Source organism: Amborella trichopoda, chromosome 8, assembly GCF_054954075.1.
Source record: "Amborella trichopoda isolate Santa Cruz 75 chromosome 8, AtrichopodaSantaCruz75HAP2 v2.0, whole genome shotgun sequence".
Classification (NCBI taxonomy): domain Eukaryota; kingdom Viridiplantae; phylum Streptophyta; class Magnoliopsida; order Amborellales; family Amborellaceae; genus Amborella; species Amborella trichopoda.
In genome coordinates, this window is record NC_142343.1 from 9,265,471 (window position 1) to 9,332,145 (window position 66,675).

At 35.9% G+C, this 66,675-nt stretch overlaps 1 protein-coding gene across 2 annotated transcripts; it reads left to right on the plus strand.

Annotated features, from left to right (window-relative positions):
- The first annotated feature begins 31,449 nt into the window (after window positions 1–31,449).
- On the plus strand, window positions 31,450–53,930 carry ABCI15 (trigalactosyldiacylglycerol2). 2 transcript variants are annotated; one of them, XM_006846113.4, is made up of 5 exons: window positions 31,450–32,267; window positions 35,448–35,780; window positions 50,311–50,426; window positions 51,068–51,158; window positions 53,590–53,930. In XM_006846113.4, the coding sequence occupies exons 1-5, from the start codon at window positions 31,758–31,760 to the stop codon at window positions 53,680–53,682; spliced, it is 1,143 nt and encodes a 380-aa protein (XP_006846176.1). In that variant the 5' UTR covers window positions 31,450–31,757; the 3' UTR covers window positions 53,683–53,930. The 2 variants fall into 2 exon arrangements, 1 of the variants encoding a protein (XP_006846176.1); XR_016060669.1 differs by having other exon boundaries at window positions 31,453–32,267; window positions 50,300–50,426.
- The last annotated feature ends 12,745 nt before the right edge of the window (window positions 53,931–66,675 follow it).

Here is a 66,675-nt window from a genome sequence, read left to right on the forward strand (position 1 = left end):
AATGTTCTAGGACACCTCCAAACAAGCAACTTGCACTTAAAAACATGTAGAACTCTTCAATCAAACTAAAACTAGGCATCTCAGTGCTATGATCTTGACAAAATGACCTGGATTTTCAAATTATATGGCAAAAAAAATTGATACATAAAAACCCAGGCTTAACTCTGTGTGCTTTACTACTAAGCAAGACCAAATTGAGAAGGAAAATTGTTTCATGTGGGGCTGAACTGTATTTCTACAATATGCGGTCTCAAGGTATAAAGCATCCATCTTAAAAATGGATGCAAATAGGTGGTCCATCTAAAAACAATTGAAATTAGTGGTCCAAATATTTTCTGAATAAAATTATTATTTTTAATTTTAAAAATTTATTTATTTTCTTGTATTCATGATCTCCATGTTAGAGATTACATTTCCTTAAAAATTAAGTCCAAAAATCCATTTCAAGAATAGATTTTTAAGAGGTGACTGATTTCTACACGGACTCACAGTAACCGTGTGCAATTGAGAGAGAAAAAGAGAGAGAGAGAGCGAGCATGGGTACATAGTTCAAATGTCAATATCAAAAGAACAATGAAGTCCATAATAGTAGGATCTTCCTTAACAAAAGTCTTGTTGATCTAGAGAGCCTTTTGCTCCTCATTCATTGTCAAGAGTAGCTCACTAGCATTGGTGCCAGCATTTATTTCCTTCAACTCCTGTGTAGCAACAATTGGATTGGGGCAAGCTTTCTATGCTTCTCCTATAGCATAAAAGTTCTATCCTCCCCCTTATCCAACCGTCTTTTATGAATGGAGGGCTAATATTGCCCCAATAACAATGTCATGTCTCTACACTATTTTATTTTTCATTTTTTTTATATAAACTATTTTGACACCAAATTTTGGACGTCCATTTTTCTATTAAACTCGTACTAGTGAAAAATATAAAAAAATTATTTTCAATAAAATGAAATGATCAAAATACCCCTAAAATTTTTAAGGGATATTTTGGTCATTATATTTTATCGAAAAATTATTTTTAATTTTTTTTATAGGTACGCCCCAATGAGAAGATCACACATACAAAATTTCAGATTTATGCAATTTGTATAAAAAACCTAAAATAAAATACTTTGAGACGTCGGATCTAAGATCAAACGATGAGTGACTCTCTCGATCAAAATTAGACGGCTGGATGATAGGAGGAGGATATAACTTCTACGTTGTAGGGGAACCATAAAAACCTTTCCCATTTGATTGATGCCTTCAATCTTCAAAATGATGTCATGGACTTCCTTAATATGTGGATTTTTAGCTTGATTTATTTACCAATTTTAACCCTAATTGTTTAATGATTTTGGCCTTCCTTAATTGTGTTGGTTATGGATTGCTTTTCCTTCTTTGAGCTTGACAGCAAAGGTTTGTATGGTCCTTCCTCATGGTTACCTACCCCGTAGACCATTGTTGTATCACCATGTTCAACAAGAGGTGCATTTGAGGAATGGTCTTTTTTGACATCAAATATAATAAACGTAGATATATCTACTTTGAATGGCTTAGCTTCGTTTGGGAAGCCAAGAGATATTGTTGATAAATGCTACATTAAAGAAATCAGGTGCAAATTATGGTACTTGACATGAAAACTCGACAATCATCATAAAAAAAGTCATAAAACCTTACCAAGAGGAGTGTTGGTTTCATCGTTAGAAAGTAGCCCATACCATTTAGATCACCAAATAATAAAATAAAATAAAATAAAGAAAAAGAAAAAAGAGTAAGTGAACAAAGACCAGCATTGTTAAAAACATAATTATCTTGAACATAATTGACAGAACATGATTCATGTAGTTGATCTCAAATAGTTCTCGCACTTTCTCTAGCTCAAAACCTAGCATCAAACTTTTTCCGATTTTCTTTTTTCAAAACTGGAATCAAATGAGAGAGAAATAAAAAAGAAAACATATGAGATAAGATTTTGAATTTCAAGGTATTGGGTTTCCAAGTGAAAAGAAATCCCCCACCGTATGCATCTATGGGTTTTTGGGGAAGAGGGAGAAAGGAATTCCCAAGAATCAAACACACACTCTTTCTTGAGTTCTTCTGTTCTCTCTCTCTTTTCCCAATTAATTTCTTGCGATGGTACCTTTTGTTATTGCTTCATCTTTTGAGTTTTTGTCCTACATAATTAATTTCTTACGATGGTACCTTTTGTTATTGCTTCATCTTTTGAGTTTTTGTCCTACATTTTTGCTTCTCTTTGAGGCAAGATTTACAGTTTAAATAGTACATATCGAGTAAATCTATAAACACTTGATAATCTTGACATCCATATAATGTGTCACAATATATAATATTTTTAAGACTTGAAATCATTTTCCTCATCCAACATCTCAGGGTCGATAAGATTAATTGGAGAGTTTTCCAGAGGCGTGCCTTGTACCTATAGTATAAAGTTGACGCCTTACATAAATCTTTTCCTATTCCATAGTCTTGGAACGCATCCCACCCACAAACAAAATTAATGGAAACATCAAAAGGGAAAAAGAAAGGTCGGTAGTCTTAAGTTCGTAAGTGCAATTGAAAAGGGTATGGATGAAGCAAAAGCATAAACACCATAACATCTTCTTAATAAATAAGATCAAATGCACGCATAGGTAAGAGTGCCACATATTTGTAGACACAAATACATACACAATCGACATCCGAAAAATAGTGGTGAATGGTAAGTCCACTCTATTTTGGTTTGACAAATGGATTGGAGATGAACCGTTGAGTAACCTTTTCTCCGAGGTTTTCTCAAAAACTTTAAACGCGCTAGCATCTGTCAAGGAGGCTAGTGGGGGTGTTTATACTAATATTGTTTGATTAAATTCCTTGCAGGTACAGAAGAGGTACAGACAGATTCATTGAGGAGTATCAAACATTGTTGGAATTATTGAATGACACATATTTGACTCCAACTATGGATGATAGCTTTATTTGGGATTTTACCCCTTCAAGAGACTTTTCGGTTAAGTCAACCTACAACCTATTATTTTCTGATCGTTGGAGAGAATTAGATGCTGGTTTATTCAAGATTACAGAATTGCATGTGCCTTTTAAAGTGTAGTTATTCTTATGGATTATGTGTAAAGATAAATTAGCAACTGTTGACAATTTGAGAAAGATGAGGTTTATTATCAAGAGGGGGTTTATTATCACTAATGTATGTATCTTGTGCAAATTCAGTGATGAAACTTCGCAACACTTTTGCTCTTATGCCCTTTTGTTACTTATCTTTGAGATTGAGCTCGCCAGTGCTTCAATCTGTCATTAACTTTGTCCCAAAATATCATAGCTCTTCTTGACCAATGGATCACACCCGATATTTCAAAGATAGAAACTATCATTTGGAGATCTGCTTGGGTTAGCCTTCTTTGGAGTGTGTGGAAGAAAAGAAATAGAAGAGTTTTTGATAGTATAAGTGCTGATCTGTCTACATTAAAATCGAATATTTTTACAATTGTAGCTAATTGGTTCCTTGCACATAAGGATAGTGGCTTTATTCCTAAAACTCTTATCATTAGCAATCCTTCGACAGTGGCGACTATGGGTGTTACCATCAACACTCGTAGTGAGGTTGTTTGGAAACCACCACCAGTGAATTCCTTCAAACTTAATTTTGAATCCAGGGTCAGCTGGCTACGATGGACTCATCATAAATAATTTGGGTCACATTGTTTTTGTTTACTCGGGTCCTTGTGGTATCACAACAGTAAATGAGGCCAAAGCACGAGATTTGTTGGAAGGTTTGAAATTACTATGCACTTTAGAAGGGGACAAAATTATTGAAAGAGACTCGACAAATGTTATTGCTTGGAGTAAGAGAAAGGTCAAAATCCTTTGGAGATTAAGGACTATTTTTCATTAAATTTGAGATATTTGTCAACTTCTATGGCAACGGTCCAACATTGTTATGGAGAGACGAATAAATATGCCAATATTCTTGTTAAAGGAGGAGTCCATATTCACTCTCTGTTGGTTACTTCTTTTATGTAATATTGTGTCATTGCTTGAACATCTTGTATTTTACATATGAATTAATAATAAGTCGTACGTTACTGTTCAAAAGAAAAAAAAAAAAAAAAAACATACACAATCGACACAAGAACAAACTCGGCCGGTCCAACTCGGCATCGACCGGTCAAACCAGAATTGGGCACTGGCCGGTCTGAATTTAGTGGTCCGGCCGGGTATATATATATATATATATATATATATATATATGTGTGTGTGTGTGTGTGTGTGTGTGTGATCCCAAAAATTAAGGGATTTGTTTATAATGTGTTTTCTAATGCTTCTTGTCATTTTGGCAATGATTGGAAAGTGTTTTGGCTGTATATACTTATTGTTACATTTTTCTATCATTTCTTAAAAAATTTAAAAAAACCCTAAGATTTTTTTTATAATTTTTTTCTTTTCACTATTTTCAAATTTCATTTGGATGTGCTTTGTTTAATCATGCTTTAAATATATTTTTCATATTTTTTGAGATTCTTTTTGTATTTTTTTAATACTTTTGTACCAATCGGGACCCGTTAGGCCTGTTGAACCGGTTGGTTTATCAATTACTCGGACCTGACCTTTGGTTGGTTTTCGAGGCCGATTCGATTTTTCAAACACTGAATCAATCCATGGAAACCATAGTTACTTCTAACTAGAGAGACACATAAAGTTGAACCAGTGCGTAGACATCCCTACGAAACAATGCCTTCAACTACTTGGACTGCTAATTAAGGTAAAACGCATTCTTTATTCGAGGACTCACAAATTGCGCATGAACTTCTAAAAGAAATGAAGAAAACTATACAACACAGAATCAAATATTGGAAAAGGACCGATTCAATTTTTTGATAATGGTTGCTTTCTAAGATGTTTATAGTTTAAACTTTAAACATATACCGGCTCTCTAAGTTTGGATGTAAACAACTTTTTTTTTTTGGGTGCAAAAAAAAAAAAATAGAGACACAAATATAACAAGAAGGTACTTCTTGCACCCTAAGTTTAATAATAAGAAGGAAAGTAAACTAATCAAGGACCCATTTTCTGATAAATTTGGACACCCCATTAATTTTTGAAGGAAGATCAAAAGATTACCCGATATGGTTATGGAAGCTGATCACTCTATTGTGGAGGAACTGGTTGAAATTTTACTTCTTGGATTACAAGTGTCCTGAATACGAAGAATGTCCTAAAGGTTATTGAAGCAATGTTGAACTTTAAAGGAGAGTAGAGGAAATCATGAAACCCGTCAAAAATCATAGGTATTGAAAAATGAGCATTGTGGGACTGTAAATCGTATTGATCGAGGACTTTTCTAGAATGATTGAGAATAATTTTTTGTTTCTATGTTTCTCTCCATGATTATGAAACCTTAACTTATAGAGAGATGACAGAAAGTGAAAGAAAGACTAATGCGATCTTGTTGAAGAATTTTATTTTATTTTTTCTTTTCACCCCTTTTCTTTTTCTTTTCTTTTGGCATATATTACTTACAAGTAGTCTTATTACAATTACTCTTGCTTAAAGAAAATAAAACCAAAAAATTCAATATCTTAAAACCTTGATATCATTAAACCAATTTTCTTTAGACAAAGAAAATATCCACAATTCTTATGCTTGGGAATATAAAGCAATATAATTAAATATAGCAATAAACAGAAAGAGAGTGCTGGAGATTACCTCAACCGAGCTTATTATACCCCACACCGAGTCACCACTATCCGATGACGTGGGATCAATGATTAACCTTCAATCTCAATCGGGAAAGTAAGTTTACGACAAATTACACTAATAGAATATGAACCCTTTTGATCACAAACTCAAACCCTAGGTGAATTCTCTTAGCAACTTTGTTTGAGAGATATAGATTCTCTTTTTGCTATACCCTAAAACCTTTAGTCATAAATCCATAGTTGAGAGATGGGAAATAAAAGAACCCTAAAACCAAAACCCTTAGGTTCTTTCACAATGTGTGAGAGAGAGATCTCAAAGATGGGAGAGTGAGACGTGCCCCCCTTTGGGCTTTCATGAGGGAGAAAAACTTTTCTTAAGAGAGAGAGAGAGAGAGAGAGAGAGAGAGAGAGAGAGAGAAATTTTAAGTGGGGGCATGCCCCTTTGTAGGATATGAGAGAAAAATATGAGAATTAGGCATAAGAGATGAGGTGTAGAGAAAATCATTTTTTATAGGTTTTCAACAAGATTAGGGTTCTTAGGGTTTTCCTTGGCTTAGCCCTTCTTGTGAGATTGAATATGAACCATTAATCTTGGGTGACTTGTGGGGTGAGATATTTGATCCATCCATTCCATAAATGAGCCATCAACATTATGGAAAGTACTAAAACTTTTATCTCCCTTTCCTAAACTATTTTCCCATCAATAGAAATTAAATAAAATAATTTCAAATATAATATTGTGCATATTAAAATAATGCACAAGCCTTCTCATGCTTTCCAAAAAATCATTCAAGGCTTCCTCAAGCCCATACCTTTTCAAAACATATAGCAACTTGGACTACAAGCCAAAGTTACTTATCACAAAAATAGAGAGTTTCTAAATGGGTGGCGTGTGCCACCCATGAGAGGATATCATGGGCCCCACCATGTAGGCTATGATGGGCCCATGTGCATAATGGGCCCCCATACAATTTTAAATATTTTTAAAACTCAATAAAATAATTTTAGAATTTATTTGAATATTTATTTATGATGAAAATCTGACAGATTTTTCGATGAAGATCTCTTGAATTTTAACACCTTAAACTAATTAAAAAGATGTAAATAAAGTGGTAGAGAAAGTGGGACATATCAAATTCAAATCTGAGGCCAGATTTGCCCGAAAACGAGTAGATCTACTCTCAGATATGTGGCAATGCCAGCATGATCCAGAGCATTAAAATACGATTTTCAAGACAAGTTAACAGATAAAAAATAAATAAAAGAAGCAAAACAGTTAAAAGAAAAAGAAAGAAAGATGAAGAAATAATATCAAACTGAGCCGGATGGCCCGAAATTCCCGAGCCTTCAAGGGCTCGCTAGTATTAGAACTGGTCATTTTGCCTCTCTGATTCGGATATTGATCAACAGATCCCTGGTGTAAAGGGTTAGATATAGGGTTGTTGTACCCTAATTCTAGTTTTGATCTAGGGTTCTTGTGCCCTAGGTCTAGGTTTTCTCAATCTTGCGGGTTAGGACTTCAGGAGGCTAGGGTTTTTATCTTCTCTATGGTTTTCAATCAAGAGATTTTTCTAAAGTTGTCGGTCGTTCTTTAGGTCTAGAGGAGAGTCTCCTTAGTTTTCCAAGTGTTTGTGATCTCCAGACGTTGAATATGAATTATGAGACTTTCTCTAATTTTTTGGGATTTTTTTACATTTTTAGGAATTTTCTAAGGGTTTTTACTATTTTTGATATTTTTAAGTAATTTTCCTAATTTCGAGAATTTCTTTTTTTTTTTTGGTCTCTTTTCTTCTCTCTTTTTGGGTTAGGGAGATGAGGTATTTATAAGATTAAATTGGTGATTTTTTTCTAAATTTTTTGGAGTTTTTTTAGAATTTGTTGGATTTATCTTGAACTTTTAGCCTTATCTATTAAAGAAAACGTATTTACTGCATCATTAGATGCGTTGATTGCATCATCAGCCCGCGTCTGGGCTTGTCGGGCTCGTTACAACCCGCCCCACGGCCCTACAATTGGGTCTCATAGGGACTAAATTATCATTTATTATATCATTTTATCCGTAGGTCCGATTCAGGCGATTCTTGGATCGTAGGAAAGCTCTTGAGCTCTACTTCAAATTGGGATAAGACTTGGGTAGTTTTGGGGTAACTCAATTGGGTCTACTAGGATAATGTGGTCGTAAGGGTTCAAAAAACCATAGAATTTTCCATATTTAAAATAGGGTATCCCCTTTTTGACACTCCATGTCCTTCGAGGGACAGGTGAGTGACAAAGAAGTAGACACCTTGAAGTTCCCTGTCCTTCGAGGGGCAGATGAACGTCAAAGATAAAATAGACATTTTAAATTTCTTTCTAAGGTCACGTGGTCAAGGGGCACACCAACTATCCCTCCAAGTCATTGCGATCACCGAGCTCACCCATCTAGGGCATTTTTCCTCCTAGGGTTTTCGGTGTGAGATGTTTGTGAGTTATACAAGCTTGAAACTCGAGTTGGATTTTCTAGCCATGCTACTTAACTTCAGGGGTTTTGCAGTTTGAAAATTTTAACCCTAACATCTTCTTTGATCTCCTTAAGGTTTCCTAAGGCTGTCTATAAGAAAAGGCTTTCTATAGAAAGAGACTTGTCTGGCCGAATCCGAAGTAAGAGATGAGGCAGCAACGTGGCAAACGCAGCAACGTGGTAATCATCATATACGGGTGTCCAAGCTCCTTCGTTTTTTTTAAGACTTTTTTAGAATTTTTGAAAGTAGGGGGAGATTTGAAATAGAACCCGGAGTAAGACCATGTTACAATTTTAATAAAGAAATTAAAGTTTTTGAAAAACACAAGACATATAGTGAAAATTTTAAAAAGAGAAAGATATTTTGAAAAACAATATCGGTTAGCAGTTTTAACTCCTGCAACCATAGAGCCCTCTAAGAAGTTTAGTGTCATGCAACGATAGATCATACACCCGACCCTTTTACATCAATACAAGGATAGACAGAATCCATCGAACAGGGTGGTTGTGCCCTGGATGTACCCGACCTTTTTGCATCATACGGGGCTAGACGGTACCTGCCTCGACTCTTTTACGTCGTATGAGTTTGACGTTTTTCCATCGAACAAGGTGGTTATGCCTTGGATACACCCGACCTTTCACATCATACAGGGACAGACGGTACCTGCTTCGGCTCTTTTACGTCGCACGAGTTTAACGTTTTTTTATTGAAGCAGGGTGGTTGTGCCCTGGATACACCTAACTTTTCACATCATACAAGGCTAGACGATACCTGTCTCGGCTCTTTTACATCGCACGAGTTTGACTTTTTTCCATTGAACATGGTGGTTGTGCCCTGGATACACCTGACCTTTCACGTCATATGGGAATGGACGGTCCCTATCTCGGCTCTTTTACGTCGCACGAGTTTGATGTTTTTCTATTGAATAGGGTGGTTGTGCCTTGGATACACTTGACCTTTCACGTCATACGAGGCTAGACGGTTCCTGTCTCAGCTCCTTTACATCGCACGAGTTTGATGATTTTCCATTGAACGGGGTGGTTGTGCCCTAGATAAACCCGACTTTCATGTCATACGGGGCTGGACGTTCCATGTCTAGGCTCTTTTACATCGCACAAGTTTGACATTTTTTCATTGAATAGGGTGGTTGTGCCCTGGATACACCTAATCTTTCACGTCATATGGCGCTGGATGGTCCCTGTCTCGACTTTTTTACATCTCACGAGTTTGACGGAATTTTTTTTTTTTCTATCTCGGCTCTTTTATGTCACACATGTTTGACGTTTATCCTGTCTCGACTCTTTAACGTCGCATGAGTTTGATGTTTATCCTGTCTCGACTCTTTTACGTCGCACGAGTTTGACATTTATCCTGTCTCGGCTCTTTAACGTTGCACGAGTTTGATGCTTATTCTGTCTCGGCTCTTTTAAGTTGCACGAGTTTAACGTTTATCCTATCTCGGCTCTTTAATGTAGCACGAGTTTAATGCTTATCATGTCTTTGTTCTTTTATGTCGCACGAGTTTGACGTTTATCCTGTCTCAGCTCTTTTACGTCATACGAGTTTGACGTTTTTCAAATTGGACTTGGACATCGTACACTCACAAGCGGATGAGCTTGCCTCATTCCGCCTCAGGGGATCCAATCGGGAGAAAAACTCTCCCAGACTAGCTAATATCATCATTAGCGAGGTTCACCCATCTTCGATATGTGGTAGTTGGCAGTTATACTCATACAACCATGGAGTGACTGACTAGTTTTAAGCCTTCATAACAGGCGTAGGAAGTTGGCTTCGAGAACGAGGCTAGATCGACTAACAATTTAATCTCTTGTTGTGATGGAGGAAGTCATTTCTAAAAGGGTTTTGGAAATGGAGGGTTTCAACAATCAGATTGAAAAAGCGCTTTTAAAAGGGGCGATCCTTACAGTTTTGCCACCTGTGACCCATTTGGTGGTCATTTTTTTTATTATATTTTACTTAAAGATGATGAAAGGATTTCCTTGTAGGATCGTGAGAACTTAAAAGTCTCGAAGTTGTCTTTTTACCTTTGGACCTTTCATCCTGTGCGTCGCAGGTCCATGAAAAGTTCTCTAGATTCTTGCTGAGCTTTCATCTTAGAGAGGTTTCACTATTCTTCCAGGATTCGTCGAAGTCACTTCGGCTTTCCATTCATATCACGCTCCCGCATCTTTATGAGTTGGTTTGTTAGGAACCTGTAGGGTTTAGGAGGAGTCTTCGCCCTCAGGTTCTGCTTGTGCCTTATTGTTGGAATTTGCAAGTCCATGTTTGTACTTGAGTATTTTTTAATCAAAAGCTCATTTTTGGAGTTTTTATTTTTATTTTTTACCTATGATGCCCTTTCAGGTTTTCACCACGTCCTTTTTTTTTTTTTTTTTTTTTGATGCCTTTTCAGGTTTTCACCACTCTTTTGGACCCGTTATGGGTAGTATTTTTTGAGATACATCGCATTGGTGGGGCCGTTGAGCTTGCACCCCTCTTGATTCTTGAAGTTGTAAGAATTGCCTACGTTCACTCGGGTGACCACGAATGACCCCTCCGAATTGGGTTTGAACTTGCCTAAAGGGTGTGGGTTTGCAGGAGTGTGGAAGATTTTCTTGAGTACCATGTCCCCTTCCTTGAACTGTCGAGGAACAACTTTACTTTGGTTTGCCCTCTCTATTATATGCTGGTAAGCAACAATATTTTGTGTTGCTCGTAGTAGTCTGTCATCCAAATTAACGAGCGCAGCAATTCGTGCTTCGATCTTTTGTTCCTCATCTGAATCTTTATGAATAAGCACTCGGAGAGACGTTGTCTCAACTTCAATGGGTAACACTGTTTCCATACTATACACCAATGAGTATGGGGTTATGCTATAGCGCGTCATTTAACTTTTCGTGCCAATCTTTGCCACCTTCTATTATTCTGTCTATAATTATGAGAAGTCCTTTGTTTGTAGCCTCTGCTTGTCCATTTCCTTGAGGGTAGTAAGGTGTGGAGAATTTATGCGTTATCCCAAACTTTTACATACCTTAGAGATCCTTTCATTTTTTAGATTGGATCCATTATCATTACTCAGGAACACACCGAATCTGAATACAATACTGTTCTTTATGAAATGGGCAACATGTTGTCCCTCAATTTTGATAAATGATGCGGCTTCTACCTATTTGGTGAAGTACTATGTACCCGTTAATATAAAACAGTGTCCGTTTGAGGCCTTCAGTGAGATCATTTTGATGATATCAAGACCCCACATGGCAAAGGGTCATATAGGCGGTGTTGAGTTGAGTGGTACGGACGGTGCATGGATGAGGTCTTCATAAAGCTAACATTTGGGATACCTTTTTACAAACTTCCAACAGTCTTCAGCCATGGTGGTCCAGTAATAGCCTTAGCGACTGAATTTCAGAGCTAAGGCGGCTGCGCCAGAATGACTTCCTTCATTGTGTAACTCTGTCAGTACTTGGTCGATTTCTAGCTGATCAAGACACCGTAGAATGATGCCATCAAAGGACTTTTTGAACAATAGATCATCTCTTACTAAGAATCCCATAGAAAAACTTCGAAGGGCTTCTTTATCTTTTTTGGTGACTCCTTCAGGGTATAACCCATCTTTCAGCAAGGACAGAATATCATGGAACCATGGTTTTACCTTAATTAGTGCATCTAAAGCCACGAGAGACAGTTCCCCATTGTTCTCATTCTCTTGCTCTATTTCTTCTTCGATCCTTGGTGGCGAAGGATTATGTTTGTTCCTAATATAGAATGGCAGCGTGGTGATTTCTGGAGAAATATCAATCATTGAAGCAAGGGTCGCAAGGGACTTGGCGAACCGATTATTTTCCCTAGTTACATGCTGAAATTTCTTGAAATATGGTATCATCTTTTCCACCTTTTCTTGATAGGGCTTGAGCTATTCTTCTTTCACCTTCCAAATCCCTTGAACTTCGTATATGACGAGTAATGAGTCACCAATCACTCGTATTTGTTGGATTTTCATTCCCATAGCGTTCTCAAGCTCGGCTATCAAGGCTTCATATTCAGCAATATTATTGGTACATGGGAAATTTAATATGATGCCTGTTGACATTAAAATCTTCTCGGGTGAGCATAATATGACTCCTATACGTAACCCGTATTCATTCCTTGCACCATCGAAGTATAGCTCCCAAATTGATTCCTCAATCGTGAAGGGGTCTCATCAAGGAGATCCGTGTTGATGAGAGTGTTATCTGGCAATGCGTGTCCAGCTAAGTGGTCAGCAATGGCTTGTCTGTTGATCGATTTTTGAGTAACATATTAGATCTCGAACTTGCTCAATAACATTCTCCACTTCGCCAAACGTTCGTTCAGGACCGGTCTCTCCAATAGGTACTTGAGTGTGTCTATTTTTGAGATGAGCTTGATTGAATGAGATAAGACATAGTGTATTAACTTTTGCATGGCCCACACAAGCATCAAGCAATACTTCTCCACATCCGTGTATCGTATCTCATAGTCCACCAAGTCTTGCTGATGTAGTATATTATTTGTTCATTTTCATGATCATCGTATTGTCCTAACATTGCCCCTGTGGTCTTGTCTCTCACTGTCATGTATAGGAACATGGGTTTGTCTAGACTAGGAGGACTAAGGATGGGAGGTTTGGTGAGGTACTACTTGATTTGATCAAACGCTTTTTGACACTCATTATCCCATATGAATGGGATATCTTTCTTGAGTAGTCTATTAAACGGTGTGTACATGTCTGCTAGTTGTAAGATGAAATGCCTTATGACTTGTATGCGACTTTGCCGCCCACGAATTTCTTTGATGTTCCGGGGAGAGGGCATTTCATTGATGGCTCGTATTTTGGGCGGGTCAACCTCAATACCTCTTTGGCTTACTATAAAGCCTAGTAATTTGCCGGATTCAACCCCAAAGGCACATTTTTGGGCTTGAGTTTGAGTTGATGTTTTTAGAGCCTTTTGAAAATGGTTCTCAGGTTGGTGAAATGATCAGGCCTAGTCTTCGACTTGATCGAAATATCGTTGACATAATCTTCCATGATGGTGTGCATTAAGTCATGGAAGATGCTAGCCATTGCCCACTGATAAGTTTCCCGTAAAGTTTTTAGGTCGAAGGGCATGTCTTTATAGTAGTAAGTTCCCCAATACGTTATGAACGAAGTCTTGGTCTGGTCTTCTTCTACCATGAATTTCTGGTTGTATTCTGAGAAGCCGTCCATAAATGATAACATCTCGTACCCCGCAGTGTTGTCGACCAAGGCATCTATGTTTGGTAATGAAAAATTGTCCTTTGGGCATGCCTTGTTGAGGTTTCTATAGTCAATACACACTTGGATCCTCCCCGTCTTTCTTGGGTACGACCACTATGTTGGCTAACCATTCTGAGTAATCGACGAGGATAATGAACTTCGCTTTGAGTAGCTTGTCGATTTATTCTTTAATTTTGAACTCAAGATGGGTCTTATGACGTTGAAGTTTCTGCCTTACAGGCTTGGCTCCTTCATTGAATATTAGGTGATGTTGTACCAATGTGGGATCTAGCCCTGACATATCATCGTATGACTAGACGAAGACATCGCGATATTCCTTGATAAAGGAAATCATTTTTTCCTGCTCCTCAATAGATAGGGAGGTTCCAATCTTGGTTAACCTTGGATCCTTCTCAGTTCCTAGGTTTATTTCGATCGTCTCTTCGACGATATCCATTGGGTCACCATCGAATCTCTTCTTGAATTGCTCAACATGGGAAGTGAGTTCCTCAGGTTGAGGGATTTTTTCAGACTCTTGGCTCTCTTGATCTTCGTCTTGGTTATCCAATTCATCATCTTGGGTATTGTGCACCATTATCGGGCTATCTTGAGTGTTCACCGTTTTTGAAAATTCTTTTTCATTATTATCAGTTTTATTATGTTTTGACTTTTCAACGGTTTTTGAAATAACACAAGAGTTGTCCCTTATGGGACTCACGAGAGAAATGTTAGGGATTGGATACGTAGGGTGGTTAGTTGGCCACCCTGCGCCTATCCGTTTTTTGGCACCGAGACTTGAAGGTGTCGTTGGTATTCTTCCAGCGATTCTCAAGATAGGGGAGTGATCGACCAATTCCGTTCCTGGGTTTAAATCGGTGGATGAGCACACTTGGCTGTGTCAAAGCCGATTGTGCATACCTTCAAATCAAAGTCAGCAAAAAGGTCTTCAATTCGCAGTTCTTGTGTGTGCAGAGATGTGGAAAAAGAGTTATTCCTCTTTGGGGATTCAAGGATCACCTTAGGCCGTTTTGAAGGATGGACATCAAGAGGATCAAGGCTTTGAATGCCGCCAAATACAAAGCCCAGATAGCTTGAATGCTTCATTCGGCTTTGCAATAAGGTGAGAGAACACTCGGGACCTCTTCGATGTCCGTTTTCAATTTTGACTTCGAATGATTCAGAAATTGTTTCCATTACGCCTTGCCCTTGACTACCCAAGCCTTGGCCTAGTTAGAAGCCTTGGGAGAAGAGCATGTACCAAGCTTCGAGGGACCCGAAACAGTATCGATGTTGACATTGGATAATGTCATCCATCGATGCAGAAGTTTGTAAAATTTGAGGAACAGGGTCACCGGCCTCTAGGTGTAAGGTGGCACAATCGGCTTGCTCGAAGGAAGCGAGCGGGATTTCTCCGAGCTCGACTCCTACAACTAGCTTCCCGTTATGTATACTAGGATTGAGAAAAGCAAGGGTTTAGCACATACCTTTGCGACGCCTTTTTTAGTTGAAAATTTGAGGCATTGATGGAGTGTAGAGGTGACCACGAGGTTTTCATGCAGCCATGGTCTTTCTAACAGCATGTTGAAAAAAGGTTTTATGTCCAAGACATAAAATTTTATCATTTGGATGTAGGGCCTATCTTGAGTGTGAGAGGCAGTATGCCTATAACTTGTCTTTTGGTTTCGTCATATCCCGCGATAGTTAGTTGACATGGCTTGAAGTCATCCAGGCTTTTGCCTATCTCCCTCATTGTTTTCATAGGGCATATGTTTAAGTATGCCCCATTATGAACAAGCACTCTTTGTATCTCATATCCTTGCATAAAGACGATGATGTGCAGAGGTTGGACGTGAAATCGGTTGAAGCTGACTGGGATGTCATCATCTGTGAACACGATTGGTATTGGTGCCATCAGCTGGTTGATCATTCCGCACAACTCATCCGGCTGTGTGTTGCTCGGCATGTGCGTCTTTGCAAGGACCTTCTCGATTTGGGCTCTATGTGTGGTGAATTGGCAAGTAGCTCCAAGATGGAGATTTGAGCCTGGATCTTCCCAAGATGAGCTGGTAGATCATAGGTGGTTGCAGATCCTTGAATTTCCTTGTTCAGTTCGTGATCTACGACCCCAGCTGGTTGTTTGGTTTTTTGAGGTATTTCTCATTCTTTTATCGAGAGTATCGGCCATCAATTAAATGAGTTTGAACACTTAGCCTCTTCGGGTTAAGGAGTCGACCTCGCCAACCTGAAGCTCAATAGGGTCAGCTCTAGCAAGAGTAATGGGAGACTTTGGGGTGTTGGCTCCATGTTTGGAAGATGATGCATTTTCATTGGTCCAGACCATATCAATCTCTAGTGTGTCATCTTCGTCATATTGGTCCCATTTGGAAAGGTTATCGAGGTTTGGAGATGAAGGGCTTCCTGTTAGAAGGTTCAAAAGATCTTCTTCAGGTTCTTGAAAGTGATGATCACAAGCCAATATGAACTGACTGGGTTCCTCTTCTCTGCCTCCACACTCAATCTTGTGAATGACAAGGTTCTCTTTCGAGTTCTCTTGAGCTCCTGGCTTTTTGGTTGTTATGACCATTTTTTAGGTAGAGGATTTGTGAAGGTACCCATCTTTTGATTAGGCTCTTCAACATGTTGATTTCTAGATGCGACAGTGATGTCCGCCCTATTGATTAACCATTGAATCACTTATTTCAAATATATGCAGTTTTGAGTATCATGAGCATAGTTTTGATCCCATTTGCACCACCTGCTCTTATCTGTGACTTGAAATGGTGGTTCAGATGGTGGTGGGATATAAACCATATTCTTAGGTAAGAGTAATTCCAACACTTTTTTTAATGAGTCTTTAATAGGGGTGAAATTATCCTCTCGCATTTGGCTATTATTTTGAGTGTTGGCTGTAGGCTGACCCCTTCAGTTTTGATTCTGATTGTTGCGCTGAGTAGTTGAACTGTGGGCTGATCCGTTAACGATGATCTCATTAACCTTACTAGAAGCATTCCCGTTGTTTTTGTTCTTATTTTGGGGAGTTGTTATCGGCTTGTTGTCGAGCTTGGTGCTGAGGGGTGTACCTCTGGCCCTTTCATGTCTCACCACTCGCTCGATCTTGGAGTTGAAAGAGTGGGGCATAAGACCTTGGATGAAGAAGGTCCTGTACTTGGAAGCAGCATTTTCTAAGACTATGGAAATCTTGGCCGGGTCTGTAAGTAGACATTTTATGACCCGCATTACCACCTCACGAAATCGACCGATGATATCCTCGAAGATTCTCTTGGGTTTTGTTTTGTTGCACTGAGTTTGCCTAGGGAGAGAGGTCTTGGTGTCGACCCGTGGTAGTAAGAGACTAATAGGTTGAACATTTCGTCTGGAGTGATGTGTGGTCGAGCAGACATTGTTCTCTGATGTCAGTTCAAGGCCTCACCGGTCAATATTTGTGAAAAGATGGCCTTCAATTGGTTAGGCGTGTCTCGCAAAGCTCGAATGGAGAGAAGGTACGCGTTGACATGAGTATCTGGATCGCTCGTCCCATTTCTAAATTCTGAGATGACAAATCCCAGGAGAAGGTCTTCCTTGTCTCAAAGGGTCTCATGAACATAGGCCTTTGGGGGTAGAATTTCATGCATGCCCATTCTTTCAAGCATATCCTGCATTGCTTTTAAGGTGTCTTCATGTTGAGTATTTGGCATGAGAATAGGCCTACTAGTTATTGGTTCCCAAGCGTAGACTGATAAGTTGAAACTTGGGGTCTATGGTGTCCTGCATGGGTTTGATTTTGATAAGCCACAGTCACCGGGGCGGTTTGATACATTGGTGTCTGAGGGGCGTACTGACCCATAGGTGTTGCCACCGGTTGCAGAAATTGCACGGTCTGTTGGACCAGATGAACCAGAGGGATTGATTGAAGAATCGGCAGACTCGGTTGTGCTAAGGGTCGACCTATACCACTAACTTGGTTTGGGATGGACCCGTAAGCTGGGGCATGAATAGTGTAACCTAGGTCAACTAGACTTTTGAGGGTAGCTTGGACGCCTATCTTGCCTAAGGGTTAGTTTGAGTTGGCTCCTCTGCTTCGTACAGTGTTCAAGACATCATGAGCTGTACTATGGTGGCTCGAGGTTGGGTTAGATCCCCTAGACCTATGTGGGTCTTGGTTTTGAGATCGTTGCACCTCAAAGTTATCTTCGTTCGAGTTACGGGAATTGGCTTTAGATGTTGCATGAATTTCTTCCGTCACTCGATTTCTACTTTGGTTGCCTAAAATCCCCTGTAGGACAACGCCTGGTCGGACTCCCTGACTATTCAAGGTTTTTCAGGTGGAGCCGGCTTTTCGGGCCACACAGATCTCAGGATTAGGAGTGGATGCTTGGGACTCTTCCTCTAATTGAAGACTTGGGCGTTGGATAATGGATTGTCCTGAGGTCTGTCGATAACTCCAAGAGATTGCAGCATACTGGTCCCTAGGTTTGGGCAGGTTAGGCTTATAGTCGGTTGTGGAGCAGTCATCATAGTAACCTTGAGTGACTGACATGGTGATTGCTTTTGGCTGGGTTCTAAAATCTAAACTTAGGTAAGATCTAAACTCGACGACTTAGAGCAAACCTAACCTGACACTAGGGGAAAAAACCTTAGCTAAGACCTAGGCTAAGACTAGACTCAATGGATTTTGGTTAATACCCTGAACTAGGGTAAGCCTAGTTTAGCTCTAGAGGCAACTCTTAAGCGTAGACCTATGCTAGAACCTAGACTAAGATCTAGACTAGATGGTGCACGAGCCTCGGCTCGGACTAAGAGTGGGTCTAGGTTTTGAGGGGTAAGCAACTTATTTTAATTTTATTTTTTTACTTTTTTTTATCTTTTTAATTTTGATGAAACACAATTAAACTAAGCATGGTGAAAGCAGGGAAAATCTGATTTCAGTCAAAATTAACAAACTAAAATAAAATCAAAAGGGCAGAAACAGAACAGATCTATCTAAAACAAAAAATATATTTTTTTATATTTTTAAAAAAATTATTTTAGGTAAAAAATTGGTCAACAAGGAGCCAAAAGTCCCTGGAATGGTCTTGTGGGGTCCCAAAATTTTTCTGGGATACTTGCAGTTGGGAGAATGGGTGGTGTCGCCCTTGCAGGGTGGGCAACACAGCTAGTGTCGCCCAAAAAATTATTATTTTTTATTTTTTATAATTTTTGTCTTGTTAATCTTGATGAAATAAGACATCTTTAAACTTGGAAGAAGTAGGAAATAAAACTATTTATGATGAAATAAATTAAAATAAAGTAAAATTGAAAGGCCCATATTGAACTAAAAAATATTTGTTTTGTATATTTAAAAATTTTATTTTGATCTGAAAGTTTTTTCATAGTTACAAAAGAGTCCCTAGAACAGATCCACAAATTTCCAGAGGTTTCTGAGACCTTTGAATTTGGGCGACCGACACAGGGAGTGTCGCCCAAAAAAACAGAGTTTCGGAGCACCAAAACCTTGAATTCTGGTCACAACTGACTTTTGGGACTGAAAACAGTGAAAATAGTTAATAAAAATCGTATTTTGAAGCTTGGATGAAGCTCGAAATCGCCCTACGGTGGGCACAAAACTGTTTACGATGAATATCGGATAGATCTTCCGATGAAGATCTCTCGAATTTTAACACCTTAAACTAATTAAAAAGATGTAAATAAAGTGGTAGAGAAAGTGGGACAGATCAAATTCAGATCTGAGGTCAGATTTGCCCGAAAGCGAGGAGATCTACTCTTAGATATGTGGCAGAGCCAACATTGTCCAAAGCATTAAAATATGATTTTTAAGACAAGTTAATAGATAAAAAATAAATAAAAGAAGCAAAACAGTAAAAGGAAGAAGAAAGAGAGAGGAAGAAATAATACCATACCGGGTCGGATGGCTCGGGATTCTCGAGCCTTCGAGGGCTCGCCCGTATCAAAACTGTTCCTCTTTGCCTCTTTGATTCGGATGTTGATCAACAGATCTCTAGTGTAAATGGTTATATCTAGGGTTGTTGTGCCCTAATTCTAGTTTTGATCTAGGATTTTTGTGCCATAGGTCTAGGTTTTCTCAGTTTTGGGGGTTAGGATTTCAGGAGGCTAAGGTTTCTATCTTCTCTAAGGTTTTCAATCTAGATATTTTTTTAAAGCTGTCGGTCTTTCTTCGGGTCTGGAGGAGAATTTCCTTAATTTTCTAAGAGTTTTGTGATATCCAGAAGTTGAATATGAATTATGGGACTTTCTCTAATTTTTTGGATTTTTCGTAAATTTTTAAGAATTTTATAAAGGTTTTTCCTATTTTTGGTATTTTTGGATAATTTTTCTAATTTTGAGAATTTCTAAGGTTTTTTTGGTCTCTTTTCCTATCGCCTTTTGGCTTAGGGAGAGGGGGTATTTATAAGATTAAATCGGTGATTTTTCCTAAATTTTTTGGAGTTTTTTCAAAAAAATTTGGATTTATCTTGAAGTTTTAGCCTTATCTAATTAAAAAAAACATGTTTATTGCATCATCAAATGCGTTGACTGCATCATCAGTCTGTGTCTGAGCCTGTCGGGCCTGTTACATCCCGACCGGCGGCCCGACAGTTGGGTCTCACAGAGACTAAATTATCATTTATTATATATTTTTATCCGTAGGTCCGATTCAGACGATTCTTAGACCGTTGAAAAGCTTTTGGGCTCTAATTCAAATTTGGATAAATTTGGGTAGTTTTGAGGTAATTAAATTAGGTCTACTATGATAATATGGTCATAAAGGTTCACAAAACCATAGAATTTGCCAGATTTAAAATGAGGTATCTACAATAATTAAATCAATATAAAATCAATATCTCTGATTTTATAAATCCAAATTTGATAAATAAAATATTCAAAAATCTAAAAAAATTTAAATAATAATTCTATAACCATATATATCATAAAAAAAACATAATTAAATTTATTAGATGAAAAAATGATCCATATGGTCTAGGAATTAAATAAATCAAACACTAGGGCACTCCACCATCAACTATGGATTATATACCACACTTGCTTTATCAAACCGACCCAGTACTTTTCATGATTCACAATCCATGTAGGGACTCATTAGTATGTCACCAAAGTCTGGCTGATGAGCCAACGGGTCGCGAATCCAGTATGTAGATTTCAGGCTCTCCCTTAGAAACAGACTAAAGATCACCTCGACCTGATGCGACTACAACTTCTATGGCGCATAGGGGTATCTCTGGCACATGCATACGGTTCACCCTGAAAGGTAGTTTGCTTTTTCGAAACAGTCTATCGATATGCATGTCGTGTGATGGTATATAAATGAGGCTTTCACCCTCTTCTCTGAAGGCCACTATCACATACAAGGGTCACACAGTCCCTTTGCTCACTCATCCGGACGTACTCCGACTTCATCAAGGGATGACCCATTAGAACCCTTATCGGTTTGTACTCTATGCCTAGGTAACATGGGTTTTTCTCAACCGACTGGCCTAGACCGTCAAGCACAGTCCAGTATTAGCAAACATCGTTTGCTTAGTATGGCCCATGAGGGATTACACTTCCACTCAGTTCATGTTTCACTATATCATTTCATTTTACAAACACTCATAAGGCTTTTAATGGCCCACCCAACATCTCCCACTTGGCTTTTAAAGGCCTTACATTCTCTCTTCCTCACTTTCTCTCATCCCCATATCTCTCTCCTAATTACAATCTCTCTCTCAAGTATTTTCACTTATTATCTCTTAATACATTAATCATGACTTTCGTCATTAATCATTTCTCAAAAGGATTTATGCAGGCAACGTTTTTTTTTTTGGTTGCTCGGATCTCATCCCAAAAGTAGTCGTAGTCTATCTTTCATATCACATCACGAATCATAGACCTGTTGTCGCAGAAGATCATTATGTATCCTCATCGCATGGGGTCGTATGTTCATGAGCTCAAAAGAGTTTTTCAAATAAGCAGCTCCCATCTATAGCCTTAGAACCAGCGCCATACATTCAGGTTCCATGGGTGAACAACATTATAGTCTGTTGTTCCAGCTGGCCTGACAAATATTAGCAGGTGCTCCCACTGAAATTATTTAGTTTGTATGGACCTTTATCAATCTCACCTCATTTGTCAGATGATAAAAATATAGTTTTATATACTTGGAGTTCTTATGGAATCGTGACTCCTTTGACATGCATATCGCCGCTGTGTTGTTACAGAAATCCTTACTGCCTCACAACACACTGGGTGAAAATCAAGTCGATAAAAAAATTTATTAATCCATACGGCCTCCTTAGCAGCCAAACAACACTTCACGTACTCTATGTCATTGGTAGATAATGCCACCACATCCTGTTTCTTTGATTTTCAAGAAATTGTACCCCCTTCAAGCATGAACACGAATCCAGATGTTGACTTTGCATCATCTGGATCTGTGAGATAGCTTATACCTGTATATATGAATATCCAAGCAGCTAAAAACAATGTGGGACTGTAGCAGCTCCCATTCAATTATTCCACATATAACATATACATTCTTATGCAATAAGTAATTTAATATCCATTGGTTTCACAATATGCAAAACCTTCATAAACCATAAAGGTTCAACCACACTAGTCATCTTGGTAGTAAATTTATACAAATCAAGTTATCTAATCAACACAACATATGTCAAGGAAGCCTAACAAGATGGTATTCCTACAATATTCCCTATGGTTCAAGGTCTTAGGTAATCGAGGATTCTAAATAATTAGAAACATGGGTCAAGGCATATTGGTATTTAAAAACCAGTACATGACAATTTTTCTTCCATTTTTATAAATACCTTCAAGACACAATGCTTTTATCTTTAATAATAATAATAATAAATTATTGACTTGGTATATATATATATGTATTCATAAGCAATAATTAGATAATACTATGACAGTTTAAAATGATTTTCATAAAGACTTAGTGGACCTTGCAAGACTATGTGGTTTTTTCAAAACCATATTTATAGACTTAGGTTTTTCTCAAATCATCCAATTTAATTTTAAAATACATGCTTAGCCTTCATAAATCATTTTATTGCATTTACCTTTAATTTCCTACCAAGTCAAGCTCATGGCCACAAAAACAAATCATTCATATCATCTTATAATTTTATTCAAAATAAAACATTACTAAAGAATGGTTATTACAGCCTTGACAAAATACTTCTTTTTTGACACGTATGGAGAATTTATCAAGTGATCATCATCACATACAATACATCATATTATAGACATTATTGGGAGGATGGTCACTACGATCGAATTCCATCAGAACATTCCCTTTATGCTTTACATATTTGAATGAGCCACACTCATCTCTCGTGTTTCATCCTTAGGGCTCAAAGCCCTCGATCAAATCACATCTCCATGTGTATTACTACCTTAAGTAGTTCATACTATAGCATACGGAGATACTAAAACACAGGGTATTCATAAATCGGCTCTTTCAAATTTCATCATTTAATGTCCATACATTCTATACATATTCATAAAACAATTAGCCAGAATATAACCAAAGCATAAAATAAAAAGTTATTGAATTATCATTCCCCATATGACGTTACCATATAATGTGGGATATATTTCATACCTCAAAACCATGTAGTATGGTACTTGGGCTTTCTTGATTCATTATGGTTACTTATTTGACAAGTTTTTGTGATCTTGGAAGAGCATGTAACTGATTGAGAATATATTGGTCATCGGTTTCACATGTCACGAGGTGCGCATCTCTTTGACACTTGGATTCTCCCTTTCTTACACCGTGAAGAAATAATCTTTTTCATCACATCGTTTCAAATATCATAAATTTGATTTTTCTACTGATCTTTAGCGTTTTTTTGCTACCACCAAGTCTCTCTATGTATCATTTCATCTCAAAGAAACCAAGATGCTTTTGTAGTATTGTGTTTCTTTTTCTTTTTATATTCCCAGATCGAACATTCTTCGCATAGAGTCATATCACGGCAACTATATATTACCTCTCTCTGAAATTTTACTATAGTAAACCATACTCATGACATACTATAAAATCTTTTTAAATAAGCCTTTAAAAAGGTCTCGATAATTAGAAATCCAAAGATGTGTCTTAACATGCGACATTTTTTACTTTACATTTAGTGAGTCTTCATTTTAGTGACTTTTACATCACAATGCAATTTTCTCAGCAGAAAATCAGGTTGAGTACCTCTCAATAATAAAATTGTTTCTCTCAATCCTTAAAGAATTTATTCTTGAAATATTTTGTGTTGAAAACTAAACTCAAAACCAAATCATAACATCATGGTATGAATCCAAATAATACTTTTATTCAGAGAAATAAATAAGTGACATTCACGTCACAAAATAAATCATACTACAACATTCCATAATGAACACTATCTAGTAAAATTGTCTTTTTTCTCTACTTTCATGGAGTTTCCTTTTAAAACTATTTTTTTTTTAAAGTAGATGCATAATAGTAACGCATATGTTTCCACAAGCCTCATATCACTTTGTTAAGTAGGATTGATAAATATAGTTATTCATGTCTTAATGAAAAACATACCAAATTGCAGAAAATTCTAGATGATCTCTCTTCAATCCAAAATTTTTATTCCTCTATTCCCATAGATATTTGTCTCTCAAATAAATTTTATTAGAAACTAGACTCAGATTGGAAGTTAAAAACTGAATGTTAGCCATAAAAAATTCCGTTAAGAATAGAAATAAAATCATAACTTCTAAGTAATGGAAATAGTTTTTGTTAAAGAAAACACATTTGCACACCCTTCAATAAATTGATCATATCTTTCAAACCACAAGGACTTTCTTGATGAAATTTTTTTTTTTTAAAATTAGACTCAATTTTGTGAATTATAGTAAAATTTAAGTAAGAAATAAAATCATATGATTGGTGGGAAAAATCACAAAACTCAATGGACAGTTCTTGGATTTTGCAGGGTCAGAACTGACACCCTTCATTGATGATGCCATAACTCTCAATTCCCTTAAAATCTTCCACTAAAATTTTGCAAGTAGATCCTAATCTCAAATGCACACAATATCACTGAAGTATGCAATAGAAAAATACATCATTATCTTTTTCATATTATTGATCTAAAAAAGCTCAGAATACCCATTTTGCAGAGTGCCTTTATCGATATTTGAATATTCCAATAATTCTTAATCGTGTGTGTATTACTTGACCACAAAAGTCATTAGATTTCTTATATCTCATTCACAAGCTTGATCTAGATACAGTAATGAGAAAAAATAATTAATGACATCAAGTATCAATAACTTTGATACCAATGAAAGAAAGATTAATACGATCTTGTTGAGGAATATATTTTCTTTTATTTTTCTTCTTTTCATCCTTTTTTTTTTCTTTTTCTTTTGGCAAAGACCACTTACAAGTAGTCTTGTTACAATAACTCTTGCTTTAAAAAAAATAAAACCAACAAATCCAAGATCTTAAAAACCTTGATATCATTAAACCAATTTTATTTAAACAAAGAAAATATCCACAATTATTATGCTTGAGAATATAAAACTAATATAATTAAATATAGCAAGAAACAAAAAGAGAATACTAGGGATTACCTCAACTGGGCATATTACACCCCACACTGAGTCCCCATCATCCGATGATGCGAAATCAATAATTAACCTTCAATCTCAACCAGGAAAACAAGTTTAGGATAAGCCACACCAATGGAATATCAATCCGTTTGATCACAAACTCAAACACTAGGTGAATTCTCTTAGCAACCTAGTTTGAGAGAGATGGATTCTCTTTTTGTTACATCTTAAAACCTTTTTCCAAAAATCAATAGTTGAGAGATGGGAGAGATAATAAGCCCCCTTTAAGTTGTTTCACAACGTGGGAGAGAGACACCTCAAAGATGGGAGAGTGGGACATGCCCCCTTTTGGGCTTTCATGAGAGAGAGAGATTTTTCTTAAGAGAGAGAGAAAAAAATTCTAACTGGGGCGTGCCTCTTTGTGGGATATGAGAGATAAATGTGAGAATTATGTATAAGAGATAAGGTGTAGAGATTTTGAGTAGAGACAATATTTTTTTATAGGCTTTTAACAAGATTAGGGTTTTCTTGGCTTGCCTCTTTTTGTGAGATTGAATTTGAACCCTTGATCTTGGGTGACTTGTTGGGGTGAGAGATTTGAGTCATCAATTTCATAAATAAGCCATCAACATTATAGAAGGTGCTAGGACCTTTATCTCCCATTCATAAACTATTTTCCCATCAATAAAAATTAAATAAAATAATTCCAAATATAATATTGTGCATACCAAAATAATGCACAAACGTTTTCATACTTTCCAAAAAATCATTTAAAGGTTCTTCAAGCCAATACCTTTCTAAAACACATAGCAACTTGGCCTATAAGCCAAAGTAACTTATCACAAAAATAAAAAGTTTCTAAATGGGTAAGGCGTGCCACCCATGAGAGGATCTCATAGGCCCCACCATCTAGACCATGATGGGCCCATGTGCACAATAGGCCCCCATGCAATTTTAAATATTTTTAAAACTCAATAAAATAATTTTAGAATTTATTTGAAAATTTAAATCAATGTAAAATCAATATCTTTGATTTTATAAATCCAAATTTGATAAATAAAATATTCAGAGATAAAAAAAATTCAAATAATAATTCTAAAATCATATATATCATAAAACAAACATAATTAAATTTATTAGATGGGAAAATGATCCATATGGTCTAGGAATTAAATCAATCAGACATTGGGGCACTCCACCTTCAATTGTGAACTACGGACCACACTTGCTTTCTCAAACCGACCCAATGTTTCCCATGACTCACAGTCCATGCAGGGGCTCATTAGTAGGTCAATAAAGTCTGGCTGATGAGCCAAGGAGTCGCAATCCCTATCTATAGATTTTAGGTTCTCCTCTAGAGACGGGTCAAGATCACCTAGACTTTATGCAGCTACAACTCCTATAACGCATAAGGGCATCTCTCGCACAAGCATACGCTTCACCTTAAAAGCTAGTTTGCTTTCTCGAAACAATATATCAATATGCATACCGTGTGATGCTACATGTATAACGCTTTGACCCCTGTCTCTGAAGGTCATTATCACACAGAACGGTCACACTGTCCCTCGGCTCACTCATTCGGGTATATCCGACCTCTCAAATGGATGACCTATTAGAGCCTTTATCGGTTTATACTTTATGCCTAAGTAACATGGAATATCCTACCCAACTGGCCTAGACCGTCAAGCACAGTCCAGTATGAGTAAACGTCGTTTGCTTAGTATGGTCCACGAGGGACCACACTCCCACTGAGTTTGTGTTCCATTATATCATTTTATTTTACAAACTCTCATAAGGCCTTTAATGACCACATTCACCCAACAGGAAGCCGTTATCCAACGTTAGGCTTTCTTTCTTAGAATGTTTGAAAAGTGACCCTCAATACCTGAGACTTATAGAGGGATAACAGGAAGCCGTTCTCCAACACTAGGCTTTCTTTCTTAAAATGCTTGAGAAGTGACCTTCAATACCTGAGAGATAAGGAGTTATAAAAATTATTTTCTCTCTCTAAAAAAAGTTTTAAAGATAAATACTAATTAATACATAGTATTTTTTTAAAAAATGTTAATTAGATTGGAAAAATAAGTATGTGAAATATGTGAGGCTCCATGATCACACACATGTACTAATAAGCATGACAGAGATAATAGGATTATCTATAGAGACCTATCAACAACCCACAAAACCTAAGCCCCATTAATTCCCACAAAATGATTTTGAAGTATGAAAATAATTTCGGCAGAAACTATCCATGCTAGCTAAACGCACCAATAACATATAAGTGCACAAACACAAGTAATTAACTTTAAACAATACATGAGCACTATGCCTGTATACGCATTCCCCAACATCCTTTCTACTTTGAATACAAGCTTTTGGATAAAATATCATGCCATTGACTGATGCAAACAAGGAGTACAACACACCTATGAATATCGTCAATGAAAAAATAGGTAAGGTATGGTATGTCAGTGGAGTTTTACGTGGAATGGCAGCCCACTCTCTTACGGTGGAGTGCCATGAGGGCTGGCAATGGGTTCGGGAGGCCGGGCTGCCGGCCTGGCTCTAAAAAAAGTAGGGCTTGAGCTACAAACTGTGGTATGAAGGCTGGGCTGGGCTAGGCTCAGGCCCAAAGCCCGGCCTGGCCTGCTCCAATCAAGGCCTAAGGTGGGCTTGAGATGACCTTATAGGGACAAGGCTAATCCAAGGCCAAATGGTCTAAGGACCCGACCAGGGTTTGGGTAAAAGCTAATCAGATCGAGGCAGACCCATGCCCGACCTGATCTGTTGCCATCCCACTTGTCAAAATAATTTCAAACCAAAACCAAGAAAACCTATATAAACACCCTCTCCTTGAGTCTTCAAACCAAAGCCAAGAAAACCGATATAAACACCCTCTCCTTGAGTCACGAACAGTGGAAGAAAATATAACTAGAATCATGGTAAATTACACTCTTTCCATCACTATCCTTTAAATTGATTGAATGGAGATAATATTTGTGAACGCAGCTTTTCCATGGCAGTATAGGAAAAATCGGACGGTTCAAATTCTAACCCTGCGGTTAGATAGGAACCAGTCACATGCCAGTTATTTGTAATGCATTTTTTAATGTTATTCATTATTTTGGCAAATATTGGAAATTGTTTTCGCCATTAATACTTATTTTTATTTTTTTTCATATTTTTTTGGAAAGATTCAAAAATACCCCTTGGGTACATATCTTTTTTTTAAAATTAATTTTAAACTTTATTTGGATTGCTTTGTTTAATCACGCTTTAAATATACTTCTTATATTTATTTTTATTTTTTTTGTATTTTTATCTTCTTAACGTATTTTTGACCGCTTGAGACTTCACCGATTTGACCAGTTAAACCGACTAATTTCCCAGTTAGTACCGAATATGGTTTCCGGCCATGTCTTATGTCTTGTTAACTGTTTCGGTTCGATTTTTCCTCTTCATGGTTCCAAAGGTGAGAGTCTAGTTTCCCAACAGCATTGTCTATGTGGTTTCGTTTTCGAAAAAGACAGTAAAGGAGAGAGCACGTTTCTCTCGAGGAGCCAATGCAGTACCTTTACTTTTTGAGCTACCCCTTTGTTGAATTTTCCAAGATTTGATGCCCTCAAATCCAAAGGCATTTCTTATGGCCCCGTTTGAATGTTTCTGTGTTATGCCCTATGTATAAAACTCGTGTAGTTGCCCCTAAATAAGTGCTATATTGGCGGAGTATTATTGACGAGTGTCATTCCAATCAATTGGGGTTCAGGATCCTTGGTTTAAGTAACAAGTGCCACTTAAAAATAAAACTATGCTTATCAGTAAAATGTTGTTAATGGCGAGGTTTTGTTGAATGTTTAGAAATAAAGATAAGGGATTGATTATTCATGAAGAGACCATTAATCTTTATCGCAAAGAGGTCACAACTATTTCTATTCATTAAAAGCTAATTGGGTGGCTTGGAGCACGAAGTCTAATGATTTTTATTTTGAGCTTTGTGTCTATTCAATAGCACCATCTTTACTGCAACATTGTGGATATCATCTATGTCTAATAAGTAAATATTTTCATGCGTGTTAATAAAATGGTAAAAGTAAGAGAAGCATACAATAAGACTATTTTCTTTAGTACAAGAACCTCATACTTACTCTCTACTGTGAGTTACGAAATCAAGCGGATGAACGTGTTTTGTTAACTGTGTGCATAAAATTTAAGATCTTTTTCAAAATTTCAAACTAAATAGTCTAATTTCACATTGGACAATAGTAATTGTAACAAGACATTTTAAGACCGAAAACTAAAAAAAGAAGGTAATAACAAATAAAAAAATATAAGGCATAAAGAATTTATATATGCCACCCCTCCTTCAGCCGTCCTATCTAAATGGATGACTGAGATGATCTCAATCATAATCTCATATCTAAGCACTACTTTACTTTTAATTTTGTTTACAAATCATATTGAATTCTCTCGTAGGGTCGTGCCTACGAAAAATATTCCTAGTAAAATAACATGACTAAATGAGTAGTGTGGTTATTTTATTTTTTTAAAATACTTATTTTATTTGTATCCCATTAGAATGACATTCACCAAACGTGTACAATATATTATGCCAAATCAACACACCCTTAGATACCTTGACTCATCATCATCATAGCTATTTCCCAGTTATTTGGGATCACCTATACGAATCTCGATCTATCATTCTTCTTTATGAAAGTAGGAGCCACCTTGACTCTTGATGGAAAATTTGCCCACTCCCACCTCCTAGATCCCCCGCATTTTGAGAGAGTTGCTTTCTAACCAAACATTCATGAGATAGCAATTGCTTATCTTGGGAAATTATCCCACAAGAGAGAGGACTTTCTTCAAACAAAAATTCCTCCGAAAAATAAAATTGCATATCTATTTTGAAGGTTGGTCGATTTAATGAAAAATAGATACAATAAAATCATTTACTTTTGGTACAAACCAGTGATTCAAAAGTCGGCGAGTCGAACCGGACTGATTCGATTCGGGAACCGGCAAACCCGATCCGGTTCCAGTGAAATATCAAAAATCACCCGGTTCTATTCCATACCGTAAATCGCCATGTGACGTCATGATTCTCCCAATTTTTCGATTCATGACGTCATGGCCCGCTGATTCCTTAATAGGCATTTTTGTAAATACCGATTCTTCAATAGGCATTTTTGTAAATTTTAAAAAGTACATGTACTTTAAGATCCCTTTAATTCTTCAATGGGTATTTTTGTAAAAAAATTTCCCACTCACTCTTCAATGGGTATTTTTATAAATTTTCTTCAATGGGTATTTTTGTAAAGTTTCTTCAATGGGCATTTTAGCATTTTTGTAAATTGTTTTTGTAAATTTTCTTCAATGGGCATTTTTATAAATACCGATTCTTCATTGGGCATTTTTGTAAAAATTATTTTTATAAATTATTTGCAATAGGCATTTTTATAAATATAGATTTTTCAATGGGCATGGGTATTTTTGTAAATTTTAAAAAGTACATGTATCTTAAGGTTCGCACACCTTGTCACGTGACTCTCTTCACTTTGCACGCATTCTCCTCATTAACTATAAATAAGTATTTATTCACTACAACTTCCTTCTACCTCTGCGATGTGGGATAACGTGAAAGTATTAACTTGAAACATTAATATATTATATATTTCGTTTGTGTTTTTAATACTACTAAGTAGCATGTGGTTTATTGGTTATAACTTTTTCTTGTCAATTTTATTTTTTTGAGGTCAAATTTTTTTCTTATAAATATTTTTCTTGTCAATTTTATTTTTTTGTAGTCAAATTTTTTCATGTCAATTTTAATTTTTTGAGGTCAAATTTTTTTCTTATAAAAAAAATAAAAGGTTTTTTTTATCAATTTCGCTTTTTGTCAAATTTTTTTATTATAAAAAAAATGAAAGGTTTTTTTTATCAATTTCGCATTTTGTCAATTTTTTTTATCAATAAAATAAAAAAAATTTTATAAAAAAAATGAAAGGTTCTTATCAATTATTTTTCTTGTCAAATTTTTTTTTTGTCAAAAATATAAAAAAATTTTGTTAAAAAAAAAAAGTAATAAAAAGTTATTGTCAAAAAAAAAGTTCTTATAAAAAAATAATAATACAACAAGTATTTTCGTCATAAGAAAAAAATAAAAGGTTTTTTTATCAATTTCATTTTTTATCAAATTTTTTTCTTATCAAAAAATGAAAGGTTTTTTTATCAATTTTATTTTTGTCAAATTTTTTTCTTATCAATAAAATAAAATTTTTTTTATAAAAATAAATGAAAGTTCTTATCAATTATTTTTCTTGTAAAAATTTTGTCAAAAAAAAATAAAAATTTTGTCAAAAAAAAATAAAAATTTATTGTCAAAAAAAATAAAAATTTATTGTCAAAAAAAAAAATTTCTTGTACGAAGACGGTCGACGACTCACACTGAGAGTAACATCGCTTTGCTCCATGCACCTCTTTCTCTCGCTAAAATTTCTTTCTCTCCTCTAATGCTTCAATGGTGAAAATGCACACAGACAGTCCCTTCAACTGGGAGCTTCGTCTTCTCCCTTGCTTGAAACCCATATTCCTCTTTAGAGACAGTCTTCTTCTTCATATACAAATCCCCAGAAACACCATTGATAAGCCCAATTCTAGGGTTTGAGAGAGATTTTACTGAGCTACCAGACTTTGAAACCTCATAAAAATGGCTGGACCCTCTCATTCACTCATATCTACGAGCACTGCTCTTTTTCCTCCATCACTCCCCGTTCAAAGGTCCACTTATTTATCTAATCCCCTCTTCCTCAAGCCTCTTCCCAAAAAATTTAGGGTTTATGCATGTTCTTCCAGCACTGAACCGAGCAATTCCCTCCCCACAAAAGGGAAAAACCCTTTGATGGCTGTTCTGGAAATTCCAGTAACCATTTGGAGACAAACTATGAAGCCATTAAGTGATTTTGGGTTTGGAAGACGCAGTGTATGGGAAGGGGGAGTGGGTCTATTTGTTGTTTCAGGCGCAGTTCTTCTTGCTCTTTCGCTTGCATGGTTGAAGGCATTCCATATAAGGTCTAAGTTTAGGAAATACCAGACCATTTTCGAGTTTTCAAACGCATGTGGAATTTGTATGGGGACTCCTGTTAGAATAAGGGGAGTTACTGTTGGGACCGTGGTGGGTGTGAATCCTTCGCTAAAAAGCATAGATGCAGTAGTTGAGGTTCGTGGTATTCATGGATTATTTCCCTCTTAATTCTATATTTCGTTTAGTTTTGTTTGATTGAATTGAGATCATTTTTGTGATTTGATAATTGTTTTATCTGGAAAAGAAGAAAAGTTGTTTTATGATTGTCATCTTGGTTAGTAACTGCACTATATTTATTTTATTTTAGTGTGTTCATCTCTTTGTTTAGTCTAGTTAGTTACGAGTTAAGTCTACCTTTGCCTGTTAGCATATAATGGTGTATGTGAAATGCTGCATTCAAAGATTATCATTTTCATGATTGATGGCACGATTCAACATCAAGTTTTCATTCTATGAAGAAAGTGTTTCTATAGAAAAACTCGAGTAAGCTAGGCTCATGATTCGTGAAATAGAAGAATAGGAGTAAAATGTACCTATACTAGGTTAAGCTATCACCCAATTCATCTGTAAATTCGTTCTAGGATGCATGACACACATGGAAGTTAAATACAAACTAACAAAAGATAGAACAACGGAAAAAGTAACAAACTCTTTATCTAATAGTTTATACCCAGTTTCTCTACAAGATTGCAAGTGACATTTTGATAATTTAAACTTTTTTTTTTCCTTTCTTTTTTTCTTTCTTGTAGCTAACAAGATTCACAGAGAAAGGATATAAATCAATTTGCATCAGAAGCTGTAGTCAAATTGAGACATATACCAATACAATGCAGCCATGAAATTCAGATAAACCGAGATGCCTCACCTCCCTTCTTGTAAAGTAAAGGAACATCCATTCTAAGTTTTAGTTTTATCTCCTCTACAGTTATGCTGAAAGGAGCTAGGCCATAGTTGTTCTGATCTCCCAACCTTGGTGGTGATCGTGTTCTGGACTCTCGCTCCCACGCTCAGGGAAGGGATCTTTAAGGGATCTCAATTTTCAAATTTTGGGACCTTTAACCCCACTGTTAGGGATCTAACCCCCCAGTATAAAGACCAAGATAACCACCAAATTTATAGTTTTTGTTATTTATAGCCAGCTTGCAATGCAATGACACTTTTAATGATAAGCATTGCTAGCTGACTATGAATAAAGAAATCCCTACTTTAAAGACTATATATAGACATATAGTTTAGACTATATAAACTATTTAAGGTTGACAACAAGATTCTCAAAAGCTTGGGACGGAGATCCCAAAGGTCGGGATTGAGATTAGGAGTCTTGTAGAAATTCACTGTTCCCCCACTCTCGATCCCGATTCCAAATCTCCCTGCCCATCCCTCTACTGATTCCAACAACTATGCTCGGACCATACAACTGATGTGGAAATTTCCTCGATCATATCTTTGAGCCTCCACAATTGTGGTAATTTTCTTTAGGCCGACCTGTCCGTACAAAGAGAACTTACTTTTTTTTTTTTTGGGATAAGGTCACTAAGAGAACCGCCATTAATGATTGAGGTTCAACATACATGTCATATCTTTTTTTTTTCTTTTTTTTTGTGAAGAATGTTCATTACATATCATATCTTCTTTCTAAGAGAGACAATGGTAACCATGCTATCCGAGATGAGTCATTGAGAAGACCTCCCATGCTTGGATGTCCAATGAATGAACTTCCATCGAAGTTGTGCTGCAATAACCATCAATGAAATGATTTCTGATTTCATGTTCTGGGATTGTTTTCAATGGTTGTCTTTCATACATGGATTAGATCAAATGAAAATGTTTATAAAACTCTCCACAAACAAAAACACATGCAGTCACAAAGCTTGTAATCTCTTCTTTGACTTCAAAACATAATCACTACCATCATAATTTCTTTATTTCTTCTCTTACAAGATAACCTAAAGGATGGTTGTTGACACAAAGATTCCATAAGGAGAGAGATCCGCATGAGAAACATATGCAACATCCAAAGCTCAACCAGACCGTCACTGAAGCACGCATCACCCTCACACACCAAATTTGAAGTCAACAAACACTAGTACTAAAATTAACTATGAATATATAAACTCTTATATTACAAGCAACTGTGTCTAAAAGTTGTATGTAATGTCTTGTGAGCAATGATCAAAATGTCAGACACCTGGCCGCCTAGGCTGATTTTGGAGAAAAACTCCTAGGGCATTCTTAAGGTGGACACTATTAGGCAGCCAGAACTAGGAGCCCGCCTAGGTAGTCGAAAAGGCGGGAAAAGGCAGCTGCCTAGGCGGCCTGCACGAGTTTGGTGGAAAAAAATTTCGGGAGGGGGCAAAAAATGTTATTTTACCCCCTTAAAAGGGGGAATAAGGGCTTGGGGGGCCATTCTTGCTCCTAAAAACAATTTTAGTGAACTTTAGAGTGGGAGACAACTTGAAAAAATCTAGATTTGAAGATTTTTTGAGAGATCGATTTTTTTTTCGAAATCCTCGAATGGTCACGATATTAAAGGATATTCATTCTCAATATTTTTTAGGCTTATAGGGGTTGTAAAAGAGGAGATTTGGGATCCCAAAAATTTCGGTTTGGCGCGAAATTGAGTGCATTTATCTTTTAATGTTGATTTTGAGCTATAATTATTTCATTTACAGTCTAAAGATGTAACTGTTTAGATTTGATATGTGCTTCCGGCATATTAACAATATATTATATACAAAACTTACTTATTAAATAATAAAACCGACAATTTTACATATAATAAAATGGAGGGAGGTGCGGGGGATCCAAATTAAAAAAAAAATCGTTGGCCGCCTTTGGGTCTGGGTGGCTGCCTTAGTGCCTAGGTGCCCCCCCCCCCCCACTGCCTAGGCAGCCGCCTCTGACTTATTAAACATTGCTTGTGAGCAAGCACACCCTATTATGGTTTTAGTTTAACTTTAAAGTTTGAAAGAGAAATTTTAGAATTTCAAAGCTCAACTCTTGTAGTCTTCTTAGATCTCACATGGTGAGTTGAAGATGTCTTTGGGAGTATATAAACCCTCCCCTAAAGGCTTTTGTCTTCTTGTTCACCCAAAAGAAAAAGCTTTTGTCTTCTCAGATAGAAAATGGTGGTTCTAAGAGGTCCTTGGGGCTATATTTGTCCTTCCTTACTATAAGCTCTTCACCATATGCATATGACTCTTTGCACTTTATCTTGCTACTTTTCTTTATTTGTTGCTTTCTGGGTAGTGTGTATAAAAAATAGCTTGTTTATGAAGCTATTTGTGATGTACCTATTCTATCCTTTGTTTGCAGGTTGAAGACGATAAAATAATCATACCTCGGAATTCCTTGGTTGAAGTGAATCAGTCTGGTCTTCTTATGGAGACCATGATTGACATTACACCTCAAGAACCGCTTCCATCACCATCATCAGTTGGACCTCTTGATCCAGATTGCTTGAAGGAAGGCCTTATTATATGTGACAGACAGAGGATTGTGGGACAACAGGGTGTTAGCTTAGATGAATTGGTTGGAATTTTCACTCGTCTTGGACGGGAAATGGACCGGATTGGTGTGGCCAATACCTATCATTTGGCAGAAAAAGTAGCATTTGCAGTAGAAGAAGCGATGCCCTTGCTTGCAAAGGTGTGTATGATCGTTTACTGAGTTGCATTTTTTGTCTTTAATTTCCTGTAATTTCATTGTATGTTCTTGATATGTTCTGGATAAAGATTGTTAGTGCTAATAAAGCATTCTTTTATTAGGAGAGAATAACGAAAGAAGAAATAAAAAACACTTTATCGGCAGTAATGGAATTATTGATAACTTATCAAGACGAAGGATTGGTGATGCGGGTGAAATATATGCACAAATTTTTTTTATTATTCTTTTTACTCCTGATTGGAAATCACAAGTACTCTGAAATAGTCTCATGTGACGTTCTCATGAATTGACAATCAATGGGAATGTAAATAGGAAGCAACATCAGGAGATCAGAATTCTCCCCAATAGAAAGGAGTCTCTTGATAGCACTTGTGGGAGGGGGTCAATGTCCTTATTAGCTTCTCTATTTTAATTGGAAAAGGAAATAGATGCCTCATATTTATTACTACATGAAATCATTGATTGTTGGGCTTTGCACAGCTCGCCTTGGACTAGTGTTCCTTAGGCATTAATGTCATGGTAGTGAATCTTGGCTTCCCATGGGCATAGGGCATCCCCACGATAAATGAAACCCCATTGTAATGAGTGAGCCTTGAAACTTATGATGTTTCATTTCTCATTATAAACTGGAATACCCTCAGCTTTGGGATATTTCAATCATTTTCTTCCTGGACAATGTTGGGAACTTTCAGTATGGGGTAAAGATATATATTTTTTGTATGCATGCATGCATACTTGCTTTTTCGGATGCATGTATATTAGATGTCCATCATAGAGCAATTTTGATAGGCATTCAAATGTATCAATGTTATAAAGACTGGACTGAATCTAGTAGGATCACTTTGTGGCCCTGGAACCTGTTCATTCCAATCACCGAATTGGAAACCTGGTCAGACTGCTTGGATAGGTTGATCCAGCTGGCCAGTCCAACTCTTAGGTTTTTTATATTTTTTTTATTGTTTAAAGTTTTCCTTAGACTGGTGAACTATCCAATCTGACCAGTTTGGACCATACCGATGTCCTCACAAGTTCAATGACAAATCTGGTCGTTATAGCTTTGATGTGTATGCATGTTTTTATGTGTATAAACTACACACCCACAAACGCACACCATTATTGTTGTTGTTATTATTATTATTATTATTATTATTATTATTTATTATCATCATCTTCATTTGAGCCTTTTCCCAACTATTTGGGGTCGGCCATATGAATCGTCGTCCGCCATCTTGCTCTATCAAGGACCATACCATCAGTGAGGCCATAAGTCCCCATATATTTTCTCACTACTTCTAAACCATGTCCTTTTGGGCCTACCCATTGCCCTTGCCCTTTTTAAGCCTTCCACTTGAACGAACTCGTACGTCCTAATAGGTGTTGTATTGGATCTACGCTGCACATGGCTAGCCCACCTAAGTCTACTTTCTTTCATCTTATCACCTATTGGAGCCACACCGAAGTTCCCTAATGTATTTATTATTATTATTATTATTCATTTTTGGTATATACCATAGTATTCAAATCCTAAGTATGCATACTTGTGTATTTGTTGATTGTTTACGTATAGTAGGTTTGCTTTTCGAGAATGAAATTATTACGCATGAAAAGGAGAACTGCTTGAAACAGAAAATGTGAGTAGAACTAAGGGTCCTCTACTACAAAAAGACTCAGTGTTTTGTGTGTCGTCAAATTTTAGTTGTACTTTACTAATTTTGCTTGCAAAGAATTTGATCTCATAAATAGCCAGATTCGCCTGTACCATATGGGGAATTGACTGAGGTATCACCATTGTTAGTTTAGAAATATTATTAGTTTTTGCGTGATTCGTTCCAAAAGCAATGTAGCTCATTTAACCAAATTGGGAAGTGGTAGCCATTCTAGTCCATGCTTTGCTCACTTAAATGCAAGGCCACTCAAGCCCATGATGTCGAAAGCCGGTTGCGTACATTAGCTTGTCTTGTGACATGTGCAAGCTCACTGCTAGCTTGCATGGATGCTCCTTGGTTCATTTTCAATCCTTCTATTTTATTTATCACTCCATCTTTGCATGAGTGTATCTCTTGATTATCTGTATTTTCTGTACAGTGATTTCTGATAATGCATTCAATGATTACCTTTTAACTAGTCACATTGTGATACTAATAAAGAATCTTCCTAATTTCTCTTCCATATTTTCATTAAAATGGAAGGAAGGTAGGCATGCGGGTAGCTTGATTGGATATTTTGTTGGGAGCTAGGGTTATTCAGCTCAACCACGGTGGTGATGTGGCTACTTGAAAAGGTTCAAAGATTTTTAAGCCGTGTTTCATGTATCACCTAATGTTTGTTGATGCTCATAATGTCATTGGATGACATGAGGTGTTATTTTCCGTTGCTTGTAGCTGACCTCTTTGAGTTGAATTCGTAGACTTTAGTGTTCTTGGATTTGTGAGTGAGCCACTTCACTGTCACGGCATTCATGTTGTGCGAATTTGGTTTTCAGATTTTATTGCATTTTTTTTCTTTTTGAGAGGACTGTTAACTGTGTTACTAACTATCATAATGTAGTTTAGATTGTATTGCACTCAATAGTAATAGTAGTAAGTTAGTAATATCTTGTAAATAGTGTGAATTTGAGTATTCGACAAACATATTTGTCATCCAGTTCTTTTCCATCCAAAAGAAAGTGTAAGGTGCCAAGTCAAACCCCAAAAATTCTGGCCTGTAAGGTGCCAACCTTTCTCAGTAGGCTGTTTCTTAGTCTCACTTGTTCTAGGAATCATGAGAAAGGTTGCGTGCAATCCTTGGCCATTCTGTCCTCAAAGCGCCAATAATCTAATCTCTAGGTGCAGCATTGCTCTCCGAATCTTGGTCTGACCTTTTTTGTGCTCTCCAAGGAACATATAACCACATGAGTTTCGAGTACTCTGCTTGACTTCCAAGGAAGTGATCTAAACCTCATAAGCATCAGTATAAATCGATGGGATAATGACCAGAGTGCTCCTAGGACTTGGCAAATGTTTTCGTGGAACCTAACTCAAGGTTACAAATTTTTTTTTTTTGGGAACAGGTTAACGCAAGGTAATAATTTAATTTTAAAAATCCTAACTCTGAACTTTCAGAATGAACTTCAAAATATTTGTGCAGTCTTAAATGCTAAAATAATTTTATATGGTGTTTTTTGAATATCAAAGTATCCAATTTATATTGGAAATTTTGGGTTCTTAATATCTATGAGTCCCATTCTTAATGTCAACTTTGTAGAGCAATTAAAAAAAAACATTCTATCTAGCCAGATACTGATGCTCTTGTCATGTTCATGCAACTGTCCAACACTGCAGCAACATTTCTGACATCATCTCTTTGCTCAATAGTTGGGGCATTGGGGTTCATGAGACAATTTTTTAATGTTTTGATACCGCTGCTGGACTACCCAAAGAAAGATAGTAGTAGTGCCCTTGTTTTTAGGCCACCTTATGAATATTTAAGTAGTTGTTGCCTTCATATTTATCTCCAACAACAGCCTATATACATTGTCATTTCTTTATTAGCCATCCTATAATGCTTTTAAAAGGGTCGAGTCATTTAGTAGGATTACCCTGTTCATACCAAATTGATGAGCGAATTTTTGGAATAATAATACTTGTATGATTAGTTCCCCCTATGTGAAAAGAACGACTGACGCATGGATCGAGGGAAGACAATCCAGCTCATCCTCTAGATGGCTTTTTTTCCTAGGACATTCTCACTAAATACTGGCTTTGGAATATCATAGAATAGATGTCACCTTATATAACTTTACAGCTGAGAAATGATGCTGTCAAGTATCCTGAAAGTAAATCCTGTATTGATCTGAAATTTGGATTATTTGAGAGTAATTGGGATGAGGCAACTCTTATTTATTGATATTCCCTCTTATTTATGTGGCTAATTAGTAATTCCACACCAGCAATGAGTGAAAATTGAGCGATTGCTTGAGCTAGGACTTTCAATTGCACACCACAACTCATCAATTTGCTGAATTTCTATGCGATATCACATTGCCCTTTTGAGAAGGAAAGTCAAACCAGAAGAACCAAAATGCCAGTTTGTAGAATGTTAAATCATAGTCATTGGCATCGAGAGCAAGGTTGGGATCAACCGATCAAGAATGAGGGATTGTGAAATACTAGAAGATCTCCATTGTTGGGAGCGTCATCCGTACAATGCATATGTTAAGGGTCTAGATCTCCAAATGTTACGAATCAAGATCCTGACCTTTGGGGATTGCCATCGTCCGAGCCTTATCTCCACTATTTGAGGTCGGCTACACGAATCATCGCCATTATGTTCTATCAAGGGTCATACCCTCGGTCAGACCATAAACCACCATATGTCTTCTCACTACTTCCATCTATGTCCTTTTGGGCCTTCCCAATGCCCTTTTAGAGCATTCCCTTGAACCAAATTTCTCCTTATGACCAATGTTGTATTAGGTCTACGCTTCATATGGCCAGCCCATCCAAGTCTACTTTCCCTCATCTTATCGCCTATTGGAACCACTCCTTAGTTCCCTCATATGTATCCATTCCGAGTTCTATTCTTTCTTGTCTTGCCACTTGTCCATCTCAACATCCTCTGTCTTGTCTTGTAACTCCCTCTGTCTTGTCTTGTAACTTTTCAATATAAACTAAATATCACGATGCCATTTCATTCTCTGTCTTGTCTTGTAACTGTCTCTCTTTTGAGACACATTGTTAAAATGATGACTTCTTCAGAACATGTATCCATTCCTTGTATATCCTTTCCTTACAAAAGCTAAATATGGAACCGTTGACTGTTCTACTAAATGCAATTTTGAAAGCATTAGATATAAGCCTTTTTAGCTCCATAAAAAACTATTTATTACTGTATACTATATATGAGTTTGGTTAGGTGGTCATGTCTCAGATTTTTTAGCTATTCATAATTTCGATAATAACCCTTTCAATTGAAGACACTCCTATTTTGTTTCCAGGCTACATGTGTCAGCTTTTTGAATGAAAAACACCTTAGGCTTTGAGATATCATGGAATAATGTATAGAGAGTTGTCAAGGGATTTTTAGATAGGATGCATACAATTTCAAGAGAACTAGTTTAATTAATCTACTAATAACATGTCTATTAAAAGGACATTAACTTTGAATTATTATTTTTTAGAGGAATAATAAATAAGGTGGTGTTGATATTTAATATGTAATTCATCATCATCATCATCATCATCATCATCATCATCATCCAAGCCTTATACAATTATTTGGGGTCGGCTACATGAATTCTATTCCTCCATTCTTCTCTATCAAGGGTCATACCCTCAATAAGACCAAAAGTCATCATATTTTTTCTCACTATTTTTATCCATGTTCTTTTGGGCCTTCCTCTTGCCCTTTTAGAGCCTTCCACTTGAACCAAATCACACCTCCTAATTGGTACTGTATTAGGTCTACAGTGCACATGGTCAGCCCACCTAAGCCCACTTTTCCTCATCATATTGCCTATTGAAGCTACACCTTAGTTCCCTTTGTATGTATTCATTCAAATTCTATCATTTCTTGTCTTGTCACTCATCCATCTCAACAACCTCATCTCAGCTATGCTCTTCCTATCGATATGTTGTTTCTTAACTGCTCAACATTCTGTCATATAAAGCATGGCTAGTCTTACAACCATTCTATAGAAGTTCCCCTTCAGTCTCAATGATATGCGGCGATCACATAAAAAGCTGGATGCACATCTCTACTTCGTCCATCCTGCTTTAATTCTATTTGTGACATCTTCCTCAATCTCTCTATTCTTCTGGATTATCAACCCTCGATATAGGAAATAATCCCTTTTAGGTATTTTTTGACTATCAATCTTAACTACTTCCTCGTTTCTACTCCTATTATTACTAAACTTCTATTCCATATATTATGTCTTAGTTTTACTAATTTTAGAATATTTCGATTCTAGAGCATCCCTCCAATGTTCTAACTTTGTATTTGTGCTGCCTTTAGTCTCGTCGAACAAAGCTATGTTATTTGCGAAGAACAAACACCACCGTGCCTCATCTTGTAGGTCCATGGTTAATTCATCCATAACCAAAACAAAGAGATATGAGCTCAATGCTGACCTTTGATGTAGACCCATTGTTACTAAGAACTCACTTGTCTCTCCACTAGTTGTCCACACACTAGTTAGTGCTCTCTTGTACATATCTCTCATTATTTCAATGTACCCTTTGGTGATTTTTTCTTTTCCAATACTCACCAAATTAAATCTCCAAGTATCCTATCATATGTGTTCTCTAAATTAATAAAGATCATGCTGAGGTCTTTTCCCTTCACCCTAAACTTCTCAATCAGTTGCCTAAGTAGAATAATGGTTTCGATAGTTAACTTCCCTGGCACAAACCAAAATGGTTTTCTGATATACTCGTTTCACGCCTTAGTCATTGCTCAACCACTTTTTTCGATAGCTTCATAATGTGGGTCATAAGTTTAATTCCTCGAAAGTTCGTACAATTTTATGTCTTCTTTGTTCATGTAAATAAGTACCACAATATTTTATTTATTTGTCTGGCATTTTTTGGTTCGCAATACCTTGTTGAACAACTTGTTAAGCTAGCATATGGTAACCTCCCTTATGCCGTTCCAAACCTCTACTAGGATACAATCTGGTCTTAAATCCTTTACTATCTTCATTTCCCAAAGCTTCTTTCACTTTAGATGCCCTAATCCTGCGAATGTAGCTATGACCTCCACCCTCATTTATGCCAAAGGTTTCTTCTAACATTGTGTTCTCGTAGTGTTCGTTATTTACCAATTTTTGAAAGTACATTCTCTACCTTTTGTTGACCTTATCATCTTTTACCAAAATCCTTGATCCTCACACTTAATGCATCTAATATGATCTAGATCCCTACAATTCCTCTCTCATTATTTCTAATTAGAAAACATTTTTTTTACTTTCTCTTAGAAAACAATTTATTGTATAGATTTTCATATGCTTTAAGTTTAGCCTTTCTATTTTCTTAACGTTTTTCTTAACATTTTTATATTCTTATAAGTTTTAATCATTTTTATTACATTGCCAAGCTTTGTAACATAATCATTTTTTGCTAATGGCCTTCTATACCTCCTCACTCCATCAGGTGTCTTTATCGAAATTTCTTTTCCCTTTAGTTTCTCCTAAAACTTCTATTGTCACTTTCTTAGTACAGTCAACCATCTCATTCTACATGACATTAACTTCATGCTCAGAGTTCTATTTTCCTTCTTTTACCAATTTATCCCTAAATAAGTGTATGTTCTCCTTATTCAATTTCACCTCATAGTTCTTGGACACTTATGGGTTTCACTCTCTCTTTCATCTCTTCAGGCGGACCGCCATAATTATGAGCCAGTGTTGCGTAGTCAAACTCTGTCCTAGGATAACCTTGCAGTCTTTGCACAATGGTCGATCTACCTTCTTGACTAGAAAGAAGTCTATCTAGCTTTTATATGATCCACCTATATGACCACTTCTATATTTAATACGTAGTTAATATCGTTTTATCTTCCCATAGACCCTTGCACTGTTTCAAAAAGCGGACCTCCCAGCGCCTTGGCGGCCGCCTCTGCGATTATCCTGGGGCGCCCGTCTGAACCTGCCTAGGCCGCCACCCAGGGCCTGCACCCCAGTCAGGGGCAGAAATGTGGCTCCTTGAGGGTATTTTTGGGTATTTTTTAAAGACTAGATGGGCAAAATTGTCGGTTTTAAGTTCATTTGAAACGTAAAACCCATAAGAGGCTATTTTAGAGAGAGAAAACCCAAAAAAAAAAAAATTTCTACTGGGCTGCCCAGGTTCTAGGCGTCCGCCTAGGTGCTGGGCGGCTTGGACCCCCCCCCGACCACCTAGGTGCCGCCTAGTTTTTGAAACACTGGACCCTTGACTTCCTTAAATCTCATAATTAACGCGACAATAATTTTGAGAACCACATCTACCTAATTATAGGAATATGGTAACCAGTTTCAACTACAATCTCTAACTTTTGTATATCAACTTAAATCAAACTAATAGTGGAAAATTTTGTTTCAGTTTTTGGTTTCTAAACATCGTAAAACTTTTTCTTCACATTTTTCGTGCGGGAAACGATTGTCCTTAGGCACGTATTTCTATATGTTTCTAGAGGCACTAGTGATTTTGATATGAAGGCTGGGAGTAGTCAACAAAAATGCCGCGGGCCATAATAGATTTGGTGCTTGCTCTTTTATTGGGCCATAATTTTTTCCGACATTATTGTCAACCAACATGTGGACTGTCCAATCAAAATTGAATAGTTGCGTGTGTCTAAGAACGTATAAACAATATATGACTAGAGAAACAAAGAAAGTTCACCTTTTTCTAAAATAAAAGGGCTGCTAAAATACATTAAAAGCTTTCTAACTCTTTGCGTATTGAACAAGGCTGCATGCTAATGGGTTTGGACGTTTGGTTGTCAGATTTTGTTAAAAAAAATGTCTTGGATTAAGTAGGTTAATTTTGTTTGGTGTTTTAAAAATCTGGCTATACACTTGTCAAAAAATAAAAGATTTTTTTAAAAAATGCTTCCTCCTGATGATCACAATGATTACAAGTTAATTATGCTTAGTAGTTCAAAAAATATACTGAGTATTTAGATAACTTAATTATCAAAAATTATTACCATAAAACTCTTTTCTTGTATCAAAGTTTTTTCATATGTAATTTCCAATTAGTTGTCTCTCTCATCGATGTGCCCATGCGTTGAACGAGATTAAATGCCTTTACCATATATTAAATAGAAGTTTGGAGGAGTGGTCATCTGTCAACTTTTATTCCTAAATTCCCTACTTAAATGCCTTCATTTAATTAGGAAAAGATCTCTTTTGTATCATATTTTAAATTTATCCATACCTTGATCTAAATGTAAGGGGTTCTTTTAGGAAACATGCTCCTCTTAATAACCACGTTAGTTTACAAGTTAGACACAGTGATTTTAAGGCCGGACAGGACTGGCTGATCTGAACTAGACACCAGTGCACCGGTGGTGGTTTGAATCCCATAAAACTGGAATTTCTTCTAAACTGGCGCTGAACTATTGGACCAACTGGTTCACTAGTTCAGAGCCAAACTGGACGGTCTCGAAAATGAACACCAAACTGCAAACGTGCCCTTTTATTTCAGCTTTTCGGGATTTTAACTATTTCTAATGGGGTTTCTTCATCCTTTTAATTTGATAAGGGACCTTTTGGTAAAGAGCGTTTAGGTGGATTTTTAGGTTTAAAAACAACTTTCTTAGAGATAGAAACTTTGACAATTTCTCTTCCATACTTTATTTAACCCGAAAACCCAACTTTTGGTCAAGAGTTATCTGTTTTGTGGGTTGTTTAATTACTGAATGCCTCTATAGACAATACTGAACCATGTAAATGTGTCCATTTTATATTTTCAATTTTCTTTATTATATTGATATTGATTTGAATAATTAAATGATAATCAATTTTTTTGGTTCATTAGTCAAAATTTCAAATCCTTCATACATATTTGGTATTCATTAAATATATTTCAAGAAAAGGGGATTTTTAATGTTTGGTTCTTATTTTTTACTTGTGTAGTGTTTTATTACATATTTAAAGTTTGCATTTTGCAATTGCCATTTTGTGTGTTTTTTATTTCTTTTGATGTATTATTGTTAACTTGTAATTCTTGTGAAGGTGCTTCGTTGTTTTGGTCTTCGGAATTATGTTTGGTTTAGGAGATGTTTCTGGTTTTTTCCAAAATTTTCTCTATTTTCAATTATCCTATATTTTCCTGTTCGTTCTTATGTTTTTATTCATTTGACCAGTCTTACTAGTGACTCGGTCTGGTCAAACCTAATCGATGCTCTCACCGATTTGGCCTCTAGTCCAGTCAAACCTAATTGGTGCCCTCTAGTCCAGTCTTAACAACATTGGTTGGATATGAGTAATATCTTAATTAATATTTTTGAAGTTTAAATATTTATCTTTTTAAAAATAAATCTGTAGTCAAATTAATTTTGCAATAAATATATTGAAGCTTAAGTATTTATTTTTTCGTAAATTGACAATTTCCTCCTAAAACTTTTTTTTTTTTCCTAGGTATTTTCCTTTCATATAAGTTAAACCATATTTCTTTCTCATTTGTGTGCTCGTGCATCACACGGGGTTGAATGCTAGTAATGTACTAAAGATGGGTGTGCCGATCCAAAAGATTTGGGAGCTAGTTTCTCCGCACATGAGATCGTGATCCAGCTATGCCTCATACGAATTGCAGGATCATGATTCCGAAGCGGGATCTCCTCCATGTTGGATGCTTGCAATAACTATGGTGGAAAAGCAGTTGCTCTCCAGATGTGTAGCAAAGCCAAGCATTGGACTTGCCCAGTAAGAGGTGGTACCCTCTGCTAGTGTGTACCACCAAAATTAATGACCCTGCTTTGACACTTGCTGTTGTATATCAATTCATATTACCTTCATATTTGCATGCAATCTACCTGGCATTATGTCTATATCAATTCATATTACCTTCATAGAAGCATGATGTGATACCCACTGATTTCTTTTCAATGGTCGGGAAACTTTTGATTGGATTGAATCTCTGTGTAGCTCCCCTTGTACTGGGAGGCACTTGTAATAGATTGTGACTGCTTTAGCAGCATAAGAAAGGTCCAGATTTTCAAAAGTGAAAAGGCATGAGAAAGTCCCAGTTCAGGCCAATGCGAAGTTCCTTGTGTGGCTAATTCAGTGAGTATTTCTTTACTACCGATAATTAGGATTTGCCTAATCTGGATTACCCTCACTTGATCCAATTTTTTAGCACGTATCAAGAATTACTTTGCTACTTTAGTACGTCAGTTTTTTTTTTGTTTTCGTGTTACACAAAGGCGGCATTGTATTTTTTGTTAGGGAGCCCAGGGGAAATAAGCCTATCCATTGAGCGAGCTGGAATTTTTCTTCACCATTCATGCCTTCTGCCCTTCCTCTTTACATAGAGGCAACAAATTATGTTCAATCTTAGTATCCCAGGCAGTTTGCTCAACAAGCTGGGTATGACCAGGGCACCTCCTACTAAATGTCCTCAGCCATCGAGGATGTGATCCAAATGGCTTATAAGGATATGACGGCCTTTTGGAAGGTCTTCTTGGAGTTTCACATGCAGTCAACTTTTATCATCCCAAAGGAGATTACAGGCTTCTTCTACACCATTTTGGGTGATTTTACCTCCCTCACGGCTGTTCATTGATTTGGATGGGCCTGCACTACGATCCATTTCAAAGGGCTTGAAGTGACCAATCTACATTAAACTCTGAAGAGGCTATGGAAGTGAGCTGTCACCAGGGGAGGAAGGCCGTTATTTGGAAGGAAGAAGAGAGTGAAGTAAATAAATTCTTGATCTGAGGTTGACTATGATTATGATCTTGGAGACTATGCCACTTTAAGGTGGCTGTGGTGATTGTCTATTGTATGATGATGATAATGGTGGTGGTGGTGGTGGTGGTGGTGGTGGTGGTGGTGGTGACATGACATCAGATGGGTTACAATTGGTAACTTGTCCTTCCGGTGGGTGCCCAGTATGGATAACGTTTGACACTGCAAGCTAAATTGTTTTTTTGCATCTCAATCTCTTGGTCCTTGGTGATCAAAAGAAAATTGTGATTGTTTTATGGTATCAGTCTTCAAGTGGGAGCATCCTTGCACCCAAGGTGCCCAGCACATGCATTATGGAACAATGGCAGAGGTTCATGATGATGATGTTTATTGGCCTAGTTCAGCATGTGACCATTGAGAATAGTTTTTGAAATTTTGCTTCTCATCAGCTAAATAGGCCAAAAGCATACGGCTTTAGCTCTTGACTGAGGCGACCCAAAGCCCTTTCATATTTGGTCAGTTATTCAGTATGTTTTGGCCAAAGAGAGCATGCTTGGGCTAATTTACTGGAAAGAATCTCTTTAGCTGAGTCTGTTCAGTGAGGTGGTTGAGCTGTATCCCTAAATCTTTGGTAGTAACTACATGCCTTTTTCTTTGGGTTCTTTTGGCGGAGAGAGTTTTGATTTTTTTTGGGTGGGGGTAAAGTCTTGGGGGGGTGGTGGAAGGGGGTCACATGTGGTTAAGAGACTTTAGAGAGAGAGAGAGAGAGAGAGAGAGAGAGAGAGAGGGGCAATAAAACATGAAAGCACATTTGAAATGTCTTTATCCAATAAAGACTTGTTAAGAAGAAATAGCTGTTAGTAATTAACAGTGCAGAACAACAGTTTTCACTTTTATTTTGTAAACTACCATAGTTTACTGGAGGAGTCAAATATGTGTAAGGCTTCTTCCTTTTTTCTTTTCTTTTTTTCCTATGAAAATTATTTGGTCTTTTAGGGGGATGAGAAATTAATCAACAACTTACAGGTATTCTGGCAGAAAAATATAATAATTTGCTTGTAATATTCTTTTTTGCCATTGTAATTAATATTAAAATGTTGCTAACATTTTGACTATAATAACTTGGGCCAATCTTACTCTTGAAGCATGCAAAAAAAAAAAAAAGTTCCTATAACTCCAAAAAAATATATTGATATGTTCCTATTTTTTCTTTTTCTTTCTTTTTTTGACAGAAGTTCCTTTTTTTACTTATTTTCCTTTTCCTTTGCCATGATTTATATTTTGCATTGAAACCAAAAAATTCCTCCAAAATCGCCAAAATTTTAAGTGCTTCACATCCTCAACCAAACAGAAGCAAATCCCAATATTAAACCTGAGAACTTCCCAGAAGCCGAAAATAAAAAGTTTAAAACAGTGATGTTGAGAATATACCAGGAAATGATGTTTATCACCTTGTACACACTTAGACTGAGTAATATTTCTGATGGTCATTTGTCGGACTGTTGGACCAGGCCCTTGTTGTCTGTGCCTGACTGGTCACAAAGAAGCCTCATAAAGTTGTTACCAGGGTTGGGAGTTTGTCACACCGTGCTTCTGTCATGTTATTCTGGTATAAGCCTGCCCTTTATTGAGGTACTTGTGCAGGGGCCTCCAATTTCACTTGGACCCCAGCCGGGGTTGAGTCACCTATACATCTGAGTTTGGCCCTAGCGTTTCTGCGATTGGTGTGCACATTCAATGGATGATCCTACTTATGTGGACCAGGCCCTTGTTGTCTGTGCCTGACTGGTCACAAAGAAGCCTCATGAAGTTGTTACCAGGGTTGGGAGTTTGTCACACCCTGCTTCTGTCATGTTATTCTGGTATAAGCCTGCCCTTTATTGAGGTGCTTGTGCTGGGGCCCCCAATTCCACTTGGACCCCAACTGGAGTTGTCACCTATACATCTGAGTTTGGCCCTAGCGTTTCTGCGATCGGTGCGCACATACAATGGATGATCCTACTTATGAAATTTCCTGATCATACCGAAGTGATTTGTAGATGCTCTCCTGCCTAGATTATAAGCATGTTCTTTTAATAATCACCATGTATTTTTTCTGTTCAAGTGATTTGTAGATGCTCTCCTGCCTATCTTTTAATTTCATGGTCCTCAGAACCCAACTCTAGATGTCTGGGACCAACTAGGATCTTTGCTATCCTTAAAGTCTTTTGTTGTTTCACTTAGATCTATGAGATCGGGAGTTAATGATCATTAGTTCAGTTCAAGTATTGCTGGAACCTTTGATACCTTTTGAAAATCAGACACCTAATATAATATTTTTCGGTTATAATGTTCAATGTGTGAGCTTTTGAACGTGTGAAAAGAATAAGGCCCAGTTTGGATGCACAATTTATTTGTCATAGCAAGAAAAATCCCACACATTTGTGCCTGACTAGGTGGCATCCCCGCTGTGCATGCCACGATTTACAGACTCCAAATGTTTGGAACCTGCTTATTGGCAGAGTGCTGCAGATAAGTGGCATTTTCCCCTAATGTATTGTGGGATACAATACAAGGGAAGATATCTTTTTCCTCTATCCCCGTAAAATTAGATATTTTTCCACTTGATTGTAACAATTGAATACTAACTATTTTCATGGTTTCGCACAAGGCAGCTAAAGATATTCCTTGGATATGACTACCTAGATGTCCAAACAGGGCCTAAAATGGTCCTTGACAAAAGAAAAATAAAACCATGGATTAATGACTTAACGTTTCTTTGATACTCTGGCATATTGCCATAAGAATGGCCTGATACACCAGCAAGGCAATTAAGTACTTGATGGTTGAGCTACTGCTCCTCTGAAAGTTGACTTTCAAGTTTGCCACTGTGAACAGTAAAAGAATGTTTTACACACAAGAAAGGTTACATGAAGTTTACAAATCATAGGTAAAAAAAATTGTTAGACGATGGAATAACTTGAGATGGTCCACAATTTGATGCTTGTGGGAGCAATTTGTTACTATCCCAGAATTCTTGTTTTTTTTTTCAACTTCCTAATGTGTGTTGGTTCTAAATTTCCTAATTTTTGTCTTAATAAATTCCTGAAAATACCTTATAAATGGTCATAACAAGATGTTCTATTGGATTTAGTGATGTCACAGATTGAAGCTTTAACTGACGATATTCAACCTTTGCTATCTGAGGTTCGTGATAGCGGCCTGCTAAGGGATGTAGAGAATTTGACCAAGCGTCTGACAGATGCAAGTGAAGATTTGAGGTAGAATAACTAACCATGGTGACCAAAACTAAGATGGATTTTACATGTAGAATAAGAGGTAGAATTGAATTTGGTGTTTATCGCCTCCTAGAACTGGAGCAAAATTAAGGTCTGATTTATGCATTGACCGTCGTAGCCTGAGGTTCATCCCAAATCAGTATTGGTCCCTTTTAGTAATGAAATTTGATTTCAAAATTGTCTAAAGTTCTGTCAAACTTCAGCAAGGAAATACAATGTTCACTGTTTATGGCTTATTTCACTGAAAAAATTTTATGCAAAAAAATAATTCAGTGCTTTCAAAGAATCAACTTTGGTGGAAACCCGTCAGAAATTAGAAGATAATAGAGGGGAGGGAGATGGTTTTGGCCTTTACGCAAAGTTATCCCAAATCCAAAACTTTGAAATTGCTTGCTAGCATCATTATGGTGCCAGTCTGCCTCCACCAGGTAACATGATAATGAAGAAAGCTTTCGGTATTTCTTGCCTGAATTTCTTAGCCATAGCCAAACTAATTTTAAGCACCTTCCTGAAAGAGAAACAACGTGGCATTTTACAATGGAACCTCATATTTATCATGTACAATGCTAGCCCGCTATCTTTAATCCATTGCAGTCCATGTGGTCTTACTCTTCTTCTTGCAGGAGGGTACATTCTTCCATGTTGACCACTGAGAACACTGAACTAATCCGGCAGTCGCTGTCCGCCCTCATACGTACCCTGAAAAACATTGAGGTAATCTAATCCTTTCCTTCTTATTTTGTTTTCTTTAGCTTGCTAAAAGACCTAATATTTTAGTTTTTATCTTCACCACAAAGGACAACCCCAACCAACACACCCCCCTCCCCCTCCCCCTTCCCCCCTCGCCTTTTTCTTTTTTCTCTTTCTTATGGAGATCAAGAATAGGTGATTCAATAATTTTATTTTATTTTGAATTTAATGGATGTGGGTGCATGTTTTATTTTTTTAGTAGGGTTAATTTTTAGTAATTATAATGCATGGTTAATCTTCAATACTTAGTTTCAATTTTTTTATCTTCTTTTTTTTACTATTCACGCGTATTGTTTATGGGTTACTATTCATGGGTTAATGTTTACAGCGGGATTTCTAGAATTTTAGTATTGTTTAGGGATACTTTAAGAGTCTTACTTGGATTTCGAGTTAATTTTAGGGTTTCATAGGCTTATAAAAGGTGGGCATCACATTATAGGAGGCTGATTGAATTTTATTTTGTAAAAGAAGAAAGTTCTTTTCTCTTGGCTTGATTTACAACCGTGTTTTTTCTCCATTATTGCTGATTTGTACTTGTTTAAGATTTGGAAAAAAGGTTAATTTAATTTCCTACCTTTTCTTCCTGCATCAAGTCAATTTCCCTCTCCTTCCTGCATCAAGTCAATTTCCCGCCTTTCCTTCCTACATCAAGTGGTATCAGAGCTCGGTTTGAAAACAGCTAGAGATTGCGATGACTGGTCTTGGAGCTCTTAGCTGTGGACATGCCAATTTGGTCCAATTGTGCAAGGAAATCAACAACTTGACAAAGGGGGTTCCACAATTATTGCGCAAGAGAGACCAACAACAATGCCCTCAACACTAAAGGAATCTACATGGATAGATCGAAATCGTGAAGGTCTATGGAGATTGGCGCGAATCTAAGTGTTGAGTCTGAGTGGGAACAAACTGATGAGGTGTCAAGTTACGTAGATGAGTTTGATGCATGATGGCATCGGCTGGAAGATAATTTTGAAGGAACATAATTTTGAAGGAGAAAAATAGGGATCCAATGATCAATTGGATTCAATATTCTTTGAGTCAGTGGATGGTTTTATCTTGATAGTGCTACTATCTTTGATAGTCATCCTATTTTTGATAAAGAACTAAATGAACCCATCTTTGATGGTAATCCTCTTTTTAATGAACTATTGGATGAAAACGAAGAACTTGGAGGTCCAATTTATGAAGAAGAATAAGTTGCAGGTGATGGCAATGGTTGTTGCAATGATGGTAATGATTGCGATAGTGGTGGTTGTGAAGAGCTCATAGTGGAGGTAACTAGACGCAGCGATCATAAAAAGCTCTTTTCTCTCACCAATGATGGGGCTGACCTTTTCGGTTTTCAGTTAGCGGATTCTATCTCACAAAGGTAGGCTACTATAGCTGGATGCTCCAAAATATTCAGCGACTTGTTTGAGAATATGTCGGGGATATTTTGATTAGGCCTGATAACCCATAGGTCCTAGGATCATGCCCTAATATCAATTCGTAATACTGGCGTTGAAAGAAACCTTGTGTTTAGAGGAGGATCTGTAGTAACCCATTTCAAAACTTGAGGGCAAGTTTTCCTTAACCAAGGGAGAATGATAGAGATCAAGAGATGGGTGATTCAAAATTTTAATTTTATTTTTTGTTTTTTAATTTCATGAATGTAGATGTTTCTTTTTTTTTTTTTTTTTTTTTTTAGGAATTATAATGTAGGATTAATCTCCAATACTTAGTTTCTATTTTATTTTATTTTTACTATTCATGAGGACTGTTTATGGGTTACTATTTACAGATATTGTTCGCATGGGTATTTCTAGAATAGGGGTACTTTAGAGTCTTAAATTGTTTACTTAGCTCCCAAGTTTATTTTAGTGTTTCATAGGCTTATAAATGGTGGGATATCTCATTATGGGAGATGGTGCTATTGGAATGAATTTTATTTTATGAAAGAAAAATATCTTCTCTTGACTAGATTTATAGCCATTATTTTTCTCCACTATTTCTAATTTTTACTTGTTCAGAGGTTTGGGGAAAAAGTGAGTTTAATTTTCCATATTTCCTTCCTAGATCAAACATTCCCCCCATCCTTCAAAAAAACAAACAGGATATAAAAAAAAATCTTTGTTTTTCATGTGTTCCAGAATATAAGCTATGATATCTTGGATTTCACTGGCATTGAGCTTCCCAATCTCTTTTCCTACTTTATCAATAAAACACACATTTACTCTCACTGTTTTTGGGATGATCACCCAATTTTCTTCATGCATTTGCTAAGACAAAAAAAAAAAGGGAAAAAAATCCCATCTTTCTTTCTCCTTTTCTTATTTTTATGGGACCAGGCCTTGGAGCAAATACAAAACACAAGGCTTTCTCTCCCATGATGCTTAATCTATCTTGATTCATGCAGGGTATAAGCTCTGATATCTCAGGTTTCACTGGTGATGAAGTCACGAGGCACAATCTAAAATTGCTCATCAGGTCCTTAAGCAGGTTGATATAGAAAAATAAAACTGAAGGCAGAGCTGTTTTTGAGTTGGACTACAGGTATTCATTCACTTCACTCACTTTCTCAGGCCTTAGTGCAATTCAATATGTAGCTATTGTTATGTTCGTGTATTTTTAGGGGTTGATAGGCTTTGGTTGGAGGTTTCTTTGTCTTATCTCCCAAACAATGCATATTGGACCGAATGATCGAACAATTGAAAGAAAATAGCTGAGTGGGTATGAGGCCTAGGCATTGTCTATGCATTTCTTATCTAATGTTCTATAGCATTTATTGTTTTCTCTTTTTTTGTTTTTAGCACGTGATTTTGATTGCGTTGTTTATAAGACATTTCCCAATTCTTCCTTTTTCTTTCCAAATTAGTCGCAAATTGGACATTCTATCACATGTTATAAAGAAGGTATTAAAATAAGGAAAATTATTGAGTCATGTGTGGTGACGACGACGGCGATGATGATATGAGAGTGTGTTTTTGAAAGGTTCAGTTGTTTCAATTTTGCTTTTATCAAAGTTGTATAAGAGAGATGAAATGTGTTTCCTTATGAAGTTTTAAAAATTTTAAGGAGAGTTTTAACCAAGGTTAATGTCCAAATGATCTCATTTATATAGAAGTTTGAAGGTTTAATTTTTAGAACCTTAGGTTAAAGCATCGCTAGTGGATGAGAGTTTCAAGGATTTAAATGAAATGCTCGGTCCTGTATTGTAGAAATTTATGGAAAATTAGTTATTTTCAAGGTGTGGCAGTCCTAATAATGGATAAGCAAATGTATATATCAGTGTTCATAAAATACGAATAGGTTTCTCTTCTGGAAAATCCACCCGAATGGGAGATTTTTGAGTCAGATTATCTGATTCCGGGTGATCAAGTCCATGCGAAGAAATGTGGCATTTTCCAGAGTAGGTTCATTTAGGCATGTTTGACGCCGGCAAAATATGGGAGAGGAAGTCTAAGTCTCTCATTTTTAATGCCTGCGAAAAAGGCTCCCAAAAGGCTGAGGAATTCTGCCCTTCCAAAATGTTTTTTTTTTTTGTTAAATAAAAAATAAGGGTGTATTTGGGCTCCTACCATTTGGTGAGAATGGAGTTCAAGACTTGATCATAGGACTTGATGGGGAATTCTGCCCTTCTGAAATGTTTTTTTTGGTTAAATAAAAAAGTTAAGGGATTTGGGCTCCCATTATTAAGTGAGAATGGAGTTCAAGACTTGATAATAGGGCTTGGCAGTAAACTTACTCATATAGATGTTTTCAAAAAAAAAAAAGGTTTTTATACTTTCCTTGCACCATAGAAGATTTAGGTTTTCCCTACCATCTAACCATTCAATCTTATCAAGTAAGCTACTCACCGTTTGATCCTAGGTTTCTGGCCAAGTTGACTATCGGAATTTACCACCTAGGGAAGGTGGGGCATCAATCACTAGTCCTCTTCTTCGGGAAAGACTTGTACCGGTCTTGAACAGTGGATAACAATATTTGTCATAAGAATCTTTTCTAAGTTAAGAGATTGAACCGGACGGAAGAAGCCTTCCTCCTCCTCGTTTCACCGTCCGGTCTGTCCCTGTCCATTTGCATTTCCGTATCCGGGTGGGTCTTAATCTATCCGTTCCTAGCCATCTGCTGCCGACCTATGATTAATAAAGATTATCTCAAAGTATTTTATTTAAAATTTTTTGAATAAAATTTGTATGAATATGAAATTTGGTACATGTCATCTTCTCATTAGGTGCACCTATAAAAATTAGTAAAAATAATTTTTTGATAAAATATAATGACCAAAATATCTTTTGAAAGAATTAAATTGCCCAAATAGTTTGGGGGAAACCAATATATTGAGAAAAGTTGTTTCAACATGACTTGAAAACCACAAAGAAAAAAATAAATTAAAAAAATATTGAATTATAGAGGAAATAAATTCAAATAATAGCCAAATAGTTCTTGAAATGTCACGAAACTTGAGGGATGACAAGAAAAGAACTACAGAGAACAAAGATTTGCATTTAGGGCATATTAAACCTGACAGCATAACAAATAATTAATGGAAAATAGTAAAAACTCCATAGAACATCAGGATTAAACAAGGGAATATAACAAGAACACAAATAAAATATCACAGAAAAAATTAGAAAATGCTGTCAAAAATAAATAAATGAAACCTAAATATAATAAATAAGAATTCTCAAAAAATAAGAATAAACAGGGCAAAGCTTCTATGGGATCCCAATGACACATAAATTATCTCTCTCCCCTACATGCAACTAAATCGGGCGTCTAGAAAGTCAAAGTGCAAATGTCAGAATCTTTTACCTTAGGTATTGCTGGTAGTCTAAGGCAGTTGCCCAGTTCTAAACAGATAACCAAAACCCAGCAAAGCTCACGGATATTCTCACCCGGGATTAGGGCCTATGCCATAAAAATGTGGCCCGAGGGTTAGGCAACCATAACCCTAGCATCGGGCTGGGCTGAGCTAGGCTTGGGCCACAAAATGTATCTTGAGGGTAGGGTTGGGCATGGGGCATGCCTGGCTGAATTCGGCTCAATCGGGCCCGCTTTTTCTCACTCTTCTGTTTTTTTTTTTTTTTTTTCTGTGAATTTTAATTAGTTTGGCTTAGCCCGGTCCTAATAAGCCTAGGGCTGAGCCAGCCCTGGCCGGGCTATAGCCAGGGTTGGGCCGGGCTACAGCCAGCACTGTCCTGGCCAAAACCTGGCCCATTGCTGGCCCTATTCTCACCTCTCATGTGTGAAGTAGGGCCGGGCTATAGCCAGGGCCGTTCCGACCGAAACCTGGGCCATTGCTGGCCCTATTCTCACCTCTCATGAGGAATTGCAAAACCCATGTCGTCAATGCCATGATTTGTGAGAGAGGTTGTCTAGGGATTTCTATGGCTTCCAATTGCCACTGAAAACTCCCACTTCGAAACATGGGTCTCTTTCTTGAATCTTACGTCAATGATTTGAATGGAAAAGGTCCATAGAAGTTTATATAGAGGCTCTAAATAATCAAATTAGAGTTTACTTCAAAAATTTCACTAGAAGATGTTGTTTGACGTCCAAATATCCTCAAATTGAGCATCTCGACATCAAGATGCATAGACATGAGAAACAAAGTAGATTTCAAGTTTTGGAAATAGTGTATTTTGTAATACACTTTTGGACCGTCAATTTTCAAGATTTTTAAGTTTTTATAGATCTGTTGATCTATACTATTTTTGAAACTTTGAACTTTATAAATAAAGATGAAAATATATTTTAAGGCTATTACAAAGATTTCCAGAATTGAAACCATGAAGGTAGGCTCTTATTTGTTTATTTAGAGCCTAGGCTCTATATAAACCGCACCTAGGGAAAAGTTTATATAAAGCATAGGCTCTAAACAATCAAATTAAAGCCTACCTCAAAACTTTCATTAGAATAGGTTGCTTTGAAGTCCAAATATCATCAAATTGATCATCTCGACATCAAGATGTAAGGACATGAGAAAAAAATGGATTTCAAGTTTTGGAAATGGTGCAGCTTGTTATGCATTTTTGGACTGTAAATTTTCAAGATTTTCAAGTTTTCATAGATCTCTCGATCTACACTATTTTTGAAGCTTTAAATTTTATAACTAAAGATGAAAATACAATAAGGCGATCACAAAACTTTCTAGTATTGAAACTATATTTCTCAACAACGTGGGTTTTGGTGAGAAGGCATGGCTTAGGGTGGCTCCGAGGAAGCGTGTGGTCTATTTTGGCATGTATCAGCGAAAGATAATTTGGAAATTTTTTGAAGACAGAGTGTCACACCCCAAGAATTTACAATACTGTTATTCCTGAGATGTGACAGACAAAACATAAATACATCTATTGATAGGACAAATTTACAATGGCGAGGTCTTACAAAGTAAATAAAAAAAGCTAGCACAACAACAGTATCTTCCAAGGTTGATCTTGACTAGCACTCAAAATGAATCCGCAGTTATCCTGAAAAAATGTTTACCATAGTTTGATGAGTTTGGCTACTCAGTAAGTGATCATCATAATCCTAAAAATAATCATGATTGAAAGATATCAATATTTTCCAAAATGAGATCTATTAACGGAAATGCATCAACAGTTTCACTTTCAATAAATGCATAATTAAGTATAATTCGAGTAATTGAAATGCTTATAACACTTTTAACGGCAGTGCATAATTCAAAGGATTTCACAAAATACCCTATTGGCGTCTCAAGTAGGTCACCTATATACCCCATCAGCGTCCTGATGGGTCCACTTAATCCCTATCGGCGTCTCAGATAGGTCCACTTAATCCCTGCAGGTCCACTTATACCTCACCGGCGTACCGGATAAGTCCACTTAATCCCTACCGGCGCCCCAGATAGGTCCACTTATACCTCACCGGCGAACCGGATGAGTCCACTTACATACTTAAATTATTTCTAAATCTCTTTAAACATTCGAAAGCAGCAATATCATGTACTCAACATATCACTGAAATCATTAATATGAATTTCACTTAAACCATTAATAACAGTCACTCTCTATAACATTTCAAAAATAACCAATCAAATAGTTTGGGCTCAAATTTAGAAAGGTAGCAGTTTGTAAAGGCATTCTAGCATAATTGCCAATTTAATATGTATATAAAAACTCTTATAGAAATTCAAGAATACGGAATTATCACAATTTATGGGATATCAATCCACAAATAAACATTTCACAACAATACTATAATCAATTGCAAAAATGTCAATAATAAGGCAGTCATTTGCACATGAATTTTACAATGTCTAAATATTCAAAACAGTAGAAAGAAATATCACAATTTTACTAAAAGCAGAAATATCACATTTATTTCTAATAATTTGATAGTATCTAAAATTTTCTAACAATAGCCAAGAAAAATAAATAAATTTATTTTTCTAAGAATTTACAGCATTTAAAATTTCTAACATAGATAAAATATCATAATTTTTATTAAAAAAATTATTTTTCAAGATAATGAGATCGTGTGCGCATAAAATTTATCGCACCTAAAATTCGTGATAATAAGCAGAAATAATTATTTCATTTTATTTTTAAAAAGAATGGATTATTTTTCGAGACAATGAGGTCACTTACACATAAAACTGATAAAATAAAGATCCTGGACGGAAATATCACTATTTATTAAAAACAGACTATTTTTCAGGAAGACGATGTCACTTACTTGTAATCACTCACGAAATTGATGCTTTTTGTGTATGTTGGTTGGGGCACTAAAAGGCCGCCCGTTTACAGTAGATCTTATGGAATCAGTATGCACAAGAGCTCAGTGATAAAAATTTCAATTAAAAAGACGCATCTCATAGTTATACCATAGGAAGGTGGCACATTTAATTTACTTACACGTCATAGTGGATTGTCAAGGGCCAACACGTAAGAGAAACTACAAGCCACGTTATAAGATAAGAAAAGCTTAAGTCAAAAGCTTTTGAAAATAGTGATGGTCCCTAAGGACCATCATGCTCATGTGGACCATCACTTATTAAAAGTTTATTGTCTTTTTTTTTTGAAAGTTTAGGATTGTTACACAGAGTGACTGATAGAATTCGGTGTTTTTGTTTTTTGGGTTATTGATGAAGTGAGTTTTCATTTTGAAGACAATTTTAGGGCATAAAACAATATACTGTGATGATGGAAGTAGGTTGTTCTAATGGCTGTTTTGGAGGAAAGCTTTGTGCATAAAAGCATTGTAGAATTTTTTTTGGTGGGGTTATTGACGGAAGTAGGTTTTCATTTTGAGAAAAATTTTGTGGAGAAAACGGATACTAGGATGATGGAAGTAGATTGCTCCCATCGTTGTTATGGAGGAAAGCTTTGTTCAAAAAAACAGTATACAAGTTGATAATATTATTTAGGATGGATGAAGGAGAGATGGGGCAGATGGGAGAGTTAGAGACATGAGGCGTAGAGAGAAAGAGAGAGAGGGGCTGTTTGAAAAAGAGAAAAAATTGGTCGATGAGAGATACTTATTTTTTCACCTAGTGCCAAAATATTATATTGTCCTTTTATTTTAGTTTATAAAATAAATATGTAAGGGCATTGATGGTAAAAAGATATTTACAAGGTATTCTAACTTTAATCTATGGTATTTGGGGGTCCTTAACTCTAGAAAATACCATATATATATATATATATATAATCTATATGATAGTCCCAAAAACTATAAAATGGTCAGATATAATTCTACCTCAATCATGGGCATTGCAAAATGTCAATCAACCACGAGAAATTCCACATTGGAGAAAATAATAAATCCCTTATGGATCAATTAATTTCCAAACTATCCCAACTAGATCTAAAAGGAGTACCTTCACCTCAAATCAATATTCCTCCACCTATGATTACTTCTCAAATACCTGAGTCATCTGACAAAGGAAAAGCTGTCCTACCTGAGCATGAAACAATGGTGCTCACAGAGGAAGAACCCATAATAGAGGATACAATCCAAAATCAGGAAAAAGCATTTATGGATACTACACCTCTAATGGATACCATCAATAAAATAGCTTATGGGAAATACTGGAAACCCATAACAGCCTTACCCTATCATAAGAGACCTACTCCTGTTGACATTCAGATGGAAGAAGATTCAATACAACAGGCAGTATCTTATTCTGGAAGATCTATAGTCAATTGGCAAATAGATGGTTTATCTGAATTAAAAATATTAGATGTCATGAGACATATGACCATGTATGCCTCTGCAAATAAAATGGCAGGCAACCATGATCAAGAAGTTGCCAAAGCAATAGTAAATGGATTCACAGGATGGTTAAGAGGATGGTGGGATTTTTATGTGGATGATGATACCAAACAAAGAATTTTAAACAATACTAGACAATGGACTGGAAGAAATGAACAAAATCAAGAAGTTATATATACAGAAAGTGATGCTATTAATACTTTGATATACACAATCACATTACATTTTGTAGGCAGTACTTCCTTACTAGCAGCAAGATCAGAAGACTTGCTATCTAATTTACGATATATATATATATATATATATATATATATATATATATATATATATATATATATATATATATATATATATATATATATATATATGGCAATGATTTCATGCAACCGTTATATAGTAACATGATGCAACAACTTTAAAAAACCATCTTATAACCATTTGTTTGATCCAAAATTTGAAATATAAAAGAAAAAATTGAAAACACAATTTAAAAAGTATTTTTTTGGCCCAATTAATATAGACCGTTCATTTTGGTGAGATGTTTAGATCTAGTCCTTAGAGTGATTTTTTCATTTCCAATTTTTTTGGATGGTTTTATTAGCATTAGATGAACAATGTTAAAAAAGAAAAAATGATTTTGAATTTATAAAGGCTAAAATCTTGAAATTCACAAAATGAATGGGGTAGATTCGTTTCTAAAGGGGACTCATTTTGACCATATCTTGGTTCAAATTGCACTTTTTTTTTGAGGGGGATTAATTATTGAGATGAAGAGAGTGTGTGTACAAAATTTGAGGTCATACAAATACCACAAACATAGTTTTCTAGAAGTGTCGTATTATACTATAATACAACCGTTGCATTGGATCATTGCTTTTATATATATATATATATATATATATATATATATATATATATATATATATATATATATATATATATATATATACATTGAAGCGTAAAACTTTACTCTTGAATTTTGGGACTAGGTTGTGGTGGTAGCACCCTATACCTTAGTCACTATGTGGTCGTTGCCATTCCTACCACTAACACCACCCCATTAATACCTTAAAAAAAACTAACTTCTAATTTACTTTAAACAACTGATAGGGGCCTGTTTTCCCCATTGAAGTACCCAAAAAAAAAAAAGAGTATCAAAGTAACTATAACATATAATTGAACACTTTACTCATATCTTTTTATTTAATTTCAAAATACCCATAAGAAACACATGGTCTTGTGTTAGAATAGTTGCAAATGGGTAAAATATTAAACAATTCATCTCTTATGGATATTTTGATAAATTTGTTTATATATAATTTGAATATTCTTTTAATGATTTGTGAGTTTTTATTGTATTATGCCCTATTTATGTATGGGTGCAGTTTCTATAAGGTTGCAATCTTAAACAATCCAATTAAGGCGCACCTTAAAATTTCAACATAACATGTAATTTTGTTGTAAAACATTCTTAGTATTATCTTAAAATTTATTTTCATACCTAATTAGAAAATTTAAATTCCAAAAATTGTTAAAATCAAGTGGATCTATAAATATATGAAAATCTTGAAAATGGACGGTCTAGATAATGTGTTACAAGATGCACTATTTTTGAGATTTAAAAAAAAAAAAATTTCATGTTCATAGGTCTCAATGTCAAGATGATTGATTAGAGGTTTTTTAACATTAAAACGACATTTTCGATAGATTTTTGACATATATATATGTGATTCTACATTTTAAGGTTGCAACCTAATATAAGTTTTCCCTTTATGTATTTCTCCTTTTTTAGATTTTGAAAAGTTACCAACCATAAATCAATTTGTTTTAAAAAAATGTATGTTTCATACATGTTTTTAGCTTATTTGGACTTTTTATGTTGTTTTTTGTTTTGTTTGACATTAGAATTTATATTTTATTTTTGGGTTTTATTAGGCTACACCACTTGGCGGTGTAGACCCAAAGTGCTCAACATTTTTTGACCCTAAAATACCCTTGAATTGTAATACAAAATTTTTCAAATAGGGGCATTTTTTGTTATTTAAAAAGGTAGAATGGATATTTTATAAAAAAAAATAGTGGCATTAGTAGTTAAAAACAATTAATGCATCTTGTGGGTAATATCACACACCATATCAATGATGTCATTGTCTATTATTGTTAATAAATATTTTTGTTTCTATTAATAATTTATAGTTTACTTTTGACTAATTACTTAAAATACTCCTAAATAAAGTTACTATATTATAAGATAAGGGTATCTAAATGTCTAAAAATGGTGAGATTACCCCTAAAAAAAAAGTTACTATACTATAGGATAAGAGTATCTAAATATCTAAAAATGATAGGGTCTACACCACAAATTATGTAGCCTAACAAAAACCTTTTACTTTTAACTACTTTTAGTTCTTTTTATTTTTAAGGGCTTTTGGGGACTTATACACTACTCTGCCGAGTCCACGGACTTAGCCCGAGTTACCCCCCTCAAGTCAGAGGCCCAGTCCGAGTTTCAAACATGATTTAGAGCCCCCTAAAATTTGTCCATGTGTTGCTACAAAACACACTAAAATGGATCAATTCCTCTCAAACCCTTGCACAAAATTGATCGCTATCTTCTCCTCTGTAGTTTTTATGCCATTCCTCTTGTAGTCGCATTTTCGGAATGTGAACGTCCACACTATAATTTTGCTCGCCTTAGAGAGATAAAGTGTTGGAAAATTGTTTCATGCGGGCTGGACCGCATGGTTACATGTGCGATTCAAAAAGTTTAAAGCATCCATCTTTAAGATGGATGTAAGTAAGTGTTCCATTTAAAAACAATAGAAACTAACGGTCCAAATATTTTCGTACTATAATTATCATTTTTAGTTTTTGAAATATGCTTCTTTTTTTGTTTTTCATATTCGTCTTTTTTTTTTTTTTTTTGCATGTTCATGATCTCCATGTTAGAGATTACGTTTTTTAAAATTAAGTCCAAAAATCCATCTCAAAAATGGATTTATTAATAGGCCCGCATTTCTACAAATGCGGGCTTGGCCGGATAGAAACCAGGTCCCAGATTGTTTGTGATGTTTTGTTTTGTGCTTAATGCGAACTGACAGTGACTTGACTGACAAGCCTTCATTTTTTTAACACTTTTTTTTCTTTTTTCTTTTGGGATAATTTAGTGGGATGACGAGCCCTACCCGTTTTTTAAATTGTTAATGGTTTTTTAATGTGTTTGGTGAACATGGAAGCCTAGACCTTAGCTGAGGTTGTGCTACCACTACGAGCCCAACTCCATTCTCAAATTTTTTTTTTTAACGTTGTTTTTGTGATGGAGTGTGTGATATGTGTGTGGGGATGCAGTCCTACATTTGCTCATGGAGGCCTCAAACTTCTGGTGTTGAAGATAACATAAATGAGGGATCAAAAAAATTAAAATCAGTAGTCTAAATATTTCTTTTTAAAAATTATCATTTTTAGTTTCTATAATACATATCAATGATCTCCACATTATAAATTATATATTTCTTAAAAATTAATACCAAAATATTTTTTAAGGGTGCAGTTTGTATAAGGCCAAGGCTCTAAACAATCAAAGTAAAGCTCACCATCATATAGTATCGAGAACTGTGGTTTCAATACTGGAAATCTTTGCGAGAGCTTTAAAATATATTTTCATCTTTAATTGTAAAATTTAAAGCTTCAAAAATAGTGTAGATCAAGCAGATCTATGAAAACTTGAAAATTGACTGTCCAAAAATGCATTACAAGATGCACTATTTCCAAAACTTGAAATCCATTTTTTTTCTCATGTCCATGCGTCTTAATGTCGAGATGATTAATTTGAGGATGTTTGAGCATCAAAACAACCTTTTCTAGTGAACATTTTGAGGTGGGCTCTAATTTGATTGTTTAGAGCCTCGGCTCTATATAAACTTTTTCCATTTTTTAATAATGGATTTATTAAGAGGCTGCACATTTCTACATATTAGTATGGAGAATCATAGATTTGGATGATTTAAGTTATGAGATTCTCTTTTTCTATGAACTATTTATCATTCTGTCTACAATTTTTTTTTTTAATTTCAAAATACCAACAAAAGGCACATGATTATGAGTTGGAATAGCTGCAAATAGGTAAAAAAGTTAGTCTATTATGAGTATTTTGATACAGAGTGTAATTTGTATAAGGTGTCAACTTTGAACAATCGAAGTAATGCATCCCTCTAAACTTTTACAAATATTGTAGTTTTGATGATGGAATTTTTTACAACGGTATCTATTTCCAATGTGGATCGAGTAGATCTATAAATATTTAAAAATCTTGAAAATGGTTTCGATACTATGTTACAAGATGCACTATTTTAATCAAAGTTACTAAAATCGGACCGGACAAGTGATCCGACCGATAGAACCATGACTGAAATCTTGTTCAGCCCGATGTAAGCATTAAATTGGGATTTACACATAATCAGTCAAAACGAGCATTTGACTGGTTGAATTGCTTCGATTGCCAGCATTGCCAATTTTATTAGACACTGTCTAGTTTAGAAAAGTTGGAAGTTGAATTCCATGTGTTTCCCTAATTGAGCAATGATCCAATGCAACGATTGTATGATGCAACGACACTTCTAGAAAATCATGTTTGTGGTATTTGTATAGGGAAAGTTTTATCTGTTCCCCTCACAACATGAAAGTTCTATCCTCCGCCTTATCCAACCGTCCATTTTTTAATGGAGGTCTAAGATTGCCCCAATCACAATGTCACGTCTCTACATTGTTTTATTTTTTATTTTTTTCTATAAACTGTTTTGACTCCAAATTTTGGACATCCATTCCTCTATTAAACTCGCACTAACGAAATATATAAAAATAATAATTTCAATAAAATGACCAAAATACCCCTGAAAGATTCAAGGGGTATTTTGGTCATTATTTTTTATTGAAAAATTATTGTTAATATTTTTTATAGGTGCACCCCAATAAGAAGATGGAACGTACGAAATTTAATATTCAGAAAAATTGTATTAAAAAATTAAAAATAAAATACTTTAAGACATTGGATCTAAGATCAAACGGTGAGTAGCTCTCTTGATAAAAAAATGGACGGCTAGATGGTAGGGGAATGATATAACTTCTATATTGTAGGGGAACATAGAAAGCTTTCCCATTTGTATGACCCCAAATTTTGCACACACTACCCCCCTCCCCCCCCTCCCCCCAAAAAAAAGAAAAAAGGAAAAAGTTTATATAGACCTAGGCTCTAAATAATCAAATTAGAGCCTACCTCAAAATTTTCACCAGAAGAGGTTGTTTTGATGCCGACGTATCATCAAATTGATCATCTCGGCATCAAGATGCATGGACATAAGAAAAAAAAGGATTTCAAGTTTTAAAAATAGTGCATCTTGTAACGCATTTTTGGACCATCGGTTTTTAATATTTTCAAGTAGATCTGCTCGATCTACACTATGTTTTAAGCTTTAAATTTTTTAATTAAAGATGAAAATATAATTTAAAGCTATCACAAAACTTTTTACTATTGAAACAATATTACTCAACATTATTTGAAAGTGAGCTCTAATTTGATTGTTTAGAGCCTCGGCTCAAACCACACAAAAAAAAAAAAAAGTTCAATTTGAGCCTTAGATATGGTCAAAATACGTCCCCTCCAAAAACGAATCTAGGCCATTCATTTTGTGAATTTCAATATCTTAGCCTTTATAAACTCAAAATCTTTTTTTTTTTTTTAACATTGTTCATCTAATGATAATAAAACCGTCCAAAAAAATTGAAAATGAAAAACTCCTTCTAGGGCTTAGATCTAAGCATCTCACCAAAATGAACGGCCTATGTTAATTGGGCTAAAAAAATACTTCTAGGTGGTGTTTTCAATTTTTTTTCTCTTTTTGGGATTGTTCATTAGAATGAAATTAGTGTATATTTCAAATTTTAGATCAAAAAAATGGCCATAAGATGATTTTTTAAGGTTATTATATCATATTACTATACAATGGTTGCATGAAATCATTGCCCTTTCTAATTTATTGTCAATTTATCTCGTTATTTCCATTTTCTTCATGTTGATTGCAAGGGAACTTTTTATTGCCAGTTATATCCAAAAATCATCACAAAAAATAAACCGTTGCTTTTCTTTTCATAACAAATAAAACATCAAATTTACCAAAGATATTGAATCAACATAGTACTTTTTATTGCCAAAAGTTGTACCAAAAAATGATCATAAAAAAAATATATCTTGATTTCTTTGTTATAG

Excerpts from the sequence above, each read along its gene's own strand:
- ABCI15 (XM_006846113.4), top strand. The coding sequence starts at position 31,758 with ATGGCTGGACCCTCTCATTCACTCATATCTACGAGCACTGCTCTTTTT. Across the intron at positions 32,268-35,447 it reads GCATAGATGCAGTAGTTGAG|GTTGAAGACGATAAAATAAT; the intron begins GTTCGTGGTATT and ends CTTTGTTTGCAG. Across the intron at positions 51,159-53,589 it reads GTACCCTGAAAAACATTGAG|GGTATAAGCTCTGATATCTC; the intron begins GTAATCTAATCC and ends TGATTCATGCAG.